Raw genomic sequence first — 72,089 nt, 5'->3', positions numbered from 1 at the left:
TTTAAAGAAAGTTTCTTCACATGTAATTTTCATGTCTGCCAATGTACTGACTTTATCTTTCAAATCAGCTGGGGTTTTGATGTGTAGTGTAGAGCCTGACATTTGCACACCCCAATGCCAAAATTTCCTTAGACTTTTGAAAACTACCTTAAAGCTATCCAGTCTTTAGTAGGTACTAGAAGTGGAGATTTGTCAAGTAGGCACCAAAAAAATCTGAGGCCTTTTAAACGGATATTTAAGAACTTCTTTCTGTTAGGAGCTGGAATTACAAAATCATATTCTTATATTTCATACCTGGAGAGAAGGCTAGGAGCATTTTTTTCACTGAAGCTGAACTGATTTGCACAGAGCTAAGTGAAATTTTCTTACATAGACCCAGCTCTGAGCTATAACAACAGATGAATAGTCTGGGGTCTATGTACCCCAGTAAATTCTACTGAAGCCCGTAAGAAATCTGAGGGCTTCCAGGCAGCAGGATCGCTCTCTCTTGTTAATTATTGACAGTTTCTTTAACTAGACTTCTGAGAAAATTACATTTTTTTCCTAAATTGCCTTTTTATTGATTTTCAACAAAACAGTGTCACAGAAAGCAAACATGGACTATAAATGAGAGCTTAAACATGCAGTGCACATACAGTTGAACAGGCGAGAAAAATATAGTATGTTAATAAACCCAGCTAAAAGAATACAAACCAGAAAGTAAATAAACAGATGCAGGAATTACAAGAGTTCAGAATTTGAGTTCAGGGAGAAGAAATTAGGGTTTGCGCTAGAGAATATCACAGTACAAGAAAAAACATTACAGGAAAAATATTTGCAGCTGGTGTAAATCAATATTGATTCTGTTAGTTTACTTCAGCTGAGAATCTGGTCCATGCATACTTATGTTAGTATTTAGAAAAAATAACCCAATTGTTCCCTGTGGAAAATAATTCCATATGAAAAAATCTTTTCCCCGATCACTTATCTAAGAACTCATCTGTAAACCATTCTACAGAGAGTAAATCACTTCTCAATCTTTCCCATAAAACAAAGGCAGAGATAGAGTCTCAGGTTTAATCTACTGTGAGTGGCATTGTGTGGCCAAGAAAGCAATTTATAAATAAGACTGCAATTAAAATGACCTTCAAAGTTTTGCAGTATAAAGGAGCACAGGCTCCTTTAAACAAAGAAATTTAAACAATGAACGGCACATAAGAATATAAACTGCATGTCTCTTACAGATATTTGCCTTTCAGAGTCTTAGCTCACTTCCAAGGACACAGGTAGGTGGAAGGCATTTTGTGTGTGTGAGAAAGTTACACTGTGTTGTGTCCCAGTGGTTAAGTCATCTTTGCCTGTACCTGCCTGGGAGTACTGTGATGAGTTGGATATGGAACAGAAGTCCATACAAAACTGGGCTTCATTAGCTTTACTCCTCACAGCACAACTTGGTTAATTACTTGGATGACAAATCAGGGCACTGTATAAAATGCAGGGATGATACATATATATATATATATATATATATGTATATATAAGTACACACACAGATTGGGGCATCTGCACTGCTTCATGGGACAAGATCAGAATTCACAATTACCTAGATAGTTACAGAATTGGACCAAGATCAATAGGATGAAAGACAAGTGCAAAGTACTACTTTTAGTAAGGAGATATTGAATGCACACGTACAGAATAGGGAATTACCGTCTAGGCAAAAATACTGCAGAAGAGGAACTGTTTTGCCACAAGCTGCATACAAATCAACGTGTCACTGTTGCCAAAAAATAAGGCAAATCTCATTCTGGGGTAAATTAAGTGGAGTTTTATGTGAAATGCCAGAAGAAGAGATGTCTCTGGAAGTTTTTAAAACAAGTAAAAGAAACATCTTCAGGAAAGCTAAGGATACATTTGATCCTACTTCAGCATGGTCAGGCAAACAGCAGATCTCGTAAGGTGCTTCACAGCTTTAATTACTATGATCTTATGCTCTCAGATGAAAATCGGAAGTACGAAGCCAGACAAAAGCAAACATAACGATACACTGACTTGAGTTCTTGTTTGTGTAGTGGGTACCTGCTCTGCTGTCTAGCTAATAACTTCACCCAGACAGAGATTTGGGAGTCAAGTGGAAACTATGTATTAGCACCCCAAGTTCACAAACCTTTCAAGAGAATCTACATTCATTTACAGTGCTACAAGCTATTTGTAATTTTCTTTAGTTTTGACCAGTAGTAGATTTTTTCTGAGTTGCGCATGGAGTTTATCTGAAGTTAGATATTGACCGATAAAGTTATGAAGAAACCCAAACTAATTTAGCAACCAAAGCCACTCTCAGTTGTGCAGTTATTTTGAGAAATGAAAATTTTAAGGCCTATCCTTTCTCCCTATCCACAAGAAACTTGGAAAGCCTTAGAGATCTGTCAACTGTCCAAGGTAATCACACTGGCGGATATTAATTGCAGCTCCTGATTGAGTTATGTAGCTGCAACCAAACCAACCCCAGCCCTACCAAGAGTCAAAAGTGTGAAGCTGTGCTTACCTCAGCAAGCAGAAGGTTACAAATACACAATAATTGGAAGGAAAGGTTAATTGACTTACATTTCTCATTAACAACTATATTTTTCTTTTTAATAATTGTGCTACTTTTCTGCTTCCCATTTCTACAAAGTTGCCCAAAATAGAGGTAATTGGTTTTGATAAAGACAAATTTTAAAAGTGATTTAACTTTTTTCCTGTAACAAATTAGCATCTTCCATAGGCTCCACTTCCAATTCTAAATCATTAGAGGTCATGTAATAGTCAAACCAAGTGTCATTATAAAGTGAAAGAAACATTATAGGGTGCTCTATCAATAAACCAATATCAGAAAAAAGTTTATTAATTAACCTTCAGAGCTCCTTTCCTTCTGTTCATAATAGCATTCAGAAAGGTGGAACAATAGGATCGCATGGAGCAGACCTGGCTCCATGTTACAATCAGAATCCAATGGAGACATCAGCCTTTCTCTGGTGCCTCTGTGAATGAAGGGACTCTGACATCTCTGTTCAGGTATGGGGAGCCTTTCTCTACCATAGCAATGGAAAAACCTGTGTGTTCCCAGGTATGTGAATATGACAGGAGCAGGAGGGGTGTGATGGAGCACAGCAACGCAAAATCCGCAGGCAGCACTGTCACCAGCTGGGGTGAGTGAAGGAGGTGGCATGGGGAGCCCTGGACCCCTTCATTTTGATGGTTGCTTCCAGCCAGGCCATCCCACCCTGGCACGGCACTCTCCACTGAACACCAGGGCTTCTGCACAGCGGACTGCAGCAGGAACTGCAGCAGCTGACAAACAGCCTGCCAGAAGAAAAAGATTTGCTGCAGTGTGTTTTGAAATGAGCCACAGGGATCAGCAACCATGGAAATTGGTGCTGCCAATGGAAAAATACCTCCAGCTATGGCCTCTGCAAACCTCAGTGAACTGAGGAGTTCAGTACAGGTCCTGACCTCCATCTCCAAATCAGTCTCCTTAGCACCTACAACCTCTCTTCCTCCTTCAAGTCATCAAACAGTTTGCACACATGACAAGTGTTGTGGTTTGTTGTGGAGTCATAGAAACAAGAAAGAACATCTCAGAAAGTGGGCTGTGGTAAAAATACTTAATACTATATATATAAAAAAACCCCAACAAACAGAAAACAAACCAACAAAAAATGCAGAGATACCTAAATTGCTGCTAGAAGTTCCTTAATTATCAACAGAATGCCATAACTTCTATAGCCTGCTGACTCTTTGCAAAGTGCACTCTGAAGTTAAGTAGCTCTCTGTCTCAGTAGCCAGATACAGTCACAGTTTCTTCTACTATACATTATGCTCTGTCATCTATGTACTCATTTTTCCTTCATCTGAAACATTATCAGAAATGTATGGTGTTGTAAAATCGCTGAGAATTTCTAGAATTAGTGAGTAGAGCTCTTACTAGCAGCAAAATTAATTAAGATATTAATTCAGGAAATCTTGACATCAGATGCCAAGAGTGTGAGTTAAAAATCCAAGCAGCTCAAAGCCCAGTGGAATCCAGCAATGTGCTGGAGATCTGGTTACTCTGAAACAGCAATGGAAATCACGAACAGTTCCCAGACTGGCACTGCTCTGCCCTCTTTCCGGAACTGTGGCACCCAGGTGTCTCCAGGAGAAAGACATCCTCTTTCTCCTCCTCCACCCTCTCCTCTCCCTTCCCTCAGTGTCAGGCTAAGACTAGGGGCTCCATCGCTGGGGAAGAGCCCAGGCTCCCTGCTGCCAGAAAGCTCTGGCTGCTGGAGAAAGGACTTGTGGTTTCTTGAAACAGTGGCTCTCCACTTCTGAAGGGCCATTAATCAGAATGAGAAAAAGGATACGAGGAGTGGCACAAACAACACAAGGAACAATGTTCTGGTGTGACTGCTGTATGACAGAGTTCAGTTGCAGCTCTGTGCATTTGCAGGCTGTAGAATATTAATTGAAACCAATGCTTTAACTAGAACAAGTGGAGCAAATTATTTATGCAGCATATCTAGCCTCTGTTTCTGAATTGATAAGAACGAATATTAAATGTCATTTATTTAGAACACCTTCTACTTGCAGTCATTCTTGATTTAATTCAATATCCCCTGGTTATGTGTTATATTGAAGCTTTCCATGCTTCCAAACATACATTTTTGTTTTTAAACAGTATATGTAATCTAAGCAAATATCCATACTCAGACTATATTGATTGGTGCTTGTTACAAGCTATCACTGAAGATATATGAGAGTTTAGTTGGGACACTAAACACATACATAGTATTCAGGAATATATTTTCTGACTATATTGTTATTAGAAATAAGCAGCAGACTGTGCCAATGACGACAGATTATTTTTTAAATTTCAAATAAAATTGGATTACAATATCTGCTGGAAGCTCTTTTGTAACGTGAATTGTTCTTTTTCTGTACTCTTAACACAGAATTCTCTTTGTCAGTTTTATCTTAAACTTACAAAAAATAAGAGCAAGCCTGCTTTCTGGAAATATACAGCTGTCAACGGCTGAGAGAATACTTTTGATCAAACAACTGCTATCTAAGCTGAAGAACACATACTTGCTCTGAAAGATTTTCTCTAAGTTGGACATACTAATATTCCATTATATGACATGTCATATGCTGGAATGACTAGAAAAATACAGGAACCAACCGCTAACTATTACATTAATCATGTAAGCAACCATTTTGTTGATTACAAATCTTACTCTGCTACTCATTAGCACCCAATCATAGCTGGGAATGCAAGCTTTTCGAACCATGTTTCAAGCTCTTATTGATTGACATCTATGTCTATGTCTGGGAATTAGTAAAAGAGCCGGTGTTGGCATGTCTGAGAGCTGTCAGTACCGCAATGTGCTGTATGCGTGACCGCAGCTGGAGAACGCTGGGGAAGAAATGCCAAAGAAGGTGTAGTAGGGTGCGTTTTCAGCTGTAATGAATGTGTAGCTCCCTTGTGTGCTAATGGTTTAGTCTGCCTGAAGTATGTCATGAGTTTCTGAGCTCTCGCAAATCTACTGCCTTGAAGTTACGGATATAATGGAAGTTATGTGACTATGTCCATTAGTTGTATAAGCTGTGTGCTTAACAGTAAACATCGGTGTTGTGAAGCACAAATCGCATTCTTGATTCTAAATGGTTCCAAGTTCCAATTTAATAAAGACCCCACTATTGAAAAGACCTTCTATTAACAGGAGCTTCCTGTGACAAAGGGACTACTTTACCATTTAAAAATTTCAGTAGCAGGAAGAAATCTTACTGCTAATGAAACGTATTTTTCTTCTGTCATATCTCCCACTCCAGGACCTCAATGCAGCTTAAGCCTACAAATTAATCTCCCTTTAGGTATTGTGTTAGCATCGCCACTTTGCTTGCAAGGCAAATCACATATAGAACCATGAAAATCTTGCACAAGCCAGCATGGAGAACGTATTACTGGTGCACCTCATACTCCTTCATCAACTCATCTTTACCACAGCCCTATGCAGTAAGGGTGTCATAGTCTCATTTACCAGATGCAGAACTAACGTGCAGCCAAAAGGGTAGAGGTGTACTTCACTGCAGTTCAAAGCTGCATGTCAGGTTGGGAGCCCAAATACTCCTTATGGTCAGCACAGTAGAACAGGTTCTTTCTTGGGCTGGCTGGGAGTCCTGCAGCCAAGTGCTTGACCTGCAGCAGAGTTGCCTTCCTCTTTCCTTTTGCTGCTTAGCAAGGTACTCACAGTTCAGGCATCTCAGCTACATGAGATGAATCTAGCATAAGCCACATGCCCGGCGCTATACAGGACAGCTGCGGAGAAGTCCTGAAAGCAGAACTGCTGAAATACAAGACTAGTGCCTACTGAAGTTGAACCCTGTGGAGTCTATGGTAAGAGAGAAACACAGAAAGCCATTTGCAGTGCCCGGGTTTAGAAACTCTACGTGTAATGCTGCTTATTTTTGAGCACCATCTACTGGTATGTTGACTACCAACCTGCCCGGGTACCAAACAGCCACTTCAGAGTATGTCATGATGTATGCTAGTGCCAGCAAGGCAAATGAGAACTTCTCACACCCAGTTCTGAGCCCTAATAAAACCACCCATCCTCTTTGTCAGACAGGATTTACCATTACGTTTTGTCATGTCTCGCAATAACGTTGTTTTAACATACTCAGTTCAGCTGAGCGACTGCAGCACAGCAACTATTTTGCAGTGACTGTCAAGCTCTTAAAGTTGCTTTGATTTGCACACCAAACTACTGCATATCATCCCTTCAAACCATAAATACAGGTAAGTCAGACTTGTCAAGAACTGTGCATCAAATTCATCCTTAGTGTAACTCAGTGGGAATCCAATGAAATTCATACTAGAGATGGATTTGGTCCACCATCTCTTGCTTCTTGATACATTGGGATCAAAGCCTTACCAGGGACCCCACTGTGTATGAAATGGTTGCATTTGTCGGTGTTCAGACACCCAGAAAAATACTCCCCAGTGCTTCCTCCATTCCAGAAAGAAACAAAACATACAGATAATAAAAATCAAAACTGAATATGAGCAACTGCAAATGCAGAAAATGAGAATTGATCAACACCAGAAATTAATCAAAACCTGACAGGCCATTTATGAATAGGTTACTTTGCTGTTAATAGTTTTCTACTAAATTTTTCTTCTTGCATGTAGCTAGACTGGGATGCTCTAAAACCATATCATGATATTTTTTAAGCTTCCTAAGTAAGATATAAAAATTATTACCATAATTTCCAATGGGGTCTTAATCATGCAGGAAATAGGATGCAATGCTAGGTTGACAGTAATTCATTTTCTAAGATCAAGTTCCATCTCCTGTGAATAACATTGCAGCCATCACTATCGCTGTTTAGAGTTGCACAGTGTTTGTGAATTGCCTTTCCGAATACCTGCCACCTTCCCGAGACTTTTGTGGTCAAAAGTAATTTGCTACACCCTCCCTGGTTTTCAGTTACACTAAGGCCTTTTACTTTGTTTAATGTAGGCAAAGGTTACACGGTTCTTTCTCTGTAATAGTCTTCTCAGAGCCAGCAAGAAAACCACAGGTCAACAGAACATGCTTTTGTTTCCTTGCTTACATCAACAAAACCTTATAATGAACCTGCACCAGCATATGTCCTCCTACTGCAATGCACACTTAGCATTCACAGCTTCATAAACTACTATAACAACAATAGCACACACATCCAGAAAATATGTAGGTTAAAATCATACCTAAAAGTGTGCTTTGGGCTGGGTTTTTTTAATTATTATTATTATTTTTTTAATTGTTTTATTTTATTTATTTTATTTTAAGAAAAGTGAGTTTAACACATCTGGTATAAGGTGTCTTTCAGCTTTACTCTCAACATACATACAAGAAGACATATGGTAAAAGTATAATTTCTCTTTTAAAAGAGAGAGTTTTCTTTTTGGATTTCTTAGAAGAAAAAGAACTTTTTTTTAACCATATGTTTCCTCTGTGTATATATTGGAGTTGGAACTGTGTGGTAGCTCAGACGAGAGAGAGACATATGTTAAATGCTGTTCTCTTTTCTCTGTTCGAGAAAATAAAAAGAAATAAATAGCAGTTGCTCAAACAGACACTAAAGTGAAAGTAATACCTCACATTGATTACAGCAGTAATCAAGTCAGAGCCATGCTATTCCTCAGTGTGATTATTTGCTTCCTTTTCTAAAATTAAGTAGAGTGGTTGACAGTGTGCTGTGTTCTGGCATTGCACAAGCTGTAATATAAAGAGAGCATCAGTTAGACAAGTAAAGGGATTCAGCAGAAGTGAAGCATGACGAATTAGGAGAAACAATCAATATAGACATCATTATAAAAGTCATATCAATGATTTAAGCAACTTAAAAATCCATAAAAATCTACAGTGATGTGAATTAAATAAAAATTACAGATTTCAAAAAAATTTTCATTAAATGTTGTTTTGAGTGAACCTGTCATTCTTGGTGACATGACTATAATTTCTCAGACACTCAACATTTGTTCTTTTCTTTTACAGTACATCCAATCTAGCACAGTACTATACTGAGGGTAGCTGCAATAATACCTATTTGCCTGAATTAATACTTGAATGATTATTTAAAGAACCACACCTCTCTCAGTACAGGATATAGCTCACTATGATTAAATAGCCAGTGAAAGGATTACCAGTCTTACATTACTTGTACTTCCCTCTCATAACATTTGTTCATAATGAGGGATGTATCTGCCATCCTATCCTTTAAATATCATAATATTCGAATCATGGTATTGGCCACAGTGTCTCTGACAGTTATCTTTCGAAAAATGTTGCTGTTTCATAGTGACATTATTTTTCACTAGGTTATAGCCACTGAAAACCACCATTTCCAAGAAATTAACAGTAATGAATAATCTCTGCTTTCAGATACAGCCTTATCACCACTGCACCTTAATCTTCTTGCAAAATATTCACATTTTCCTACAAAACACACATCTTTCCACAAAAAAAAACCCCACATTTTTCTATTGAAAAAATCAGAACTGGAAGAATTTCAATTTGTGACAGGGCACTGAAAGTTAAACACTATTCTATTACTTTTTAAAATTTAAATAATGGAAAGGAAGAAGTACAGAAAAAACATGAAGAAAAACAAAAGAGAGACATATGTTTTGCAAATTCCCATAGAAAAACTGACTCGCTGTGTTACTTGATTTTGAGGTCAACCAACACTGAACACAAGCACTTCTCTTTCTTTTACTTGAAACTGTAAATTTGTCCAAGACCAAGGCAAATTTTGACCTACGAAATAGCCCTCATTATTCCTGCTTGGCAATGCTCAACTGGCAAGTTCTGCAGGTAATTTTTTTTAATTTTCAGGCTACTGAAATATTTAAATTAAGATATAGCTTTTATGAAACCAAAGGAGTCTGGTGGAAATATTCTGCAGGCTTTTTACCATTAAGACATTTAAAGAAAGCAGCGAGGAGATAATCAAAACCCTCTAATGTCTGGAGGGGAAAAGCAAGTGAGGAATAATTCAGAGAAAAGATGAAAAAAGGGGAAGGAAAAATAAAGGAGGTAATGTAAATGTTATTCCAGTTTGTTTTCACAGCTCCTAAGTAATTTCTCCCACTTGTGATCCAAATTACATTGCCTGTGCCCTTAAAAAGCAAATTGCCATTTACAGGCTTCCTTTCTCTGGCGGTAATCACTTATACCCCTTTCATAACTGGCTCTGTCAGTTAAACAACAAAAAATAGTAACAAACTGTATCATCTGCTTCTTCCTATATCATTTTCCACTGCCCATTCTCAGTCCCTATTCCACGTTGAAAAGAAGTTTCTGGCACTAGGGTATATCAAAACAACTTCAAATGGCTGTGAAATGTGAAGTCAGAAAAATGTGGGGGTTTTTCTAGCATTTTTTAATTAAAAACACTTAAAATTAAGCCCCTCTGAAACTTTTGTGGCAGCTGGCTGTGCATACCTGTCACCTAAGGATGTAAAGGGAAGTGATATTGCACTCTTACAAGAAACAGGGGGTACAGAGGACTCCGAACACCCAGCTAGTGCAGAATGAAGCCTGTCTGTATTGCATCATGAATGCACCACAATAAGGGTCTAATGCCTTGCATGTAACAATGAGTGACAGCCTAATAGTTACCTGTAATTTTTCATTTGGGACCTAGGTTGCTTTTGCTGCTGTTGTTTTGCAGAATCATAATAAACAGCCACATTTAGAAAAGTGTTCCCAGCCTGCACTGCTCAAAAATTTCTGGCAAAATCAAAAGGCAAAAAAAGTCCTGTTTAGGCTGGAGGAAACTCTTTACCAGAAAAAGAACTGCAGCAGTGAGAAATGAGAAGGCATAGAGGGATGATTCAGTTGAAGATTTTCTTAAATAATAAGTTGGTTGCTACCTTCCTACGAGGCGACTTCTTTTCACTGACCTGTCAGAAGTCTATTTTATTGTGTTGGTTGGGTTTCTAACGCTGCTCTGATTCACCGCGCATATTAAAGCCGGCAACAGAGAGTTCTGCCATGTTCTAATATAGGCTTAATAATCCGTATTTACACCAAATGGGCACCAAAAGACTGAAATTATTCATGTTTGTATAGGGTTTCAATATCATTAAGCGAAGCACAGTAGGGAATGTAATAATCAAAGAAATTATTACAAGCTACCATTGCAGTATAGGTTGCAGTAAGAAATACACAGAAGGGTCTTCACAAAGGCTAATTTTAGGCAGAGAAGACTGGTCTCTGTAAGCACTTTCTGTAATCAATAGAAAGAGACAGGCACCTTCAGAGGGCAATTCAGAGCATGAGCTAATTTAAGTGTTCTGAATTGCACTCTTGAAATCCCCATCTCTCAGTGTTTTATATATTGGAGCCTAGGGAGATATACCTCAGATACTGACACAGAAAAAGCAGAAGAGAAGTAAATCTTCTGTATTTTGTAAAAGAGTCATGACACTTGTAAACTGAGGGCATGTCAACGCGGCAAAATAAGACAAAGTGCAGGGAGGCCCAATTTAGCCCTGGCTGGGGCTGGTGAGTCCACAACGCGCAGTAACAAGCAGGTCTACAGGCCCTGGAGCCTTCCTGGAAAGGTTTCTCATCTTCCACCCAGCCCAGGACAGACCAGCTCTGCAATTTCGGGGTGCAGACCGATGCAGGGATGGCCACCCAAGCTCCCCCAGCACACAGCAAGCCAGGCTGGCTGGCCCCAGCATCAGCCTCCCCTGCCGCCGGTTCCCAAGGGACCTTGTCCTGCTTGACTTTTTCCTCCTGAGACACCAGTGTCCCCCTTGGCTCCACCAAATCCAGAGAGAAGCATGAGAGGAACAGAAGTGCTGGGGATCCTCCCTAGCATGAAACAAAGCTGATTTTGGAATAGATAAACAGTGAAAGTAGGACACATTAGACACAGGCATTCTGTGAGATGATACCTGTTCATGTTTACTTTTAAACAAAAGACTTACTGACAACTTTGAACAAACTTTTTATTGTTGATGCACAAAATAGAATGAATACATCTTCAAAAACAGTAACAAAGTTATGTGCAAATTCTACTCTTTAAGAGACATCTATTATTTTTGAGTTGTGACAGTAATAGGGCTATTGCATCCTCTCTGCCAGGGCTGTATCCTCTGAAAATCGTTTTTGCAGAAACATCACAGTGTATGAGTCAGCAGGTCAGATTCACCCACCATGTAAATCAGTTGGAATAACAGGATTTCCAGCTTTGAACCCAGAGACAGCCGTGTTACACCTGTCCTTCCAAACTAGCCTCTTTCATTTATTCACGTTTGGTTTTTGTGAGTGAAGAGCTGCAAATACCTGCAGTGTCTTCACAGCCCCCCAGGGAAGGGGATTGGGCTCAGAGGGTTGGCTCCTTCTTGGACACACACTTCCCTGCTACAGGAAGTTATTTCACAGCCAAACTACTACCCCTAGGAGAGGAACTGAGGGGAAAAGAAAGGACCAGGCTTTTTCTGCCGCTGCCTGTCTCTGCCTTACAACAAAGGCAGCTGTTAATACTGAGCACACAATGGCGACCTGGGCCATCTTCTTCCTACAGACTCTCCTGAAGATATTTATTATTTACCTGATGTTAGAACTAGCAGCAGGAAAGAGAAACAGCAGCTGAGTTACTTATAGCACTATCAGAAAAAAACATGAACAGAGAGGAAGGAAAGGAAATCAATATGTGTGATTGCTCTTCTCCATCCACTGTAAACGTGTTGGTGAGGGACATGATTCATCTCTGCTGGTGAAAATTGGATTATAAGTGTTGTTGAAGCAGAAAGGGAATTTTGAAAGGAAAATATGTTCCTGCATTCATGGCTGAGCACTTTGCAGAGAGACTTTTAATTGGATATATGACAAATCCCGTCACAGAAGAGCAGTCTTGGCTAGAACCCTGAGGAACAGAAGTCAGCTGTTGTCCTACTCCCCTGGTGTTACACCCTGGACCTCCTTTATAGATGACTTTACAGTCCTTGGGTTTTCCGTATCTTCCTCCAGCGGGAAAGGCACGCAGTGCCGAGTACAGGTGAAGCTTTGATATGCCAATGCTCCTCTGAAGGCTCCCATCAGAAAGGTAGGAGGGAGGTATTAATATAAACGTTTTCCATTTACCTAATTTGTTCAATTCAACGATACTAAACAGCTTTGGAAATAGCTTGAAACAGAGACTTTCAGCATGTCTGAGAAGTAAGATAAAGTAGCAAGGACGCGCCAAATGAGAAGAGTTCCTTAACTGACCACAATTATTTTAGATTTTTTTTTTCTCAAGGACACCTAAATATAAATGAACAATGCTCTGCAGAAGGATGGAATTGACGGATTTAGTTACCTTCCTTGACCTGTATTCTTCTTAGTTAATGGTGAGAACAGGCAAGCCAGGTTTTATTTAGATAATTAAGCCCAAGTATAGAAAAGAAGTATCAGAAAATCTATATCTTGTTGCGTTCAGAGAAGACAACTAGGTAGACAATTAGGCAGCCGCATCACCTGCAACACAAGCATTTCACTGTGTTCCATTTCTCATGTCTGCCACTGACTTACTGGATGATCTTAAGCAAGTAACTACTGGTTCAGTTTGCCATCACTCACCTACAGCACCGAGAAGAAACTGCACTGATGGCAGTTACACTTCCAGCAGTCACGGAGGAGCCCTTAAAAACCTCCCTAAATGGTTCTCTTTCAAGACTGCTAAAGAACTACCATTTCTGCGATACAAAGCAAACCAAGGAAAACTCGAAACCATTAAAAATTAGACTTTGGTTGTCCATCTTAGGCAGTTAGCAAGTAGCAAGTGTTTTACCTTGAATAGGCTCCAGAGAGCAGGTAGGAGCCCCTGGGACACCAGGGCTGCAAGGATAATAAGCCAGGCTGTTCTTTCCAAGGAGAAAGCAGCAGCTGCATTGTCACTGTTGTCATGGAAGTTTTTCCATTTTGAAGTAGTCTAGACAAAAATAAATTTTCAGCAGCTCTACATAGTCATAATAATCAATATTTAAAGGGTTGTGGAACATTGTAACAAAGGGGTTTGATTTTAGTCCCTGACAACTAGAGAGGTAACCTGATTTAATAAGGGAATGCAGCAGCAACCATGCTTCTGAGCCATTATTGCTAATTCTAAAGACCCCATAGTGATAAAAGAACAATAATGACTGAGGACTAATAAAAACAAAATCAGTGAGGGTTTTAATCATCAGCAGAAGGACATGAATTGAGTGTTAGAAAACATACTCTGTTTAGAGAGTTAAGCTGTTATGCACACTGAAGCATAATTTGCTGTCACTGTTTTATTGTCATGCAATATATATTGTAGAGTAATCATTTTAATCTGCATGCAGATTATTAATTAGTGAAATAATAATTTAGCCCAGAGTGAAAGCACAGGCAGGATGAGGAAGCAGCTGGCTATTTCTCCGACCTTTTCCATTTCAAAAGCTATTCCATAATGACCCAGCTGCTGTTCAGGGACAATTTTTATGTTAACTTTGTTGTAAAAAATCTGCATTATGTGTAAGGCTGCATTGTGACTATGTACTTACAAAGATTTAGATGCATATATATTATTTGTGCCAGGCTAATAAACTATACTTCACCATTAATTTTAGTGAACATCTACTGCTGAAGTGTCTTTAACTCGTCAAAGTTCCTTGCAGGTTAGTCTACGGTGCAGCAGGCGCGCCAGGTCCAGCCTGCTGAACCAGTAATGGTAAGCAACTCAGGACAAATGGAACAGCAGAAGCTTCATGTGGCCTTGGGAACTCTTTGGAGTTTACTATTTGGAGTCACCTGCTGGCTGGTCCTGCCCTCCCTTGGACCAAGCTCTAAAGTGCTCCATCATTGTGTCCTATGATGCATGCACACGCACACACACACACACACACACACTTGCATCCTTGTGAATCTAAATAACGGCAGCTGTGGCTCCATGGTGACTGCGTGCGTTCCTGTAGGTATCTCAGTGCTTTCTGGAGGCAAAATTCAGGACCTGGAACATTCAAAGCATACCCCAGTGGGGGTGACTCAGCCATCAGTAAAGAGCTGGCCATTGTAGCTGCTGGTTCCAGCCGCTAAAACCTGGCACCACTACCCCCGTGCCTGAGGGCTGAAACCTGCAAGGTTGCATTGTTTCTATGAGAAGTCAAATTCCTATTAAACTTAATGAAACCTCTGTCTCTAAATCCCTTGCACCAAATGATAAAACTTTTGCTTACTTAAATGGGAGAAGACATTTAGGGGACCTTTTGCTCGTGGACTCTGGGAAACTGTCGCTGGGGCTCCCTGCTCTGTGTATTAGCAAGGCTGATCCTTCCCCTTCCCTTTCCCACTCACTATAAAGGAAGCTCTTAAGAATTACCCCTCCCAAGAAAGATGTGCTTGTTCACAGAAGTGATAATGGAATATTAATGAAATATAATGTATCTCCTTCTAGTTCAGTTCAAATCTAAACCAGAGTGCCCCCAAACTAAACCCATGACTAGCAGCTCCCCCCTCTCTCTGATTTTCATTAGGGAAGCTGTGGTTCAGTGTGTCGTGGTGACATTCAGAAGATGCCATGAAAAATCCACTTAATGCAGAAAAACAAATTTTCTGTCACTTCCTTTTGCAGAAGAAGCTTGCAAGTAAAGACAGCACGCATAGTGCAATTTGCAACATTGGCTACTCTTTAAAAGTTTTTGTATTCAGCCCCACCTAACTGAATTTATATGCTCAACTTCAAAGGTGACATGCAGAGCCAAACCTGTCCTTTGCTACTCCATTGTGTTTCGTTTATTTCTCGCCTTGCAGTAAACCTGCAGCCTCGTTCAAATCAAGACAGACAGTTGTGGGCAGTTATAAGCAGCAAGGTAATTAAGGGATTTGCTGACTTTAGTGAAAGCGAAATGAAATGAAAAGTGAATATGAATATATGGGGGAAAATCAATGCAAGATATTCAGTGGGGTTTAAAAAGGCTTAAAGAAAGGATTTCCAAAGCTTGCCGTGTCTTAGAAAGCTTTCATTTTTACCTGATTCAATACTATTACTTATTTTGATAGGGAGACAAAAGTGATCTCAGAGCTTGTGCTGTATCTCACTCTGGGGTTTCTGAGGAATGTATTTTGACTTCCAAGGAGCCAGTCTGTTCCATCGCTGAGCATTGTGCCTGGCTGGTACTTAGTAATAAGACTTCTTTTAATCTGCATGTTCCAAAAGAGACAAGATTTGTAGAAGGTTTAGGTGAAAAAATAACCAGTTTCTTGAGACCTCCTATGTTGTACATTTTGTGAATATGCATTCCATCAAAAGCTTTCTTCTTCATCCAAGTAGGCTGGGATTATGAGAGCTCTAGATATCTTTGAAAACTGCAGCACACACCTACGCTCAGCCAGCACTTTTCTAATTATATCAGCAGGTCTTTGAATTATTGCTGGTTAAACTCTATATAAACACCTCTGAATAGAGGTGATCAGGGATTGTACTCCACCTTCATTAGACAACCTGCACGAAGCAGCCAATTTTTGACAGTCTAAAAATAAAAGCATTACTTTCCTTGGTAAGGGAGACTTATTAACAGACTACAGAGCTTTCCTGCTTCAGGGCAGTACAGCAACTGAAGGGGAGAAGGACTGAAAGTTATTAGCATCAGAAGTTTGTTTTTAACCTATATGAAATAATAAGATGGTCTCACACCACTGCCTGGAGTGTAAATGGCCAGGAAAACAAGTACTTTGGAAGCCGCTCTCTTTCTTCAGAGTAAAACAATGATTTTCTTAATCAAGTCACAAAAATCCTATTCACAGGACTGTCATTAATTCAAACTAGAGTCTTTTCTATATTCAAGGAGATCATCTAAAAACAAAAGTAGAACTGTCGCGACGGAGGGAAGACACAGTCGCTCAATATGAGTGATCAGCAGACTTCGTTTATTGTACCTTACAGTCACCTTTTATGCCTTCTTATAATTAGCTCATACATATTACAAAAGTTAAGCTCATTATTGGTTAGTTGCCTAAATACCAAGCCCGCCCCTTGTTTCTCTTCTGTAGTTATCTGTTCCCACCTGCAACATTCTTTTCCCACCAAAATCTTCCTGTTACTGTGTAACAAGAACAGCCAAAGACAGTTATTTTTGCTTTACTTCAGATAAGCTGAGAGCGATGTGCATTTTTGTCCAGCCAGCTGGACTATGTCTATGTGACCCTTTTCAGCTAGTCAGTTATCCACATAGAACCACAACAGAGTATGTCTTATTCTTTTCAACTCTTTTTAATTTATTTAAGTTTAATGAGCCTTTGGCTTTCCACATACTCATATATAGGTGGCAATTAACCCTGCATTGTCAGAGAATGCCACTTGATTCAACACATTTGTCTTTGAACCCTTTTATCAGAGCAGCTCACTTTGTGAAGAAAGCATAGGTGGGCTCTTGAAGCATGTGTTACACAACAGAGTTCTGCCCAGAAAAATACTCCAGCAAAACATCAGAAAATCCGTGACTCGTTGTGCCTAGCTATTTTTGTGTGCAGACTGTCAATGAATATGGATCATACAAAGTGGATGCTTGCTCTGATCCAGTACAGTCATGACTGTCTTTCTGCCAGTCTTCTGCTTGCTTTCCTCCAACATACAAATACATTCATCACTTAGATTTATGCTTTTTCAGCTGGTTGCCCACCTTTCACAGTAAGCTTCCAACATGTCTTTTGAGTTCAGTGATATTCACTCTTGTATGGTTCATTTCGCCCTTAGGTAATCCTGTCTGAGCCTTGATTGCCTGCCTCCAGTGAGCCGCCAGCACAGGAATTTCTGTTACATGCTGCTCAACACCCCCAGTAATTGCGGTGGGTTTTGAGAGCACCCACTGAAATGCAGCACTGTTTTGTAGCGGCGTGTGTTTCCTTCCCTGCAGGCTTCCCCTTCTGAGCCTGACCTCTAGGAGAGGAGCCGCCGGCTCCCTGCCCTCCCTGTCAGCTCCCCCCTGGAAAGCAATGCAGAGATGACCATGGCTGGGAGCATATGGATCAGGAACGGTATTTATACACGTCAAAATACTACATAGGATACTGGATCTTATGCTATGACACAAGCACAGTGAAACTACTAGATACAAGCTCTTTAGAAGAGCATAAGTTACTCTAAACCCACATATTTAAAATTTATGGACAAAACAGTTCATGTAACTGTCATACTTTAAAATTAGCAAAACTCCATTAACGGTCCCCTAACTTATCGGGAAAGTAGATGGAATATTTGAACACATCTGAAAATCTGACAGCTAAGTGCTATAGATCATGAATGCACCTTTCTAAGCCATACATAAATTCCCCTAGTGCTTCAAACAAGAAGATAAATAAGATATACCATCAGATATTTTTTTTGGCAATTCTCCTTGCTTAGGATGATATGTAGACAGAGCTTCTTCACCTACAGAATTTTAAGAAGGGTTTCAAACAAAGGACCACATTGGCCAAATACACTTTATGCAGACTTTCTAGTGGCTTCTTTCTGAGTTTGACTACATTGTTGCTGCTACACTGTGATGCTTAAATAGAATTCAGGTGGCATCTTGGACCAGTGGCTTCAATAAGGTTAGAATTTAGTTTTCTGGATAGGTATAGATGGTATAGAAACATCATTCACTTCTGAAACGTATCCACACATGAAAAGGAACACCAAAATGCTCCTACAAATAGCAATGGCCAAACACCACCACACTTTCTGAAAATATGATCAGACATCCATATGTCTCTTTACTTTCAGGCCATGGCCATACCATTTAGCTACCTACTATGAAGCAGTATGTGCACATGGAAGTAGTGCTGGTGCAGGGCACCTGGGCAAATACAGATGAGGCTTTGAGTCCTGCAACACGGAGTATCTAAAATTACCTGTCCTCTGAAATAAGCTGTGGCTTGCTAAGTACACTAAGTACAGATTCACTAAGTACAGAAAATGGCAACAGAAAGAAGATGAACGGTTTGAAGAGAATATGTCATGAAAAAGGAGTATTAAATGTGCAAAACATGATTTAAAAAAATAAAAATACAGTGTTCTCACTGACCCAGAAAAGTATATTGGTCCACTGGTTGTTCTAACGCAAATATAGCAGCCTCTCAGTTAGATACACACCCATACATCTGAATCTACAGAAAGTCCTCTCAGCTGAGTCTGTAATATACATTCATGTGCCCTTTAGAGAGAAACAGAGCCAAAAATCTGTTTACTTTATATTCCTGTTAAACAAAAGAATCCTACCTAGTTATGATTTTGTCCAGGAACTGGATTAAACTACAACACAGGCAGCTGAAATAAATTCAGATAAGGGGGAAAAAAAACCCCAAAACCAACCAAAACCCACCAGTCATGTAAAGTTTCTGACTGGTTTTAAATGTTCAGACCACATGCCATTCCTCCCTGTTTGCTGCACTACAGTGTCTGAACTCTGCAACGTGACAAAGCCAATCTCAGCTGTGCAAAACCGGCCCCACAGGCTGCAAACCATAATCCTCCTGCAACAGCAAGGGCTGGAAACGTCCTGGAAAGAGGAAAGGTTGATCACTTCACATTTCTTTCTCTGCACTTTTTATGCTTTCACCAAATTATTCTTTGTCTCTTCATTTCACAAATTAGTGCACACCAGCACACTGACAAAGCTGCCCTCCCAGGAAATGTATTGTTGGAAACCACTAAGTTTTCCTCAAAATAACTACACGGACAGCTGTGTGGAAAAAAGAATTCTACTTGGGAAGCTGAAAAGGTTTAAGCTGCTGAGAAAATGAGGACTCAAGCTGATAGAGAGATTTAGGGGCTATTGTTTTTAATCTCTCTCTCTGTCTCCAGTGAATGCTTCTTCCTACACAGAGTTGCCATAGTTTCAGATTTCTGTGGTTCCTTGGCTGCTGGTTACTATGACATTTTTATATCCCTGATGATTTTATGATGTGTACAGTACCCAAATTTGTTTTCACGCTGTATATGGCATTACAACTTACATACATACTATAACACCTGTAATTATTCTTTACTCTTTTGGATATTCTTTTCCAACTTGAAACCTAAACAAATCCCCAGATTTCAAATTCCTTTTTGTTTAGTTCAACACCTAGCTTTCAAAAATATCTTTGAAAACTATGACTTAAAGGAAGAAGTAATTAAACTTACATCACCAGAGTTTTCTCTGGTGCTGCATACTAGGGGGAGCTAGTAGTTAGTGCTAAGTACAGGCAGTCCTGTGCTCTCAGTGGGGAGGAAAAAAGCTACTGGGAGCTCTGGAGTAAAACTTCTTTTCCTGTTATTAATCCACATGATCTGCACAGATGCTTCCCCTGCTTTTTACAGATAACCTGTGTGTTATTAGCATGAAACTAAAGACAGATATTTATTGCTTTTATGATTTTTAGCAATTCAACTTCCACTCTTGAAGGTGTTGAAACACAGGATTCGAAAACTCTCTCAAACCTTTTTACTTTTCAGCATTTTCCACATTTGGATTGACATGCTAAATTAGGTTCTGTTACGGTACATTTGCTTCCATCTCTCCTTTTCCCACATCTACACATCGCTCTACAATAAACCATGCCTCTTCATTGTATCCCAAACAAATAACTCTTTCCAAGTCTCTTTTTCCAGGTTGCCAGTCCCCCTTTCTTTGTGTCTGGTCTTGGCAAGATCTCTTTGCACTGCTTTCCCAATAAGGCCAGGTTTTAGCTTTATCTCTGCCTCATTTATTTTGCAGCTGCTTTGTTCTCATGCCCAGGCTATTTAGCAACATGTCCTGTGGAAACGTAAAAAATCCCCCCCAACAACTGAACATCTAGTCCCCGTAATGTATTTGAATCCAATGACAATGCTACTGCTTCAATCAGCTTTCCAGGCATTTTCGCTAACTTATTCCATCCCCTAAGAAAAAACAAAACAAACTAAAAAAGACATGGCTTTAAAAAGTTTGGACTGGAAGCACTTGGCTTCAGAGAGCTAAGCACTGTTACTGGTATTCAAGAATGCTGCGGTGAGTGGCAACTGGTCTGTCTGGAAGCAGAATGTGGTCCACTGCAACATGTTTATTCCTAATGTTTTTTTTCCTGCTTGATTTTTTCTTTCTGTGGGTTAACATTATCCATCAGTCACTCTCTATAGATGCAGAACTATGCCATACCTTGAGAAATGATCTCAAGACAGCATTCTGACAAAGGCAGCCCTGCTGTTTGAAAGGATTCGTTCTATATCCATTGGTCCACAGTTCTTCATTCCATGATCTCAAGCAGCACAGCTAGGCGATAGGGAACTGTATCACATTCGGCTGCGAGAGAATGTTCCTTTCTGTTGGCTTTGCTGCTTGTGATTGCAGCGTGAGAGCAGAATACTCAAACACCCAGAAGTACATTTAAATCTCCAGGGCAGGAGCCCTTTTTGCTTGACTGATCAAGGAAAAGTGAACAGTTGTTGAATGACATTAATACTGGTTTTATTTACCTATCATTTTGTGGATTTGGGTTTATTTTTTAAACTGGCTGCCTATAGGAACTGCTGATGCCTTCCTGTGATATTACAGTCAGTAGCTGCCGTTCTTTTTGGAAGGAGATAACTGGTTGGCCATACTGCATGCACAATGTCATCATTTGATACACAGGATTTGTTGCTAATAGAAAATTCTTAAGGGCCACTAACCAGTTGTATGAAGATAAATTACCTTTGCTTGGTATCATTGTGAATGCCACTCTTTCTACAGCCTGATGTCATGAGTTTACCCCTGAATTGTGTGATTCAGTTCCGTAGAGTGAGGGATACCGCAGGATGGTAAAGGAAGGCATTGTATGTTTATAAAGACTGATTTTACTCCAGAGATAAATCTGCAGCGCATCACTGTCTTATTATATCCTTTCCTTACAAATGGAAATTATTGAATTTCTTTTGCCTCATTTAATTCTTTTTAATCCCTTTTCTTTTTTGCCTTCTGGTGATAGCTTTTGCTTACTAATTGTCCAAGGCTGACACCCAATGGGTTGCATTATACTCAAATGCTCACAAAGCTATACCCGCTTCCGAATGACTGCTATTGAAGGGAAGTCCAATTATGGCAAAATATTTTTCTTTTCCTCTTCTGTGATGCTGACAGGCCTTGGGCATTAGTTTGCCTTATTTTATCAAAAGCAACAATGGAATGAAGATTTGCTTGCTTTGAACTATTTCATAGAATTTTGAGACAGGCAGGTATACATCCTGATCGTACACAAAATAACTTATAACTGGTAAACACTTAGACTCAGTGTAAATCTGGAGTTCTATGGTCTGCTCCCACATGGAATACTCTGTTCCTGTGAATTTACATTCACCCAGCTCCAAGCAGCTCGCTATAAGACTACTTGCATGAAGAGTCATCCATCGGAATAAGTATTTCCACCACCGGCCCCATTTAATTCTGATTTAGCTGGTATATCAGCTCAGGATTCTGTCCATCGTCTTTTAACCTGCTACATAAGAAGCAAAAACCATGGCCACAGTGAATGCATTTTGTCTGTACTATATCTTGCTTCAGCCCATCAAAAGAACACATTTAGATGAATCATGCTGAGAACTCAATTTGATTGCGAATTTGATCATGAACTGCAAAGCCTAAATGTGCATTATGAACACAAGCAGAATAGGGAAGCCCAGTTACAAAATACATGGGTTATTATAATCTTAAAATCACAGCAGTGCATTATGCAGCAGACTTGATGCAAAGTCTAAGCATGAGATAAAGTACAGGAACCTAAAAAATGTTATTAATGCAATTAATTAGTTTTTGTTTCTTTGTGCAGTGTTTGAAAAAAAAAAAACAGACAGGATTTTAATATAAAAGAGATCCTTGAGGAGACAATTTAATCAGCATTATGATACACCAAGTGATTAAGATTAAACACAGGGAGGCATAATGAGAACATCAGCATTAGCAAAGTCAAAATTTCTCACCTCAACACAAAAAGTTATTACAAATGTTAAAATACAACCTATGTTTTATTTCAAGGACGTATAGTCCAGATATAAATATTGTTAAAAGATTTGGTTTTCTTCTCCCACTTGTGTTTTTTATTTCAAAACATTTTCCTGTCCTCAGAAATCAGTTTCCTCCTGATAAACAGCCAGACAAATGAAGGTCTGATACACGGCCCTTTGAAGTCAAAAGGCAGCTTATCTTTTGACTTCTGTGAGCTGCTTTATCCAATGTTAAAAGCTGAATTCAGAAAAGCCACAGAGTTTCATAAAAACCAAAAGGGATTCAAATACGTCACTACTTCGTTGAAGAGAACCAGTGTGCCGAGTCGGGGACCAAAATTTTAAGTAGCCAAAGTCTTAGCCAAATTTTGCTCTAAACCTGAAAACTGAGGTACCAAGTCCTTCCACTGGGATAAAATCTTCTAAAAGCTGATGGAGGCTTCCTTCAGCACGGCCTGCCAAAGCCAGGAAAGGACTTTTTGCTAAAGAATGCGAGAAACAGTTATTTCTGTAAGCTATTATGTTTTTACCATTATATGGCAACCGAATGTGGTGACCCCAAGTCCTGAAGTTGATAGTTCCACGTCCTCAACAACATTTGCTGAAAAAAGCAGTCAATAAAGTCTCTGAGCGTTTGTCTGGGTAACAGCACTGGAAAACGCGGAAGGACCAAACACCTTTCCAATCTATGTCTCATGCAGCGCTATTCAGATCAGTAAAACTTTTATCATCCTGACCAGCAATTCCCAGATCAAGCACTGGGCTGCAAAGTGTGCACGTGGGGGCCTGTCAAGAGCCCAGCCCTTTCTGAAATGTCAGGGCTTTGCATCTCCGGCCAGGTTGTGCATTGTATGAAAACACCGCGGGACAGAGAGAAACGGCTGCAGAACCTACCACACAGTACCCTCCGCTGAGCAAGCAAGGCCAGAGGGACCGAGAGAATCCTATTTGTGCGCCTCAGGTAAACAAGGCACTCTGATATCTTTCTTCATTATGAGGAAGTAGGCACATAGGAAGTTTCTGGAACCCCAGAGAAAACGTTAAACATACTAAGATAGATATGTATCTAAGCAGATGCATTATTTTAAAAGGGGGAGCTCAACTTCGTGCTTAGGTAGAGCCTTGCAGGTGTTGACTTTCATTACACCACTTTGACGTTATTGATGCTCTCCCCCCAAACAACACTGAACATTTGGCTTCTGCATAAATGGCAGAAACTGCAGTAGATTAAGCACCAGGCTATTGCCTGCCTTTGGAAAATTGCCATGTAACAGCAAATGAGCAAAGCACTCTGAAGCCGCAGCCACCTTTAAGAGTCTGATAACAGAGGAGGACTTCTCATAAAACATCTTTTTAACCTGAGCACCCAGGTGGGAGCACTGCCGTGTGATACCATTCTGACCTTTCCTGCCAAATAAGAATGATCTCCACAGAGTACTAATCTCTTCAACGATAGTTATTGCTGGTTTTAACAAATTACTTACGGGGGAGGGGTTAGTTACTAAATGCTTTATTCTTTCATCTGTTGCTTTTGAAAGTTTGTCTTGTTTTCATTATTCAGGGGTTTCCCTCTAAAACGGAAAGGGAAAAATGATTCAAATTTATTAATATAGGTGTCAGGCAAACTCTGAAAGATATGAGACTGGATCCTACTCTGTATAAATCAATTTCTTCTTGGATATCATGGGAGTTACAGAGATTCATGCTAGTAGAGGATTTTGCCCTACAAATAAACCAGCCAAAGTTTTGCTGACATCTCTGAGCCACTACTGATTATCAAAATGGTTATCACATCTTTTGATGTCAGGCTTTAATAAAGCTACTGAGCCAGAAAAACTGAAGGTAACCCAAGATTTAAACCAAGATCTAATCCTAGTCATGAGGCAGAGCAGAAAGGGTGGCTGTGCTTTCGGTGCACCTCAGTGAGACCAGCAGGTTTATTATCTGAATGTGATCTGCTTGGTAGGGTTTGGGTGTAGGTCTTTGGCATGAGCCAGGGGTCTGTAAAATTTCGCCCTGTTGTTCAGACCTCGAGTTTCTACAGGTTCTGTCTGCAGCAGCAGGACAAATTCAGCCCAGTCACACAACCGGTAAAGAGCAGAGATTACAGCCAGCCATCTCCTTCCACTATGGCAAGTGAAAATTTAAAAATATATTTTCTCATTCTTTTTCATATTTCAGTACATCCCCATGCAATAAGCAAAAACACTGGAGACCCTTTCACTAATGTATCTCCTGCACTTGCTGTTTCCGAGTTTTTGTTTTTGAGGTTTGATTAAGCCAGTTCAATTTCTCAGTCTTCACTTCCTTCTTCCAAGGTTGCCTGCAAAGAAAATCACTTGCCAGCAGAAAGGCAGCAGCTTTCCTGACTCCCCTGTGTACAGCCCACGTGCAACCCCGACAGGGAGCCCAATAACTGAGAATGGATCTGGAGAGGGAGGGTAACGGGCGTTACAAAGAGGGGAACCAAGGATTTACTGGATGAGGGGAAAGAGATGGAGGTGAAAAGACTGAAAAAAGGAGGAAGGACTGGCCATCACCTTGTAAGCATTTCAGTCTTCCCCATGCCTGATTTTCCAGCATAAGCATTCTTGTGGTGGTGTTTTATTTGCACGTAATAGACAGGTAATGTCAAGAAGACATTCTGTAGCTCCGACATAGCTTAGCTGCATACAGTATACTGTAACGCTACCTACCAATTAGTGTGGATATGCTGCAATTACTACTGCCATTTGTTAACGCTTCTTTGTTATTTTGTCAAGCACAATATTTATATATAGTATCAAATTCTACATTGAGTAACACAAGTTTAGAATGAGACGGGTAAACAAGCAGCAGCATAGTACTAAGTCTGTACTAAGCCTAGAAAAATAATTTTTAAGGGACAACAATCCTACATAAAGCTGACTGATCCACTAGAGGAAGAATATGCTATTTTGTCAAGCACTGAGATAAAATCAAATAGTCCCAAATTGCTGAAGATCATGCAGGTGTGGTTGTTTTCAAAGTTCATGTTTGACTGGCCAGGCCAGTTAAACCCTCTTGCTCATACACCGCCTTAATTCCAGCCACCTTGGGAGGATCAGACCAAGCCAACCAAATCCAGGAGGTAAAATATAGCACATAATAACGTGCCAGGTATTATCTGCTTTTACATGCAGAGCAAAATCCTCTACGTTGTTTGCCTTCCAACCAGCCAGCTAACACTTCCAGAGGCCAAACCCCCTGCCTTACAAGCTGAATCCAGCCCTTTGGCCATTATTTGGACATCCTTGACTAAAGCCATGACCTTGCAATACTCCTTGCTTACCTTCAGGCTTTGGCTAGACTCACTCATTTCAGCAGGATTATTTCCATGCTTAAACAAACACGTATGTGTGTGCAGAAGCGGTGACTACGACCCCATACTGATGTGCATGTTATAATAAAATACATGAAATTGCTTCATGAACTCTAACAAGGAGAACAACGTGACACCCAAGCTAAACAGGGATTGCGAGCCATTGTGATGATCTACATTTCTCACCCCTCAGCACTGACAATCAGCCACTGACAGAGTCAAATTTTGGGCTAAATTAAGCTATTTCTCTCTTCTAGATGAGTTACATTTACTACTAAACTGATTCTGTGCATATTGATCTTACTTATAAAGGAATCTATACATAGACAACTGCACTGTATCAGGTCTTCTATAGAAAGACAGTATAACCTGAAGAAACAAATCCAACCAAAACACAATAGCATGTTTTTTTTCTCTCTGGTGGCTGTGGCTGTGTTTCTATGGGCAGGACTGGTGGACCTCCTATTCAAATCAACAGCTGTGAACAGCCTTCAAGGTCAGGACTAAGGAAATAAGACAAATAGCAAATAAGAACAGTGCTGACAACAACTGATAAGGTGGGTTTTCAGATGCTGAGCGGCTCATCAAGTATATTTTGAGGCTATGGCATGGAATATCTGTCCCAACTACTATAATTCATAAGTTATACAATAAAACAGGAATAAAATGAACCTGAACATAGAAGAATTTACCATTCCTCATGATGTGGATTAAAGAACACGTAGACTGACATTATGAGTGAAATAGTGATAGATAATCTAATTTCACAAACTGTCTTGAGGAATAGGGATTTGATAAATGAGGAAGGTTCCATTTGAAGAGAGCTCTCAGCGTGGGCAGTGTTGTCTGGAAATCTCCCTGGGACAGAGCAATATGGGCATTTGATAACTTCAAGTCTAAACAAAAAACATTATGCAATTAGCCCATCCGGTAAGAAAGTCTCACCATAAAGCATCATGACAATATCAGAAAACACCACAGCACTTGCTGTGTTGCCTGGTGGCTCAGGTCCAGCCTGGGACTCAGGAAGGCTCTCTTTTAATGTTTCTGATCAGCTGTGACATGTGGAAAGTCAAGGAGGCAGCAAAGTTAAGACCAGAACTCTTCATTAAATACTGCCCTAACAGTCAGGACTATAAAGCAAAGCCTGCTCACGTGCTAGAGTTCTGAGGACTTCCAATTGTACAAAACCAATTATGAAAAGAAGTACCATGATAGAGATTTCCCATTTGTATACTTAAACCTGTCATACTCAATAACACCTCAAAAAAAAGTCTCCCATTAGTCCTTACCTCTCTCTCAGCCTCTGGTCTGTGAGCAGAACCTGTAGGAAATTGCCATGCAGATCTCAACCTTGAGTTGTCACGAACACCTTACAATCATCTTACTGTGAACTGATCTTACAAGCGTCCAGATGCAATCCGTGTCTCCGTCAAGGAAGGTGCAGACTCTGATTAACTGTGTTCTGTACAGGTAGCACTTGCTGCTCCTGCAATTCTTCTAATATAAAAGTCTGCTATCTATCTTTTATCCCAGTTGTGTAGTCCAATCTCAGATGTTTATTACAGCTGTATCTTACTCCTCCCTGTGTCTCAGCATGGCTCCCAGACTGCAGTTACAGCCCTGATAGCTACTGGCTTCACCTTGTTTCACTGCACACTGGGTTTCAAGGTATGTGCAATTTCAAAAAGCAATACACTTCATAGTATTTTTTGCTAACACATCACATCAACCAATACTTCACATATTTACTGATAGATTTCCTCTGATACAATTCAAATAGTTAGCAATTCCTTTTCAGTTTTGGCATTGCTTTGTCCTCCCAGTAGAGCTCACGCACGGGGCATTTGCAAGCAGACCTCACCCCTGCAGGAGACATGCTTTTACAAAAAAAATGTGCTTGGTGCAGATGTACTGGTATTACACTGAGGATTTTCTTCAGCTGATGCAAATCTTGGCACACTCCTATGACCACCATGAAGTTACTGGCTCCTTTAACCATTGTCTCAATAGTGCGTGATGTGTCACTGGAGCCAGTTGTCCCCTGCATCTTCTACAGGACCTTTCTGCCCTAGAGAGTTTCATAGTGGCTTTAACTCCACTGTGAGCTGGCTTACTCCTCCTGATAAGACTATGTCCTCCTTATATTTGGCTGCTTTACCATAAACCGGATCTTATCTGAAATGATCTTACTATTTTCAGTTTGATTCCTTGCTGCCACTTCTGGGTGTGACCTCTGAGCTGGTCCTATATTTTGAAGTCATCAGCTGTAACACAGATGTTTGAAGTATTTCCAAACACCTCATTGAAATACATCACTGGCTGAACTTTTTTGAGAAGGTGGGGAAAATATATATACTTGCACCACATTCTCCGTGCACAGTTCAGATGATTTCTCATTTAATTTGACTTGGCAGTACCTGACGACTCCTCCACAACAGACAGCTTTACCCAGCAGTGAGCTCACAGCATCTCTGTGGGAGGGCAGAAGAATGCTGTCCCTAGCACAGTTCAACTAAGGCTCAGGCTTCAGATAAAAATCCTAATCTTCAACTTTTCTTTTAATTTCTGACTGAATCCTTGACTCACAGGGTGCAGGTGGAGGAGACTAGTTCAAGCCAGCTACAGCTCCATGCATCTCTAATTGCCTGAGCCTGTTCCTTGCTGCAAAGCAAAAGTTTCTACCGCTGGGTAGAACAGATATGGCTACATCCATACATAGTTTTGATACATGGTCCAGGAAGGTCTCTGGGTGAGCAGCTCCTCTTTGGAGCTGTGTGCTCTGGTGTGCAGCTAACTCCTCTGAGTTCAGCCTTCTCTGTTAAGTTGTGGTGCCTGAGTAATAAGACTCCTCTTGTCTGGCCACTGAACCAGCTCTACCAGAGAGCACAAGAGTTGAAGTAGGTATTCATTCCAACACAGCACCACCTTAAAGTGCTGGTGATGAATCTGAATGGGCAATGAACAAAGAAGTAGTTTTTGTGCCCCAAAAAAACATACAGATCATCTTTTATTGGAAACCTGTCCTATGAAGAAAACATGTATAAGATGCAGAAGCACTAAACATGCGTCATAGATGGTATTTCAAAGGTTCAGAGCTAAGGTGAACCTTGTATTGAACACTGCTAACTGTTGGAGTCTGCCCTTCACCAACATGCCTGATTAATCAGTTTCTTGCTATGTTTATTGTTTGGAGCAAAATTATATTAATACAGGAATGGAAACAGCACAAACAGTACTATAAGAATGCCTGGCTATAAGAACAGGAAAAAAATAACTCAAGCACTTGTGATCACTGATTATTACATTTTCAGTGCTGTTGAAGAGAATTTTTTTTGAAGTATGTTTACAATCATCTCCAAGTTCTATAAATATTGCTTCATTATTGACTTTGCCCTATGAATCCAGTACTGATGCAAATACTCACCCTCCCCACTGCCAGTGGCAGATCAGCACTTGTGCTCTGTTTGGCCTCTGTGCATTTTTAGTATTTGTAGGACTGAGAGTTCAATGGCTTAAAAGTAATGAAGAGTGAAGAAAACAGCTTCTGCCAGAATGAAAGAAAAGTACAAGTTTTAAATGCTAGGTTCTGTTTAAATAAGAGCACAGCAAGAATACAGCCGGCGGCGTTACAGTTGTTTGAAGGGTGTCACTCATAAGGAGAGCGCCTTGTTAGATATGGCCATGCAGGGGAAAAAGATTTTTGCCTGTACACCAGGTTCACATAAAAATACACCAGATAAAATGAATTGAAGTGCCTAGCAGATGTCACTTTTAAAGAAAGAATACAAAATCTAAAATAAGATGTTTTTATAAAAAGACTGCAGGAATTTGTTTAGCATATCTGCGTTTCCCTCACCCAATGGGATATCATAAACCCCTTGGCCAGGAGCTGATACTCCACAGAGCTGAACACTGCCCACAGGGCTGTAGTACAGGAGCACAGGGATACAAACGGGGCAGCCTTGATGCTGGCTGTCCTATAGATCCCTTTACAGGAAAGCAGGGACTACTGATTGCAGGTACAATTACCTCCCTTTGCCCTAAATCCTGATCTCTGACAGATCAGAATTATGCCTCGATACAGTTATAGATCAGATACATTGAAAACGCTACAAATTAGAGAAGCCACAAATGGCCAAAGACTTTCAAACCATGTAAGTCAGTTCAATTCCATACAGAATCGAATAAGGATGAAACTATTCATATGAATAGTTTCATTGTTATATGAAGGAAGTTCTAATTCCTTCTCCAGTTTTGTAAGTTGGTCTGAAAAGCAAACATTTCTTCTGCAACCACAGGACTTCACTGTGAAAGCAAAGAACAGATATTAAGAATTACTGAGCTCCGATGATCAAAACTGATCTATTGCTTGTAGGTGGTTCACCAGGACTTACAGGCACACCAGCAGTGCAGTTTGGTTAATTCTATCTTTGCAATAACTAGCAAAGTTGCTCTGAAACAGCTTAGCCCAGCGATTGTGTCCAAGGTGATGGAAAGGTAGGGCATGATGCCAGTGGGCTATTATCCCATCTTACAGAAACTGATATAGAGGATGTAGCAGCTGGAGTAAGAATCATAAGGTGAATCCAGGGAGAAGGATGGAGCTGAACGTTCTTTTATATTCTTGCTCATTACTTCATTAACAAAATCAAGCACAGCAAAGAGGACACGTTTATAATGCTATGCTGTGTGTAGACTTCATGAATTAGCCAAGAAAGACATTGATTATTACAACCGTGATTTGAATTTTATCGAATAGCATCTAAAGGCAATTTTCCCCTTGTCATAGTGATTGTGCTATTGTGACAGAACCCTTCCCCTGAGAATTTTCAGTCTCAGTGTAATATTAAAGACAGCAAACAGGACAGAAGAGAACTCACTGTGCTATTACTATCTTCAATCCAGATTACTGTAGTTCTCCAGGGATATGAATAGGGGTAAGTAGGATCTATAGTAGAGAAAGTATAACATGCTCGTTATACGTTGCCTGTGTCTTCCATCCTTCCACACCCTGGATTTCAAAAGTGACCTCAATCTTCCATGCTAGTTAGTTATTAGAAACAAATCTTCCAACTAGTTTAGTGCCAATACAAGACATAGAAAGATGAATGCAGAACCCAGAAAACTGTGGGCATGGCTCAAGGATGGTTTAATGCATGAAGCTGAGACTCAGCTGAGCTTGGAATAAATGTGAGAGGCAGTTCAAGGACAAAAAGGCTGTGTGCAATGGCCTCTCTGCACAGTTAACTCTTCCCCCTTGGAAGTAGCTCTGGCTGTTTGACTCTATTGCAGTAGAATTGCAGTGGACAGCAGGTTTCTCACCATTGACTTAATGAAAATATGACCAAGTTATATTTGGAGACTTTATGGCAGAGAGGCTTTTTATTTTTGAAAAGTTTTTTTTTTTTTTTTTTCTCTCAGGAAGATTTATGGAAGTTGCTCTGTATTTCTCATTTCTTCATGAGCATCAGATATAAGCAGAGCAAAGCACAGGTAGTTTAAAGTAGAGTTTTGGTGAAGTTGGGAGGTTAATATTAATTTGCTACTAAGCTCATTACCATTTGCCTTAATTGTCACTGTAAACATGAAGTTGAATGACCTGTTTTTCAGTTTACTAGGAATTGGCACAATTTTCTGCCTTTGCTTAGAGCCAGGGCACCGCATACGTCACATTGTGAAAGACAGAGCAAACAAAGATTATCCTCAGCAGCTCAGCCCCAGATATCATTAGTTGCTCGGTTCTCCTTGCACTTGACTACCTCAGATCCGTCAAGCAACATTTATGCCACAGCAAAACCAACAAAGAAGGCATGAGGAAACGGCACAAGTGCCCTTCATGACAGAAGCAAAGGTGTCGACACTAGTAAGTGTTAGCTGTTTTGATTTTGGCAGAGCTGAGGCTGTTATTTTCTGTTCTCCTGATAGAGGAGAAAACAATGTCCTTTTCTAGTTGCAGTATCTGTTTTGACCGATATTACTGCCTGTTACACTGCTGGATAAAGGTCTACCATACTGTCACAAGAATCCTCTTTTCCTGAACGCTCTCCACATACCTCCTGAGCCCACGAATCCCCCTCATTCATCTCTCTAACACGTATCTTGTCTACTTTTTGTTACATTTATTGGCATTTAGTTCAAGATTGCATGTATCCCAAAAGATTTCACATTTCTGTGGCAATACATCTTAATCATTGGTTTTTCTGCCTTTGACCTCACTCACGTCTATTATAATAGCTTGTCATGCAGTAGCCATACCCTGGGACTTTTATCAAACCACAACTTAAAATCACCTAGCATTGTGTTTTTGTAGGTGATTTGCCTCTGTCATCCTGAATGTTATTTGAACCTTCATTTACCAGAGAAAGAAATCTGTTAAACAAGCAAAAATGGGTCAGCTGCCTCAAATCCCAGTAAATTGGCACAGCTTCACAATTTAGCATTATGCAATTATATTAAAATTAAGATTTTCAATCATCAGTTTTAAAAAAGAACATTACCAAATACTATTAGGAGCTACTAAAATATACTAAGTTTCAACAACTGCCAATGAAAATTAAATTAAGCGATCTGCATACTGTAAAATGAGGGAATAATATTTAAAACAAAACAGATACACAGGAAAACTGTGGTTGTAAGTGCATGATCATGTTCCCCTCTGGGTAGTGTCATGGGGCTATAGTTTTCACTAAAGGCAGAGAAACCTCTGAACTCCAGGGAACCTGAGCCAACTTTTTAAAGTTGACTCATCGCAAATTGCAGCACAGCCATAGCAAGGAAAAAAACAAACAAACAAACAAAAACCCCAACAAGACTCACTGCAGAAAGATATGGTATTTCATAGAATGCAAGAAAAATGTCATTATATAGGAACAAATAAATACCAGTCTGAGGTTGGACTGAGTGACTAAGAGACACAGAAGTAAGCTGCTGACAGATTAGAGTGATATTTCCAGGACCCACAGCCCAGTTTGACGGCAGATGGGAAAGCTGAAAGCTAATGACAGATAAGATAGATGTAGCTCTTGGTTTGTTAGCTGCTGTTTACATCATGTGAGAGACTGAAGTTCACAGCCAAGGATAAGCAGGAAAAAACCACTAGATATGGAAAAAATGAAAAAAAAAAAACCCCAACTTGATATGTGAGAAATTTACTTTAATAGATTTCTGTGATTGCTCTCTGCTCATTCAAAGTGGGTAATCTGAGGTTTTTCCCTTGAAGAGCATTTTGCCAGAGGTCTAACACAATTCCCCTTCCCTTTCCCTCTAAAACGTTGCTCCTGGTGGCCATTATCATCAACTAAGCAGCAGGAAAATGAAGGGCATTAGACTTCTAAGGAGTCCAGGCTGGGCAATTGCCGACTGATATAGACCCATCCTATGTCCCCAAGAGTCCCACTGAAAAACGTGCAAACTATGCATGATGTTAAGAATTAAAACTGGCGCACCTTTTTTTTTGTCTTTTTTTTTTTTTTAAGATTGTTGGATTCTGTTGATTTCAAACATTTACAATTTCCTGGCATTTCTTAAAACTTGCTTTATGAAATGACGCAGTGAGGAAAGTTGAATGAACATCATGCTGATAGACACAATGTTGTCTGGCATGCATTGACTCGGTAACGTCAAGGTCTGTGGAAAAGTAGTAGTAACGTTACGCCTAACGTACTTCTGGGTTGGTTTTATAAGACATTTTGGTCACTGCATTGTAAGAGCATCCTTTGAGAGAGAGTGCAACATCACCGCTCAGGGCAAACCCTTTGAGGGGTATTACTAGAGAAAAGGATTAACTGGCTGTTGCCTAAAATAGCTCAGAGACAAGTGGGAAGGGAAAGGTATCCCAGTAAGCTGTAGCATTGCTGTAGGGCATCAGGATGATGGCCAGCCTAGAATATCACAATGACACTTCCAAACGTGTCTTCATAAAATGTTATTGCAGAGCTTCGGAGAGGAGCAAAGCAGGTCAAGGTTTGCAGTAGGCTTCTGGAGTTAGTACCTAGCTCAGAAACAAGAGTTCAAATACCAATGTTAATTAGAAAAAAATGATCTAGAGGATACAAAAACCAATTTGTTACATGTAACAAAGCATGAAAGGTTTTTATGGAAAAAAGTAGCCTGCACAAAGAATTCAGGACAGCATGTTTTGTTTTTCTTCCTCCCGTAAGCTTCCAAAGCAGTATGGGGCTGTGCTCTTAGATGTGACTTAGTTACTGTAGAAAATAAGAAATAAATCTGCCTTGAATATACTTTTCCAAATTTTCTTTCTTTAATTTCGGAAGTATTCAAATAAAAAGTGCCTTGTAGAGAGACAGTGCGCACTGTCCCTTGTGTTCCTACATCCATTCAATGCCTTGAAATTGGAAGTCTGCAGAGCAGTAGTTTCATGTATAATAAATACAAAATTCTCTAACACAGGCTGTCTACACAATGCTGACAGAACATGAATGTGAAATAACACTCAAGAGATCACTCAGAAATCAATAAACTCAATCAGCTAGGATCTTAACACTGTCTACAACAATAATACAGGGAAAGTGATGAACACTGCAAGGGTATGTGGTGATTTTAAAATGAAACCAGAAAAAAATTCTCCCAAAATGTTTTCTTCAGGCGGGGTGGTGGTGGTGTGAAAAACAAAAGAAGCCAAAACCAACCTGTCCAGGTTTCTGTTGGGATACAGTTAATTTTCTTCTTAGTAGCTGATATGGTGCTGTGTTTTGGACTTAGTGTGAGAATAATGTTGATAACACATTGTTTTAGTTGTTGCTAAGTAGTGCTTACTCTAAATCAAGGACTTTTCAAGTTCCCCGTGCTCTGCCAGTGGGCAGGTGCACGAGAAGCCAGGCAGGAGCAGAGCCAGTACAGCTGACCCCAACTAGCCAAAGGGACATTACACACCACAGAATGTCATGCTAAGTACACAAATCTGGGGGAAGAAGAAGAAAAGGGGGCTGGGTGTGTGGGGATGTCATTCAGAGTTACAGCGTTCGTCTTCCCGAGTCACCGTGACACATGCTGCAGCCCTGCAGCCCCAGGGATGGGTGAGTACCTGCCTGCTGTGGTGAGTGGGGAATTAATTCCTGGCTTTGCTTTGCCTGCATTTGCGGCTTTTGCTTTACCTATTAAACTGTCTTTATCTCAATCCATGAGTTTTCTCACTTTTCTGATTCTCCCTGCTATCTCACAAAGGGGGAGGGAGTGAGCAGCTGCATGGGGCTCGGTTGCTGGCTGGGGTTAAACCACAACACAACCCGATCCCAAACTACGCGCCCCTTAGGAGCATGGACAGGAAGAGTACGGGGCTTGTCATCACAGACTGGCTTAAACCGTTTCTTACTCTGATCTGATAGTAGCCAGTCCTGAATGTTTCAGGAAGAGATAAACTGCTACAAGACGACTTTTATTTTCCTAACTCGAAGAATTTATAACCTTCTAAGTAAGGATGGAGCAATGAAACTGAGATTAGACCTGCCAGCTTCAGTCAGCTGGATTTGGCTTGTAGAAAACCAAAGAATAGACTCAAACATTTTATCCGAGATGCCAACGTTTGAGAAAACAGATAAAAGCTGCAGGCTGATGGTATATGCTGATCTGAGCAGGCTACAATGAGTCAAAATTTAGAAGTAGGTTTTGTTAATAAAAGTACTGAGCTTCCTTTGAATCACTAACAACATCATACCAACTTCAATAGGAGCAGCATCTAACCAAAACTATCCTTAAGAATTCTCAAAACCATTAGCTCTTCTGTACAACATGACAGAGTAACATCACGGAAAGTTAGTACCCCAAAAGACAATCCATCAGCCCATGCTGCTGGGAAATGTTAAGAGAGATTGCACCACAATCCAGGGGAGTACTTGGAGCCTTTGTACTGAAAAAGGATTAACAGAAGTGAAACTGGGCAGGCAGCAATGGTTGAAGTGAATCAATAGCACTTCATGTACCCAAAGAATAGCATTAGAAACGGTGCAACAGGAGAGAGAGGGAGGCAGCTGGAGGCAGCTGGCAGCTGCTCCTAGGAGGGATGACAGGTAGGAGACAAATCTGTCCCCCTGGACCCTCGGGAACACCGGGCATGTCAATTTATAGCGAGGGATTTGAAGGACTGCTACAAAGCAGATCTTCATGCCACATGCATCAGCCCAGCTGTCTGTGTGCTACTTCATTCAGTCCTTTCAAATACATTTTACATCAGCTTTGGGTCCTCCATCAGGAGATGATGGAGCATCACGTGACACCTATCAGTGCCCCTCTTCTCCATTTTACATACAAATAAGCTGCAGCATAGAAAGCAGGCATCTGCTACCACAGGAAGCCTATGAACGAACAGAGGTTTGAACAGTCTCCCCAGCCTCCCATCCCTGCTGCCCAGTCCCCCATCTCTGGTTCTTTTCCCCCTGTATCATCACACACTGCTACATATAAAGTTTTCCCAATGCAGCTTACTTAAAGACAATCCCATTGTTTACCAAATGAATAATTTTATGGAACAAGTCATAAGGAGCTTGCTGAGCTGGTAAAGTTACCAAGCAGCTCATTTTCGATTCCATATGTTCTTAATAAATGCATTTCCACACCAGTTGGTATTTGGTTGCTGCAATTCATTTGCAAACATGATTAAAAATTCAGTCAAGATTAATCTTTATTTTTCACTCAACTACCTTCAAACAAAATCACCTACAGCAATGTGTATGGTAATCAACCCAAGCAAAAAACCTTAGAAATGGAAAAAAACACATGAGTAAAAGGTAAGGTTATTAAAATCTGAATTATTTCTTTCCTACAAAGTTTTGAGATAGTGCTCTTTAACTTTGGATATGGCAGTTTCTCTACATCTGCTCCACCTGATATGAATAAATAATTGACAGTTATTTGACAGCCCTTTAGAAACAGCGCATGAAATATATAAATAAAATGTTACAGGATAATAGCAAGCCTCCATACAACAGACATGAAAGAGAATTTTCTTGCAATCTGCATTGTAGAGACTTGACTGCATTTGAAATTACTTCAGGAAAATGTTGGTACAGCCAAGTTACGTGCAGGAATACAAATACACTGAGGAGCTAAAAGAAGAGCCGCCAGGCACAGGCAGCGCATGCAGCACTGGCGTGTCAGCATGCCTGAGAGGGGTCACAGAGCCCCTGCAGTGACTGTGGGGTCTCAGGTGTGCACCGAGTCAGGGACAGGACCAGTGCTCTCGTGGTGATACACGCACGTGCTTAGAGCAATTACAACAGGCTGCAGCTTGTGTGGGAAGGTAGTGCTGAACGGGTAGTTCGTACCAAGGTGGTGGCGGAACTCCTCTCAGTACCCACCTCATGCTTACAAACGGCTTCATAGGGCACATCACCGCCTGGAAGAAAGCGCCAGAGAGCACGGTTGTGCCCTTTGCTCCGTACAAGTGGTTGGTAGAAACCACCAGGAGCAATGATATTGGATTGCATTTGTTGATTACTGTGGATTAGGTATGCAAATAGCGCACTGAGTCCTGTGGCTATATTTGCTAAATGCAGCATTTCTCTGGTCTAAACACTCACGAAACTGGCACAGAAATCATGCCATGGTGCTTGCTGCTGGGTCATGGCTCTGGCCTGAGAAATGCTTTTGAGTATCCCAGACGAAGTGAAATGCCCTGTAAGGGCGCTTGCTGTTCTGATGACCATATTTCTTTTTTTAGCATGACATACCCAGATATATAGGAAAGGCAAAGGTGAAGATGCAGGGTTTCATTCCCTCTTCTCTAGGTTCAGGAAGGTTTATCTACTCGATTCTTAAGGCCACTCCTAGTCCTGACCGAGATTCTAGTTGCTTCCAGTCAGTTCCAATTTACATCACCTGTCTTTGACCCTACAATAGTCAGGAAAACCCTTTAAAAATATGTTTCCAACTGTGGGAGTGTCAGGGAATCAAACCTTTCTGGAGCTTTTCTCTTTTGTTTCAAGGGGAGTGCAGGCTGACTGAAGGGATAAGTTGTTCAGATCAAATCACAGTGAAAATTAGAAAGCATAAGCACATTCAATGCAAGTAGAGTCAGAGGTGCTTTTTTTAAACAGAATAATGAAATCAAGGAGGCTGCTCTCTATACCCGCTAATATGAGCTGATCCGAAGCTAGAGACCTAAACGCTTTTTTCCTAAAGCTGTCTGAAGAGGATCAGGGCTCCCATTTAAATATGAGTGGAGACTGTCTGCAGACTCTCAGTGGAGCGTGGAAAAATACAGTGATGGGGAATGTGCAGTTCTGAGGCAGCAGCCCGTTCTGTTGGCTCGGCAGACGATCAGGGCTCTGCCTTCTCGCTAGCACAGTGTGGTCCGCGCCTGGTTCACCCAGCGGAGGGACGGGAGACCCGAGCAGCCCACACGCCACAGCGCGGGGCACTTGCTCCCTGTGCCACACCTGCCCTGGGCTGCTCCCGGCAGGGGAACGGTTGCCCTGAATATTTACCACAAGACGAAACAAAACACACAGACATTCTTTTCCACTCTGAAAACCCTCTGCCAGGTGAGTTTTCCTGGCCAGATCCCACCCCCCCCCAATCTGTTCCAATGTATGAAGATGACTTTTTTCCTTTAAATCTCTCAGTATTACAAAAAATTTGGATTTGACAGTTCTGTACTTTCCCTTCCTATCCCCCAACAGCAAACTTAAATAATGATGAGCATACAACGTACAGGGAACTAATATGCAAAGTGACAGCTATTTTAGTAATGTCTCTAACCCATTAACACTCGGAGGGCATTAGGCAGCACAACAGGATGACCTTTGCTAAAAAGGTGGACTGGAAAAATACGTTTCTTTTCTTTAGGATATGAACTGAGCATAACATTATTTCAGAAGTGATAAAGATCAGAGAGCTGTAGCATAAGGAAGATGAAATCTGACTCACTGACTTATTCAGGCTGGAATATCCTATTGATTCCTGCTTTCATCACAGACAGCCCATCTGTGTTCAGCTGAGTTTGGGTCAAAGGATCTGTAAGTATTTCATTATTTAGACAAGTTAACCTACTTAAACAAAAACATTATCAGCTATTGCAGGATGATTTGATATGACATAAACCCTCTGAACACTAAACAAACAATGACAAAAAGCAGACACTGACGGTAATAAGTGTGCAGCATCAAAGGCTTTCAGCAGCATCCACCATTTACTTACAAGTTATTTGTTCCAGCATCTGCTAGTGTGTATAGGAACATATCATGAGGAATTGTTGCCTCAGGAGATGGAAGAATACTACGTTTTAAATTTGCAAACCTTACAGTTTTGCAGCTGAGGGACAGGCACTGGTATAATGCAGTTCAGTCTGCCAGTAATAGCCCAGTTTTTATTAGTTATTTCACTATTATTCAGAAAGAATCCATATACCCCGTCGTGACCTGTAAACCAAAGGTTGAAATCACTGGTTTTTACTAAATCTGAGAAGGAAATGGAATTTTTATCTCCAGGGAAACTTTTAATTTCCAGATTTTTTTGTGTAGACTTTTTCAAAAGAGAAGCACAGAAAAAAAAGATTGAAATTTTTTTGAGAGAGGAATTTCTCAAAATTTGTTTCAGTATTATGTCAATTTTGACTTTTTTTTTTTTTCAATATAGAATACTTTCCCATTGAAAGGTCATTTAAAAAAAATTACAGTGCTGTGTTCCAATATCTCAAAAACACTCCCTTTGATCTGGTCAAAACATTGGAGTAACCACAACAAAATAAACTAAAAAAATAAAACAGGTATACTGTGAAACATCTCAATTTTGGGAAAAAGGTAAGATTCTGACAGATGCTAGAAAAGCATCTCTCAGAAGCTCCATCTCTGATCTACAAGGTAAAAACTACCTTTAAACATCCAGCTGAGCCAGCAGCTGTAGAGAGGATGCATTTGTAGAAATACAAAAGCTTACAAAAGAGAGCCAAAGCAGGACACCCGGAAACTTTATGTAAAGCCTACCTAAGAATAACACTTGGGAATCACAGAGCAAATATACATGGATGAGATACTGAGATTTGGGGTTTTGTGAAGAAATGGGCATTCAGAGAGAAACTAATAAAGGTTTTGCAGGGTTGAGATAAAAGTTTTGTCATTATTGAACCTTGGATATAAAAATGTAGAATGTGATAACGGCTTACTTTTATATAATAAAGAGCGTAAGTTTCCTCCTAATTGACTAAGAAGAGCAATTAACCTTGCAGTGCATTTATATGTCAGGATTGAAATATTTGTAAATTAGGCAATTAGGATGCTGTAGGTTTAATACACTCGTTAAGTAAGCCTGGGTTTCCCAGAATTCTTGCAAATCCAATCTTTAAGAAATTTTTAAGTTCAATGATACTATCATGTAAGTATGAGGCATGTATTATGTTAGCCAGCAAAATAATACACATAACCAATTAGTCCAGTTTGGATAGTTTAAAGACATAAAACTTTAATGGTTAGAGTAAAAGCTGATGTGGCATCTGCCTTTTGTGCCTATCAGGTTACAGAGGCAGCCAATGATTTGGATTTGCAGAGATTCTCTAGATAAAGTTGTATATTCTTTATTGCTATTTTTCTTCCAATTAACATTATTGCCTATAATAAAAGTAAGTTCAAGGCAACAGAAGGAAAAGCTACTTAATAAGCCCAATTCTGGCTTTACCTTACTCTACTAAGGAAAAAATGGGCAGGTACAAACCGATCCAAACCTCTCTCTGTAAGAGACCATCCTCCTGCAGGCCAGCTCTGGTCCAGAAAGCACGCTGCTGCTGGGCATCCTCTCTCCGCTGTGCCAGAGCTGTCCTTTGCACAGTAAATATGCAGGATCACTAGGAAAAATTACACTGATCTTTCCTGGTCATTTAATAGAACCTTGCACAGGTAATGCACCTCAGAATAGCTCAATGGATGCAAGAAAATGATTTAAAGGCCATAGATTTAAAGGCCACAGGGGAACAGTTTTATCTGAATACCAGTCTTGCTATTTCACTTAAACATAATCGCTTAGTGCTTCACTGTGATAGCTAAGGTGACTTTTTTCCTCCCTTATTCAACTCAGTGAAAGGGTCCCTCAGGTATTTTTATATTCCCAGGTGCCTTCATTAATTGTGTAATTTGTGTGCTATTGTTTCTCCAGTATCATTGCTGGCATTTATGATTATGCAAAATGCTCTGAGGAACCAGCTCTGCAGGTTGCTACAAACAACATATGCAAAGCTACTGGAAGGAGTAAAGTTGACCACTCAGGGTTTTGTGGAGATTAACAATGCAGAAGGATGATCAGGGCCTAAAAGAATTATTTTAAATTTGTGCAAAATAATTTGCAGTGCTTGTCCAGCTCTCTGCACGGTGACCTTGTGTTGTCCAAGTTAATGCATCTTTGGAAAAAACTCATGAAAATTAATAAGCCAGCATATTGTTCAGGCCATGAGCATTGGTCAATATATGTCCCTTTCTGTGATATATGCAGGTTATGGTACATGATTGATTCTTGCTTATCATCATTGATTGGAAAACAGTCCTTCTACTTCGTAGCATATTCTCCTTGAGGCGTAATACACATGAATCATCCCAACAGTTACCTGCGGCCATTAGCATGAAGGATGAAAGGGCTGGTAACAGTGAGGACCCAGGGAAGAGTGAACAGGAAGGCTCATGTAGGCAGGGGGTTGAACTAGAAATATTGACTGCAGGGGCCCTCTTCAAACACTAACACAGGTATTATGGTGGTCTGCAGCAGACAACCCTGTCTCATGCTTTCTTATATAAATATGAATCAGCAAGTGCTCCAGATTTGCTACCAACTGGCAGCCACTCTTGCCTGCTGTTTTGTTCAGTCTGCTCTGCCTAGTGGAATACAAGCATTTTTATAGCAGTCCAAAAATGTGAATCTTCTCAGCAGGTTTCAATAACACTGGCTAGTTCAAACAGCCCATTTGTAAATATTTCAGCTCCTCTCCTCCATTGAGAACAAAAAATGAAATAATTTCCCTTCATGCCCTTCCACTGCTTCAGTTTGCTCAGCTTCTTGGTTTTGTGCTAAATAAGTGCAGCTTTGTTTCTTCCTCCCCTTTTGCTTTCCATTTCATTATTTAAAGCCCACTTCGACAGCATCAGCTCCCCATCTGCTGAGGGAAAGGCCAGGCAAACAGTGTCCTTCATAACACACAAATCCTCATGGCAGCTTAGGGTGAGAATTCAGCCACAGCCATTTAGCAAACAGGAATTCAGGAGCATCTTTTGAAGTTTCCATGCTCTGATTCCAATACAGATCAGGTCTTTTAACTATGTGGGGTGTTTGCGACTCCTCTTTCTTTCTGACCATCTGCCCATCCTCATCTGCCCACACAGAAGTCCATCTGACAACCTTCCTACTGCTGCGCCTCCTCAGACTCAGCAGCCTGAGCCACGCAGCGCCTGGTGGAGCAGCTCCCCGTCCCTGCTGCCCAGCTCTGGTTCCTGCAGCAAACCCCCATGGCAGCCCCCCTGCGCCGCTCGGTGTGAGCCCATCTGGGCTTTTGGCTTCCACCCTGCCAGCCCCAAGGGGACTCCACACACAGCCACCACCTCCGCATCTGCTCCCGGCACCTGGTGTGCTGGTGAGGTTTCTTGGCACAGGCAGGCTGCTGAACACGGAGTGCCTGGCCCTGCACCCACCCTTGTGCCACAGCGCTGGGGACCCCAGGGGAGCCCCCCCCCAGTGGGAGCGCTGAAGGCAGATCAATGTAGCAGGTTAGTGCTGGGTGGGAACCGGTCAACCCTGCTGGGCTGGAGCCCGCTCCCTGCAGAAGCTGGGCAATGTTCCTGCACCATGCTCAGCAGCACGTCCTTTATCATCTCATTGCTGTCCAGATTTTCTTCAGCAGCCCCCAGACAGGAGAGCTGAACATAAGAAACGACCAGAACATTGCTTTCCTGACAAATGGATCAGTGGACAACTTTCTAACCTTGGCAGAGTCACTGGTGTAGTACAGACCACCCTGTTACATACACCCTTACGTTTTCTGTGGTGCAGGGATGACATGCAGGAAAAATTATAACCAGCACTGTGCTGAATTTGTTTGTCCAGTTATCCCTGGACGTAGTCAGCTGAGGAAACTGATCCAGGATTTTTTCCTCACCACCACCACCCAGCAGATCCTCAGCCCTTTGAATTCCAGAAAATTCCACTAGATTAGGCAACTGGTTTCCCAGCATTTGAACTGACAGCACTGCAGAAGTAGAGTGAGAAAAGAGCAAAATCAACCCTAAAGGACTAGGTTTAGTTCAGAGAAGTGTCTCAGGATGAACAGACAAGAAAAGAAAAGGTCACTGCCACGAGCTGGCAGAGTACGTCCAGCACCGCACCTAATACCCGGGCTCCAGTACGCGTGCTGTTCTACCAGAAAACCTATTAGCAGCCTGCAGAAAGAAGACATCCTCTCAATCTATCCACATAGAGGGTTAATGAGATTCCTTAATTAGGTACAATGGAGAGGAGAATTTGGAGCTTTATATTTTAGCTCTGTGGTCAAACGAGACCTTAATATCCTCTCAGGGCATTGCCTTTAATAAGAAACAGCAACATGAATAAATCTACAAGCACAAAATCTAACAGGGAGAACCCGGACCCAGCCGGCTAAGTAATGACCGTCTGAGAGAGACCATTTGCAATACGCAGCCAGCGTTTTGCCAGACTTGATATTCTTTGCATCATTGTGAGTGCTGAATTTTATTTATTTGGCTCCATACACTGCAGCCTGGCATTGGCTCTGTATGCAGCTGCCAGCAGAAAACTGCCGGATGCAGGAAACCTTTCACTGGAGGGAAAGTGATGGCCAAGAGATAGAAGCCATCCCACCCCCCTGGCTGGAGGACCCACACTGCAGCTGAAGCGAACAGAAAGATGTGCACGCTTAGATACCTACTTGAATCAACGCAAAGCACGCTTGTACAGTGGGGTCTGCAACCTTCCTCTGGACAGACGCTATGAGAGCTCGCTGGTATAAACGCCTGGTTTAATCTCCCAGTGTTTCACCCCTCATTAGGAATGAGAAAGAGTCTTATTCACATATTTAAGAACACTGGTTTGAAAGATCATTTTCAGTGGTTCAGAGTACATTCTCTGCTGTCTTAAAATCACTGGAGTTTCTAATTTTCTTTGACCTAGATCCTACACTGATGGCTCACAACCCACTTTCACAAGAAATGAGATCTGTGAGCGGTCAGCACCTCTGAGGGCTCGGGTGAGTCCTTAACCCTGTTGCCTTCATCAGGTCTCAGGCTCCATCCTGCTCCTGAGGGAGGTAGATGGAGGCACACTCTACAATACAAAGGTAAAAGGACTTTCTTTTGATACAACTGTGCAATAAATATAAAAAGAAAGGGAAGAGTATGATGTAGAAGAAAGCTGTGGGTTTGCCACAGCTTTTGGAAGTGGATTCAAAGACTTTATTCTTCAGAAGAGGCTAAGGGCCCCTAAGTAAGAAAGTGTTGCTATAAGGTGTTGAGGGATCACATCTTAATCCTTCCATGTTCTTACTGGTGTAGGGCAGGAAGAATCTCAAACATGGTAAACCCTGAAAAACTAAAACCATCCACTTAGCACAGATGTTCTCACAAGCAAAGCCTGTTCCTACTTGACAAATAATTATGACTCCACTGAAGTTAATAAAGCTATAGTTGCAGTGACTCTAAAGATCAAATCGTATTTTCCTCTCACATTCCTTAAACAGATGGACAGCTAAATGAAGCAAGTACTCCTAGAAAACTTCCAACAAGGGACTGCCTTGCTGGATTATGAAGATGAATATTCAGATGAGAGGTGTGTCATTTCTTAATTTTGTTTTTCTACTACAGCTGCTAAGTCTGTACATCTCAGAGTGTCTGTGAAAGCAGAAGGAAGATCTGCCATTCCTCAAGAGCGGGTGTGTAGGTTACTGTGACAGGTTGTCAGCAGAGGGGCTTGTTGTAGTAATACAAAGGCAATTCTGGGCAACACTTGCATCATTTTTATGCTAATGTCTGACGCTATTAGAAGAGAGCCACCAAATCCAGAGACCCTGATGTGAATACTTTCAAATGCCAAGAGAAGTTCTTTTCTGCAGCCTGGCGTCCAGCACTCGCATGCAGTTGGAGGCTGATCCATGGCTGGATGGGTGCTCGTTATTCAGCTCACACAGGGAAGCAACAGTTCCAAAGAGGTACTCAGAACATGGTACGTAAGATTTCAGACCCTTTAAAATCTTGCTGCAGGCTGAAACACACCTACTGCCCAGCCCTGCTCCGAGTTCACCACCAGCCCCTAGTCAGAAGTATCCCTCTGCGGGAACGTTCACGTCAGTCTTCCAAATATTTCACATGCAGCCACAATGTGTCTTTTCCTTCCATGCCTATTATAAGGACTTGGGATGGAGAAGAGGACTTTTTCTCTGACTGAATCTAAACAGCCATGTGGGTAAAAGAGGTTTTGTTACTTCTGTGTGTTAGACAGCTCTCTCCTGACTATACAGTCCTAAGCTTGAGCTTTTATGCTGCAGCAGCAATCTTAAGGAGGAAAAAAAGAGGTTAAAATAACTAAAAACTACCTTCTCTGTTAGCACAAGGATGCACATTAAAGCATGTGTTGTTCTGCATGTTAATCCCTTAAAAAGCCTTTCTTTAAAAAGTGACTAATGAAGAGTCTTAACACTTTTTACTTGGCTCACATGAACAAATGAAGGAAAAGGGCAAATTAAATGAAGCTTTTATATCCTTTGACATCAATGCAACAGGAGTAACAGTGAAAAAGCTAAAGCACTTCCAAGGTGTATGGAGAGGAAGAAATCAGAATTTCAAAGAAGCTTAACAGCAAGACTGAAATGAAAGAGGTGGCCTGGGAAAATCACAGAGATGTTCTCCTCCAGATTTCTATCTGAAGGTTGGCACCAAGAGAAGGTAATACACCAGAAAGTTACACAGTAGCAACCTTTTTTTTTATTGCTCATCCTGGTAACATATGCCAATGCAGTCTAACTGCAATTGTAATATTAATTGTGGATCTACAAAACACAGATTTCCAGTGTCCTGCATTTACTGCAGAATAACTGAAGTCTTAGGTGGTCTGTGGAGTCTTTCATTAGACAAGTCAAATCCTACCGAAGAGTTCGCATAATCTGCTTTGACTGGAAATTGAATTTGCTTCTGCCTCATTTTGCATTATCTACTGAACAAAAAATTGAAAGCTTTATAATAATGGCACGTTAACAAGCAAGTATTAGTTGTGACATGAAATGCTTTTTCTTTCTCCTTATTGGATTAATGGGGGAAAAAAAATCCAGAGTTTGACCTAAAATACAACAGCTAGTAACTCTGAACAACCATGTTCTGCAATTAGAGTTAAAAATAAAAGCTACAAATTACAATAAATCCCTATTCTGTCTATTATAAAGGTGGAAAGGCATAAATCACCATTAGATTTTGTTAGTTAAAATGAGAAGAAATATTGAGCAGTTTTCTATTTGTTTTAATTGTATGATGACAGCATACCCATTATTTCTTTAACTGAAGTTTAGTGCAACTTTTGGTACAACAGAGAGGACAGAAGGTTTGGATGTTTCACAACAGACATCCTCCTGTTTCAAACTGAGCTTCAAATATTTTGATTTTTTTCAGAATAATGCCTTAATGCCTGTAAACACCTCACAACAGAAAACAGATTATGAAAGTACATGTGCCCATTAGTGTTAGCGAAGTCCTCACTTTGGACCTTCATGTAACCTCCATAGCAAATAACTTTTCTTATACATGGCCTTAGTAGACTGGCTGGATTATTGTATCTTAGAACACAAACTCTTGCCCAGGTCACTAGCCCAGCCTGCAGACACCAGAAGTCACAAGTGACTACCCTGTTCCAGGGGGTGCACAGCCAAGCATTTGCAAAGTCTGAGCAGCTGTCTTCATACGGTTTTATACAGCAACGGAGGCGTGTACAGGCAATGCTCACCTTAATTCAAATCAGACTTAACATCAGCAAAAAATGACAATTGCATCCTACTGGAAGTTGAACCATACAGAAAAATTGTAAATAAAGAAGAACAGGAGAAAAGGTTTTGTATTAACTCACGTTCTGTTACAATTAGGAGCATCCTTGTAAAAAAGAGAGGTACGTGTTACAAACTTGATTTCTAAACAAACCCCATATCCATCTGGGTCTACCTATTCTTTGCTCTCATTTGGGTTAGCACTTCAAATTCTCCTTGAACTTCACATTTCTCCTTACTGGCAGACAGACTAGGGAACACAAAGCCACCCTGACCACCAAACTGCCAGCATGGAAATAAAGATAAGTTTGAGTTCTTTAGTACGTTGCAGTGCTTAATGATGATAAATTTATGCTATAATACAGCATCTAGTTGAATGTAATTGCTTTGACTAAGTCTAGAAAGAAATTAATTTACTCCAAACCAAATTATTCTGAGGACTTTAGGGTACAATTTTAAACTATTGTTGAATTCAGATGCTTAAATAACTATAGTGCCTCTATTAGTCTAGAGTGGGAGTATACTAACATTTAGCATACTGAGTGACTCAGTCCTGTAACTGCTTCATTAATAGCTTTCACCAAGGCAGCAGGAGTTACCAGGCATCTTAAACATAAAGCATTTGTTTAAGAAACTACTGCAGTTATACGCATAGAAAACAAGTTTCTGCACAACCCATCCCAATATATTTGCTGGATACACGATTTTTTACTAACAGAGTAAAATGTGTTTCACGAGCTAGTGACATGCAGAGAATAATATTTCTGGTTGACTGCAGATTCGGAGAATTTCATAGATAAATTTCATATCAGGCCCATCACTTAAAACCACCTGCTACAGGTATCTGCTTCAGACCCACATCCCTGTGGCAATGTGTGACCCCACCACAGTATGGGACCAGTGTTTGGTGGCGGTCAGGTTTTTGTATACACGAGAATGACATCATGCAAAAGCACCTTCTGTGTGTAGAAACAGGTTTGGGTATTCTGAATCAGAAAGTGTGAAAATATATACTAAAGCCTTCATAAATAACAAGGGGAACTAAAAAACCCAACCAAAATCCAACACCTAAATCCAAAACCACCATCTCCTTGAGAACAAGTTATGTAAAAATCTAAATGAGTCAGTATCTTAAGTAGGAAATTTAATCCTATATATGCTTCCTTTTTATATATATTATATATATGCACACCCACACATCATATATAAAGATTAGTCCCCTAATAGGGGACTAGTAGCAGATTTGTAGAAAAAAGACTCTAAAGGACTGTGACAAAATTAAATTCTTAGTAGTTTCCAAAAATTACGTGACCTAATGGGAAAAAACAACCCAAACCAACTTTGAAATGAGATGGCATACACAAAGCTGTCTCTGAAGCATCATTTATGTGATAAAACACAACTACAGTATGGACAATTATTTCCTCTGCTCCTGTAAATGAATATCTGATAGCCTTGAGGGGTTTTCCAGTACAGTTCATCAATTCTTATCATATTTAATTCAGATACTCTCAAGAGAACTGCAGGGAAAACTGGCAATAACTCAGCAGATAATTCCCCAAAGAAACCTTCATCTCTCTCTTCTTAATTGCATGGCATATCAACGCTCGATGTTTTAAGGAGACTATCCTGAGCTTTTGGCAAAACCATCATTCAGATGAATAAACATAGAAGGCCCAAAGATCTTAGGGTGTATTCTGATTTTTGGATAGCGAAGATCTTACTAGCATGGGATAACAAGTTATTGCTAATCCTGTTCTACCAGGAGCCTGCAACTAGCTGACCCCTCCACAACAGACAGTTGTAGAAGTATAGTAGGGAGACATGTCCGCAGGGACATACAACGTTGCTGTCATGATTCCCAGATACTGTCTGCCATATTTACTTGCCAATTAAAGATTTTAAATGATTTATAGATTGTAACGATATAAATTATTATAAATCAGATTGGAAGGGTCTAATTCTGATCCCTATAGCAGGGAATATATCCTGATACAACATATACATAGATCAGAAGGAACAAAAAAATACCCTAAGTCTTCAGGATTTTTTGTGAACCAGATAACCTGAGCTTTTCTTCAGCTCTGACTGCCCTGGTTTCACTCTGCATTTGCTTCACCTCTAAGGAAGCAGACTGCTTTCTCATCATCTCGCAGGATGTCACGGTGGAGCCTGGCACGGGCACCAAGCGTCAGCGGATTCTAACAGGGAGCTACAGTAAATGAAAACCTCCTCACAGCAGTGGCTGCGCAGAGCAGCTGACCGACCTTACACTGAAATCAAGAGGATCACAAAGTGAAATGAATTCTAGCAAGGTCAAAAAGCGTTAGCAGACTTCAGAGGAGCTCCGGTGCTTCTAGCTGCTAGCATCCATTCCTTCATCCCTGCTCCTTGATGTGCCCACCACCCCTGGACAGGGTGCTCCTAGCTCTGAGCCTGTTTGAAGTTTCACAAATACTAACACGGCAAAGGTGAATAATAGCGCTGTTGTATTGGCTGTTTCACTGTACAAATGAGCTTGAAAAACATTTATAGCTACTCTCTAGCCCCTAGCACCTCCTTCTTCTTCAATAACTCTCTGAAATGTAACTGTTTTAATTAAGGTCTCAGCCTCTGCTTCTTGCTTTCATCATGTCTCAGTCTGTTACTTAAAACTAAATCCTGTTCTTGTTCTACAAAGATCTATAGGCCCTAAAGGAAACTCTGTAATGATGAACGAAAAGTACTTAATACGGTATTTTCAATTAGATTAAAACTCCAAAAATTTTTCCAGAAGCATCAGTTAACAGTCTGTTACTGTAAATTAATCTTTTACACAGACATGAACTAAAAGCATGTGTTCTCTGAAGTGGAAGAAGCATATTCCTTACAAATTACAGTTCTACTGACTGTTACACAGGCAGGATTAAGCACTATAATTCAAGGAATATAAATATTTAGATTATTGGAAGAGCCTTAAGGTAGCCTGAACTCTCCCTGTATTTTGTGATGATACAACTCCTTTTCCAGGGAACCATTCTCCAGCTAAGACACACTGTCACAGCCCGAGGAGGCGTTCACAGGATAGACTCCGCATCTTTGCGGTCACTTGGGCAGCACTCACACAGCCACACTTTGTAAGGATGACAAACGCGTGCAACACACCAGGCACAGACACTGGGGTTCGGTCCCTGTGGGAGATCATCCAGCCTGCTGTAACCACAGCCCACGAACACCCTCCCTCCCATCCGCGAGGAGTTCATCAAACCTGAAACGTTTCGCAGCAAACATCTGCTGCAACTGAGGATTTGCTGACAAATCTGTTTCCTCAGAAAGTTTCTGCACTAATCTGGGAGTATGTCAAGATCCCAAAATTCCTCCCCTTTCTATCCGAGCACTTACAAATGTTCTCATTACTGTTTCAAAGAGCTATCCTTTAATTGCGCTGACTTTCAAATATGAAGGTAAAAAAGGCATGTTGCCACAAAGCTGTCTGGTAGTTTTCACAGATGCTTCTTGCCTTCTTATGAGGTAATAGGCATAATGAGCATGAGCTAGCATCGTGGTTTGTGGTCCAGGCAAGGAGATTACACTATACGTGGGCTTTTTCCTTGGGATCTGCTTGTCTACTGACTGACAGCCAAAAGAAGCATATTAAGGCTTTTTAAGTTCAAAAAATTGTGTAACAAGCTCTGGAGATTTCAGAAAGCTAACAACATTTTTATTAACCATCTTTTATTGCAGGCTAACATATTTCCTGAAAGATTGTTTTTCTGGATGCACATTTCCCTTTGCTCTCTTGATAAGTTGCCACCTCAAGAAATAAACCAAAGGGAAAATGATGCATATTTTTTTAAAATAGAAAAATAAGGTCATTAAAGGTTGGAAGGCTACCCTGAATATTCAAATTTCTGCTATTCATATATATTTCTCTCCAATATTGTAAGGTTACTTGTGGGCAGGAACAGGCATCCATTTGATACCTGAACACTGGAAAACAACTGCACTCCAGCAAGACTTGATGAAAATATATAGCAGTGCAATGCCCTTCAACCGCAGGTGAAAGTAGATCAGAAACCAGCACAGGCTGAGAGAAGTATTCAGAAAATACAAAATAATCAGCACGTTGTTGGTGAGGCAGTAAAACAACCCTGTGCGTGGCTCCTGGAAAGAAAAGGGGGAACACAGACAGTGACCTTGTAAGACGGGTGCGTTTTAAAGCAACACCAACTGTCTAACAGGGTTGTCTTTGTTGATACATTTGCTTCAGGCTACATTCGGATATAATTGAGATTCATCTAGCGAGCGGGGAGGGCTCCACTCTGCTGAAGAGTTTTGATTTTTAGGGAGGATGCTGTGACCGAATAGCTCGTGGTCAGGTGTAACCAACCTGCGATATCCAAGAAAGTGAGTTAGGGCTGTGGATTAACTGGGTCCATCGCACGTCATCTCTGAAACCAGATTATTCAAACCTCAAAAAAGTCTTATTAAACCCTGGATTTTCTTATAGGCAAACAGTGATCTTGTGCTAAAACCTGTCAGTTCACATGGACTAGCTTTGGGCCTTAGAAAGTTGGGACAGGACCAGCCAGAAAGCATTGCACATCGGTTTTTTACTGACACTCGGGACTCAGGCTGGGCAGTAACGATTTTGAAACCTACTACAACTGGGACTTGTGGAGATGAGCAGGCAGGTAACCATTGCTCCTTTCCACTACCCTGTCCTCATTTCAACCTCAGCAGCTGGCAATCCAATTAATTCTCATTTTTTCTCAGAGAAGAGGAAACTTTTTGGAGCTGGGGATGGTGTTGAACTATTTTGTGTCAGTCTCTGAACATCACTTCTACCAAAAAGAGTGAGAAGTACATGAACTTAATGGATGAATAGACTCCATAGTCATGATGATGCATTTTCTTTGATACCTGGGTAAGTGACCCAGTCCTGGCTGCATTTTAATTTTTAATGTGCTAGCTATATTAAAATCCTAAATAGACTCCTGTAAATCTATTTAGAAGCATAATGAAACAAAATTCAAGTTTGAATAGGGAATGCATTGATTTTCTATGTCAGAAATGAAGCAATTTAGTGTTTCTTTTACTCAAGGTGCTACTGTTCTGTGCCAGCACTAATTAAATTCTATATGTGTTCTGAGCACAGAAATTATGTTGTCTCATAGTAAAGTAACTATATCAAATTGAGGGGTAGAGACATTAATGGCCTGATCAGTTGAATTAACATAAACCAGCAGTCCTTGTCATTGCACAAGTACATTTTTCATTAGAATTGACTTTTCTTGATTTCTTGTAAAAGTAGGCTACTAAACAGAGGGGAGAGGAGGAGTTGTTAAGTATTTTGCCATTCTAGGTCATAGAATAAGGGACTGCAGAAAAACTGAAAATTGTTTGGACGTTTAATGGACAAAATGACCCTCACAGACCCTCTCCAAATTTTCACATGTGTAGCTTTGCAATTATTTACCAGACTATCACCTCATCTGCAAAATGTTCCTGTATCACTCTGCAGGTATCTTTGGGTGGGACAAGTAGCTGGATGCAGTGGCTGGATGCTTACCTAAGCCCGTAACAGCCAAGGGGTTGTCTCCCAACCAAAACCTTCATGGCTTCCAGCCATACAAGCCAAGGAAACAGCACTCTTCAACTGCTAAAGCAAAGCAGGGATAAGACTTGGATCAAAGGCTTTGAAGAAGCACCAAGGACCACCTAGATAGCAGAAGGTCCTGTTGGAAGGACAGCGGAGACACTTCTTCCCTTTCCATAGGCAGTGGTCGGGTCACCCCACCTCAGGGAGACCAGCAGCTCTGCCCAGTACAATCCTTAGGCTTGCATTTCAGTGGCAGAGCTTTTCCAAGTTCGTTAAGCTGTACTTGTTTTCCTTTGCACATGCAACCGATTGCATGTAGTCCTGCAAAACTAAAGTGGTTTCTCCTCCAAGAAAGGTGCAGACATTCTAAAGCTCTTTCCAACCATGCTACCGGAGGCAAGGACCACTGCATTATTAACATTCACAACAGCAACGCCAGCTGCATAGGAAGTCTATATTGCAAGGTATCAAGTAAGTGTTCATATTCAAGAATTCGATTTCATTGAATTCATCAATTTGAAGAACATTTGCATTTATTAGAATCTCCCAGTTGATACCCTTTAAATTAAAAAAAAAAATCAGTATGTAGGGTGATTTGCCAAAAAGAAAGTGTTGGATTTAAACAAAATTATTTCAAGACTATCTATTATTTTACTTAATGTATTAAAAAAAAAAAATCCTGAGAAGGAAAGGAATTAGAATTTGGATTCATTACTTCTCTTCCTGATTGAAGGTAAGAAAAATAATGAAAAGTGAGAATTTTTCACATCACAAAACAAAAGTATCCCACTTGGATTTATTTATAGCCTGTACTAATTCCCTCGAAGTGTGATCAAAAATATACGATCATTTTCAATTCATTAGGAATTAGTTTGTAGGTAAGAAACATTCTTGTCTCACCTTAGGCTAAATCTCTTCTTGGTGAGTGAAACCCGTATGGCCCCTCTTTGCCTTTCATCTTGTCTCACCTTAGGCTAAATCTCTTCTTGGTGAGTGAAACCCGTATGGCCCCTCTTTGCCTTTCGTCAACTGACGCCAAAAGGCCAAAGTGAGATAGGAAGGAGCCAGGGAGTGAAACCATGCCCTTGGGGCGAACACCTTGCTGGTGCTGGTGTCCTCATTGAGTTGAGATACACATAACATACAGAAGTAACCAGGAGAAACGTGGTTTCAGAGCATGCCTTCTGTCTATCCTGCAAAGTGATTTTGTATAAAATTAAGGAAACGTACATGCAAATGCAGTTTTCATCCCCTTCCCATCAGGTGAGCCCACTTCATCCCTGCTATAAAGTAGATGCTGTGGCTGTAACTTCTGATGAGTCTGACTTGCCTTGCCAGGGATCCCAGGCAATGGTGGGGCAGCCACGGGCTGCCAGGAGTCCAAGACTGTCCTCTCAGGGGCACAGCACAAGGTGGGCAGACCTAGGCCAGGCAACAAAATATATTCTGACTCTTCAAAACCTTCCAAAAATATTTTTTCGGCTCTTGCTTTCAGTGGGAAATCGAGGTTAGCTAACAAACGTGAACCAACATTCTTTGTTTCAAAGACCAAGTCTACTTTAACAATTCACTTTGGACCACTTGAACCTGTGCCTCAGTTTACCCATATGTAAAACTCAAGGCATATCTAACTTGCAGGGCTCTGCCGACTCTTAAAATTAATGTACTGCTTTAATGTGTTCCTTGATCAAAATTAACTCTAGATGTGCATGTGGCAACAGCTCATTAGGAAATCTGGTTGAGATTTATGGGAAGAGGCAAGCCCAGTGCTTTGGGCTGGCATGCGGACGGAGCTAATGTCACACAGCTGAGGCTAACCAGACAGATGGGCTCTGCCAGCAGCAATGTGTCTGAGCTGTCAGACATCCTGAACTTTCCAGCCACCTACACAACACACAGCCACACATGTGAACACCCGGAGAAATTAATATGGATATTAGACTTCACCATTCATTACCCTGTCATCGTTTTAAAGCCCAGTTTTGAGGTGATAGGACACATCACAGCTTTTTAATTACCACTTCCCCCAGCTACTGCAATCATAGACCCATAAAGGAAGCCCAGCACAAATTGTTTTTTTCTAATAAATATCAGTCAGGGATAAATAATGGACCAGAGCTCTTTCACCTTTTTATTAATCTATGATATTTGCTGTAAAAGTCTTGATGAAAGGAGCTCTGCCCTTACAAGCAATGAGGTGCAAAGGAATACAGCAAGTTCTTTGGATCTGCTGGGATTAAAACTTGCCGCAGTGGCTGATAGGGTATCATAATTCCTAAGTGGGGAGATGCGAGATATGGAAAGTGCCCCACTGCCAGCCTCTGCAGTATCCACGAACATTTTATTAATTAATTAATTAATTTTAATTTTTGCAAGGTTTACTTCAAATCCTGAAAGGTAGGAATTGGGTTGTGCATTAGGCTTGGGCGGGGAGGAGGGGAACATGGTTGTAACTCCAGCCCGTGGTACTGGACTTTGAGAGTGGGGCAGCCATTGCACATCAGCACATCTGCACGTAGGGCAGGTTAAACATCAACCATGTCATATTAGAGGACATTTTACTTAAAAAGAAAAAAAAAACGGTTATTTGCTCAGCTAGTGTTAGTCTGAACAAATGGATGATTTACCTCCTGACCAACATTGAAATCCAGACATGCAGTAAGCGGTGGCATCTGTGGGAACAGAAGACGGGCCGTAGGTAACAGGGCTGCAAAACGCTTTATGCTCATCTGTGAGGCAGTTAATGAGCTCCTCTCTTAGAACAGGGGATTTCCAGGTTTTGGTATGTGCCAGCTTTATCATCTTTATATTTAAAGTCCTTATACACTTTGCCATGCTGTCTTTGTCACCCACAGCCTTGTCTCGCAGCCTTGCTGAAAGAACTCGTTTGAGATCAAGTTCCTTAAGACGGCATTGCATAAAAGCTGGGGTTTGATATCTAGAGATGGAACAGTCCAGGACACTGACACCTGCAAAGGTCCCGATTTTACAGAACATTCTCTTTTCCGTGTTCAGAACAACACTGGAATCTTCTCAACCAAAGGGAGCTACAAGCAGCCATGGAAGGCTACAGGACAAACGGAACCACTACATCACGAGTAAGGGCTCCATTCTCCGGCAAAAGGACAAGGATAGAGTCTGAGCTATGAATTAGGGCTAAAAGATGTATGAGTGTCTTGTCAGAATAGCAAAAAGAATTGAAGAATGAAATGGTAGTCAATAGCTGGTTTTATATAGGGATTCCACAAAATAACTGCTTTATGGAAATGGTTCTCATCTCCCTTTAACCCTTAAATCCTTCAGAAGGCTACATTCACACTGCTCGCATTTCATTCCGCCACCTATATTTCACCCCCATCCCACAAAGGAGTGCAAGGTTTCCTTTTCCCTTTTTAACCCCTTTAACCTTCCTCAACACTCCATAAATTAATCTGCATGGAGAACACCCCCCTGAGATGCTAAAGCAACTAGGGTTAAACTTTTTTTAATCCTTCTCCTTTTCCTTTCTGGGTTTCTTCACTTCTTAAAAAAGTCCTTGAAAGTTCTCTATCTTGATGAGGATATAATTACGTCTCAGTCTAGAGGCAGTCACAGCTCGTGGCATTTTCTGACTTGCAGTAGAAGACTTCGGTCCCCCAAGCAGCACGTTCTCCTCCTGTCTCATCCTAGGAACAACCTTGAAATTTTTTAACTCCAGAATTAGAATTCTGAACTTGCTTCAGAGTGCCTCAAAAAAGCTGCATGTGAAATAGCTGTTTCCTGTCAGGCTCCTAAAATCCCTAGCAGTTAAACATAATTTTTTTAAAGGCTTTACTTGCTATCAAAGCACCTGAATCCTGTGTATTTTACAAGATAATGAGCTAGTTTTTGAGGAGAAAATGTAGCTGTTAGGAATATTAACTGAAGTTATTCTTACTGCAGGAGCGTGTGTAGGGTGTGTGTGTAAAAAAAACTGCTTTAATGTCTAGTCTTGGAGTAAGTCCCAGAAGAGATTGATTCAATTTCCATTCATTATGAGACCAAAACTTAAAATTACTCTGATGTATAGATGCTATTCCCAGCATCTTTCAGGCAGCAGAGATTAGTGATGTCTGGCAGGGCCTACGATGACTAGTAATAAAGACCCTTCAAATTATGGTGCAGTGTGTATTAATGGAAAGCTTAAGGATTGGGTTTGTGTTACAATATGGGCTCTATAATTGACAGTTTTCATTAAGAGGTCTCCAGACCACAAATGGGAAACCTACAACTGCTCATCCCTTTTATATGAAAGGGCACTTAGAAGAAACTCTAGATTATCATTCCTGGTTTGTGTTGCCTTGGGAACTAAAGCACAAGTTTTGAATTAAAAAAAAAAAAAAAAAAAAAGACTATAATGTAAAATATATTTTCAATAAAATACTTAAGGGAAACTAGAACATTTACACATCATCTGGTTTCATATTTGCCTTAGAGGTCCTCCTCTATCCCTGACCTGTGTGTATAAATAATTCTGTTGAGGCACGTTCTATAAACTGAAGGAACTACATTGATCGTGATATCATCTACTCTTTCTGTTACACAGTAAGGAACTACCTCTGCTATTCAGCCACAAAGAGACAAAACCCAAACCTCTCGAAAACCTTTCATGAAACTCATCTTGCTGCATTGTGAAATTATGATTGTATGTGGAAAAACTCACTATGAATGAGTATCTGCAAGCAGCCACAGAGATACGTCTCAGGCTTAGGGAGCACCAGTCCGCCCTGAGTACCAGGTTCACCAAGCTGAATACCTGCTGGGGAGCTGTAAAACCAGAGCACGGAGGAACCTATACAGAAATGCACAGCAAATTACCAACAATGCTAAATCAGATCCCAGACTGAACAGCTCCTAGTGCTTCCTCGTGATTTAATTCACCAAATTTGCACCAATTGACAGAGGCTTCAACAGGGAAGTCCTGCTTTCAACCTGAGCTGCCTTGGAGATTTCAAAGAGAGGAGGTGAAGATGTACAGGCTTAAACCTGTTTCATTCCTAATGAGATCAGCCCTAGAAAGGATGGTTCAGGTGGATTCAGGAACCCATCCCAATCCCTGCCTTGTACAACACAATTCAGCTTCTGCAGGCTCTGCTTCTTCTCATGTGAGAAATGGTGCTTAAGAAGAGCCCAGCACCTCAATGGTGCATAAATAAGTCAGGAATTTAGATGAAAACTCTCCAATAGATTTTGTATCCATCTCAAGGGTTAAAAATAGGCCAAATGAAATTTTAATGTTTTACAGTAATGTAAATTTTACAGCATTTTCCTGTTTTGATGATTCTTGAATGCTTTTAAGGCATGCTTTAAAGTAGTTTAGTTGCTATAGTTCAACATAGGTATTCCATTTTCATATTATATATGTATTTGTAAATTATTTTGTTTGAACTGAAGACTGAATAAACTTGTGATCTTGAGAATTTATTGAAAAAAACCTCATTCAGTAGGCTCTAATAAGGACAGCAGATCTCTAAAGGGCTGTATTTGTCAAATATCAACCATATATCGAATGGGGGAATTTTTTTTTATTTGAACCAAGATTTAGCCACTTAAATGTAACAAAGAAGCCTGAAATTTTCAGAAGCATCAAACAGCTGTTCCAGAATCAGAGCACTGCACAAACTCTGTGGCTTTATGTTTTTCATCAGGTGCTTTTTGGAGGGGAGGGGGGGAAGGGACTGAAAGATAGTATTTTGTTTTTCCTAAAACATAAATATGTTTTGATTTTATGTAATGAATAAATTCAATTTGTTGTTAAAAAGAAATAAACATCAGCCTTGACTTCAGTGTAAAAGGCATTCAGAGGAAATAAACATTACGATAACAGTTCAGTGCTCAGGTTTGCCCTTGTAGTGCGGGGGACACTGTACTTCTGCACAAAAGCCCCGAGGCAACAAACACAGAAACAAACGATGCAAATGGAGTGGTGGGGCGATACAGTTGTCATCTTTATTTTCCTGCAGCTCTTTCATTTTCCAGTTCCGAGACATTTTTGTTAATGACTTGAAAAGTCATTATTCTTTGCAGAGTGTTGATCTAGAAGTTAAAAACCCTAATTTACAAGTAGCATAGACCTGATCCCAAAGAATGCCAGGACAAAAGAAGAAAAGGATAAAAGAAGCCCCAGGATTTTTGCATAGCAAAAGATCAGTGTAAGCTTTCCCCAAGAACAAATAGAGCAATAATCAGGTATGACCAAAATAATTTTCCTGGTTTTAATTTGTAGAGTTTTAATAACTAAAGAAATAAATGATTTTATATGGTGATCAACCTATGGACTATATGTATCAAATAATATAATGTATTAACAGCATAACTGAAGATGCATTTTCAGCTCTGTTCATGCATCAGACTATCAGTGAGTTAGCTTCCTTGTGAAAGGATGAAAGTCATGACTCAATTGACTAATTACATGCGTGCACATGTATTTTAAGAAGGTTTCTGATGTTGACTAATTTTGCACTTTGCTTGTTTCACAGATACTTTTGTGGCACAGCCTTGATGAGTCTTTTTGCTAGATTCTGAATTTCTAACAAACATTACTGTAATTGTTGTGGATAACAGACCTTGCATCACTGAGCCCAGCTAACTCCCTTCCCCTGACTCTATCCTGCCAAAATGCAAAGTGCTTTAAGGGGTAAGTCAGTCGTAGGAGGAAACATCATTGCAGTCCTGTGTGATTTACAAGAATGTCAGGGCACATTACAGCTGGTATTTACTTCCATGCTAATTTATTTTGAGTGATAAAACACTTGTCCTGTCTATTAGTGCCACACAGAATTAATTGTCAGTATTACTTGACCAAAGGAAAATAAAAATTTTGCAGAAAGGCAGAAGGTAGTGGTGCTGCAGAAGCCTAGCCAAGTTTTCATAGGATTCTGAAGCTGTATGGCACCGCAGTACATTTTCAGTTAAGCTGCCATTTGTGAAGGGTTAGTGAACGACCACTGTATTGTTATTAAGGTTAATAAAAAGTTTCTACAGACAGCAGGAACTACGTCTAGTAAGAAGGTCTCTTCAGGTACTGCACTCCAAGGCGTGCAGTTGTTATGATCACGTTACAGGCATTAATTAGGATTCATTCACAGAGAGTCACAAGCACATCACCAACCCAAACCCAAGAGGTTTAACCAACAGTTAATTTTTCAAGTCCAACTACAATGGATTAAATTTCCTTTTAACTCAAACTTTAAATACAAGTGTGGTAAAAACCTCACATTTTTCTGGCTTTACTTTAGTCCTGATAATACTTTCAATTCAACAACCCTTATAGAGTGTTTATAAAGTTCTTATATTTTTATTTGAGATCGAGAAAATTGTAGCTTTGCTGACTAACATTTATTTAAGCAAATAAGTCTGTTTAACTTGAAACTCAGCAGGGCATAAACTGAGGGGGGAAACATAGTTAATGAAAAATCTGCTTTCAATCCGAGTGGCATCCAGAAAAGATATCCCCTCAGTTATTTAAGTAGTCATCATGATTAAAACCACTCAGATGACCAAAATCTTGTTTTACTTATCCTTCACAGCATCCTGCATAGAACACAGACATTCCAGACATGATAACCCCAAATGACATAATGTAGCCCATGCACCCTTTGGGCTACAATGCCCCAAAACAGACGTCGTCATCCTTAAACCTATCCCGTACGTACTCCCTTGAACTTCTACAGTGTGTTATACCTGCCTACATCCTCTATGCCTAACTCTCTTGAAGCCATCACAAAGGAAATATAAAAGTCTCTTGTAAAGCTTTAGAAATTCATACAAATTCAAGAATAGGTCTGTAAAAGAATGCATGGCAAGGGCTGTACAAAGCCTCCTCTTTTTGTAGGAAGTTCAAATAAGAAACTTCCTGTGTCTCATTAAATCTGGAGGTAGAACGCCAGTGTTTGACTCTGAAAGGTTTATTACTCTAAACTCTATTGATTAATAGTAAAACACTGCATTTCTTAATTTACAAGCAAGTAAATCAGTTCCTAACCTATTACAGAACACTACAAGAGCCTAGCAGATATAGTAAGTCTCTGGGACGACTGCAGAAGGGAGGAGGTTGCCCACTGTCATTGAAGTTTTCCTGTGGGTATTTTTCCCCATTACCAGGACCTCTCTGATTGACAGAAATCCCTGGTTAAACACCAGTTGCTATTTCTACCACATTAGCTGTTCCCTCCTCACAAATTTGGGAGTTTTACCAACTCATTTCCCAAATCAATTTGTTCGGATTCCGCCCAGCCCTCCCTTAGTTTCAACCGGTCTAAGTAGGAAATGGAGATACTCCTGCTCTTCCGTAGGTCTGCCTCCCTGCTGATGCCTTAAGAACATCTAGGGCCAGTTCTGTAACAAATGTATCGCCTCTTGTCACCTATCTACTCAAACCACGTGTCAAACATCTAACAGGGTTGGGGTATTTTTTGGGGGATGGGGTGGGAAGGGGGAGTGAGAAAAATGTGCACTCCCTATACAGTTCTAACAATGTATTTGCAGTTTATATAATGTTACATTTTTAGGGTTAATTCATCACAGAGTTTTTGCTGATTGGCATCAAGTCCTACTGCACAATGCTGCAAGTGGATGCATTATCAACCCTACACTTCACAAGAACTGCAAAGCAAGACTAGAGACACCAGATCCAATGAAGTCAATGAGAGACTCTCTTAATTTCAACAGCGTTAGATCAAATCCCAAGCAAAGATAAAGGATTAAATATTTAATGCCATGAGGTCATTTTTTCTGTATTTTCTTTACTTACTTCAGCCCCAGAGGGAGCAATTTGTATCAGTATGGTATTGTACATCTACAGATTCCGCCCGAGAAAGTGATTTTAAAGAGAACTGTCCCAGTTCCGGAATGAAGTAGGAGCCCAACCTCCGTTTGCAGATTTACTAACACTATGATGACAAAAATAAAAATGTGTTGCCTGTAAAGCAAAGCTAAGTAAGCAGTATCAGGATGGCGAAGGACAACTGAATTAAAAATGTTCATCTTTTAATAATGATATGCATTGTTCATAAGGAGATCATTTTTTCCAGCACAGTCTAACACAATTACTCCACGTAATCATTGTTATAGTTTGCCTACTGTATCAAAATTTAATGCTATGCTCTAAAACCCATCGTCTTACAAGAAAACCTGCAGTCTCAATATGCTTCGCACGAAGATGCATTTTTCCCAGCTTTAGTGGATTTTCAAGCAACTAGAAATTCATATTTTTCAATCAAATGTAACGTTATATCTCAAGGTGTTAAGGGAGAGTCTTTGCAGAGCTACTGACTTGTTGTGCATGATGGAAAGGTATTACTTCAGCAGGATGTGATGGGTGCTCTCCATTCGCGCTGGAAATAAGTGGATGTTAATATCTGTAAGTCCGTTACATTTTTGTTAGGTCAGAGACTTTGAGGTGGAAGATAGCCTAAATAAGAGTCAGTGTTGTATCAAGCCACTTCGTGCCCTATGTCAAACTATGAATTGCTCCACTGAGCACGACTGAACACAGCTTTAGTTAACGTGAGCAGTTTTTAATAACCAGGAAGACCAAAGTGGTCATCATCAAACATAGAAATCAATAATACTCATTGGAGATCAGAGGTGAAATATCAGTTCACAAGTTGCTCTCTTACAATCTTTTCGGTATAAGGTTAGGAAGAAGTCCTACTGATTTATTATTTAAAACAAAGAATATTAAATACCAAGATTAATTCTTAATTAAACTTTTATGGTGCTAAATCAAGCATCCAGACTCTAGGAAATTTCAAACCCTGAGTTTTCTTCAGTTGTATTAACTCAGCTACATGAACACTGTATTTATCGATGTCCTAAACACTTTGTATTAGGGAATCTGAATGTCTTAATATAGAAATCAGACAAGGAACTGCTTTATTACCTAACCATGCTACCCAAACTCTGAGGACCTCCTTCCTAAGCTCTTTGCAATCACAATCTGCACCAGATTCAAGTCCTTAACCACACTCACTTCATGGATGTCTCCCCTTTGCCACTGACTGGGGCAGCAAGGATGTTATAAAATACAATGTATCAGCCTGTTTAACACAGGAAGCATTTGTTAAAGAAAACAAACAAAACCACAAACACAAGCTGACAGGCTTCCCACACAGCTTGAGCTACAGATTTGTCTTTTTTTTTCTTTTCTTTTCTTTTTTTTTTCTTTTTTTTCTTTAATCTAAAATTTCTGGAGAGCCCACAGAGACATCTTGTGCCTGGATAACATATAGCAAGTCATCAGTACAAAAGAGGAGCTGCGGTCCTTCTTCCTCTTTGCGCCAATCATCTTGGGACACCAAGGACACAACCAGCTGGCACCCACCAGCACCATGGCTTGGGAGTGCAGGTTTATCGTCTCCCTCGTCTTTAGATGGATTGAAAGAAGTTGGTGATAGAAGCTCCTGCTCTTGTGAACCCAGGCTGGCCACAGAAGTACCCAGTCTTTTTTCATCACATAGTGTCTACTGATATTTTTGAGTCATCTTGTCTTATTCAATAAAACATTTTATCTAATAGCTCCTTGTAGGCATTGATTCTTGAACCAAACATCACTGTGTTACCCACTGATAACTGCATTGCAGCGAGGAAACCTTTGGACAATGTTACTGAGCTTTGAAACCAAAAACTCAGATTCCTGTCTGAGTGCTCTTTTTCCAGTGGGAATTCTTGGGTTTAGTTACAAAACAGGAGTTAAATTCCGGCAGTATTTGAGACAGAATTTAAATTTCAGGTAGTGACAGTGAGATGAAGTACAGGTGTTGTGAGCTGACTGGAGCACCCCGAGGGTGCTTGAGCCGTAGGCGGCAAGAGGGGCTGTGGGCTACCTCAGGGAGGGCACAGCCGGGCAGGTTGTCTCCTCTTAAACTAATTCCTCAGAGCATGAAAAAGTTTCCCCATTTCCCAAAAATATACCTGCCTCCCACTTGAAACTAGATACTATTCTGTAGAATTTATTTTAATTGGAAAATCAGGGTCAAATTATGCTGTCACATATTTTCAAGTAACCCTTTAGAAGATGGCCCCATTCCACCTGGAATGCACCCTTACTCTAGGGGACTCAGCTGCAGCGCTGGTGTAACTGCCTTTGCCTGAGAGCATAAAGAAAGGAAGGTCCGTAGGGAGAGGTGTAGGGTGCGACACAGCCCAAGAGCTCTCCACCCTGAGGGACACCATGCCTGCAGTGCTACAGAACGAAACGCGGGGGAATTTGCCTCAAGGACAAAGCAGCTGCCCGCTGACATCACCTGCCCGTGAGAGCACGCTTGGCATGGGGCAGCAGCACCTGGCTTCTCAGAGGACTTGTATCTCCAAGTGTGCTGGTTCCTAGAGGACCTTTTGAAGCACACCGGCTGTTGGGGCAGGCACCAGCACTCCATGCAGCCTCTGACTACTCTGTTTGCCTTAGGATTTTTTTTTTTTTGGGGGGGGGGGGGGGGGGGGGTGGGTTAAAGGATCCAACATCACCTGGAACAGGATAAAGACAACTGCTTGGACACCCTGAACTCTGGGTTAGGTCAGGCTCTCCAGGAGAGAGGCAATACAAGAGTTCTGGCTGCCTTCCTACCAAGGGTCCCCTGGAGCCACCCCTCCTGGTGCAGTTGATTAAACAGCCATTGTAACTGTTTTCACAAAGCACAGTTTTCTCCCTGTTTTCTCTCTGGTTCCTTATTTACTCCATGCCTATATTAGCAGCAGATTATCACACCCTCTCTCCAGCTGTGTTTTATTCACTCACTGACCAGTGAAGCTAAGGTATGTTCACTGCCCCTTCAGCCCCTGGATACCCACTTTGAGGAAACAAACAGGTTCACAGGATACTTTGGGTCCTGCAGGTCCAGCCAGTGTCTAGAGAACCCATGTGAGATGCCTATTTATCCTAACGCAACTGAGCAGATCCTACTGTACCTCAAAGCACCCCCAGGCTGGATAGTCCACATAAGATCCAGTGGAGGGGGACAGGAAGATTTGTGTGCGTGTAGCATATAGTTCAGGAATACTCCCTGAGAGAGCTCTCCTGATGCCATTTGTAAAGTTGATCAATAAAGTTTTGCTGTTGTTTGCTTAACCACTAACTGTGAACCCAAACTGACCAGTGGAGATGTGGCTCACGGTGTGCACCAGTAACCCAGTGCAACAGCGGCTGTCACGCTGCCTCCCTTATTTCATGGCAATGTCGTGCCAAGGCTTAGAGAAGCTATTTTTGTGCTCGGTGTTACTGCTACACAAGATGATAATTAAGAGAAGTATGCACCGAACTGGAAGGAAATGTATAAGAAGCTCTGAGAAAGTATCCCTGAAGCTATACTAGTAATGAAAATGAAGTTCTGTTACTCAGAGCCAAAAAAGTGAGGTCATGAAAGGTGAGGTGGCACAGAATTTACTTATCCCCTATCTACAGGAGGCTCCTAAAGATTATCACTGGCTCAAAGGTACACTAATCTTTCAGAGATGAGAGAGGAATAAAAGTAACCGATTTTTAAAGGTAGACGCATGAAGTAATTGTAAGTTTGGACAAGAAAATGCCCCACATGCTCTCCCTCTCTCTTCTGAAAAGGAAATGAAAAATATTAGCCTCTTGACTGAATGGGGATTGTGACAATTTCAGAATGGTTCTTGACCTGTCCTGTAAAAAGTAGATGACTTGCCAGAGAAAAAGCAGGGGAGAAGGTGGATGATAATGTCAGAGAGTTCCAACCTGACAACTTGTGACAATACAGCCGGTATTCAGGAGAGTAGTAATTCTTACAATGTAAAAAGCCACCACCACACACATAGAGAAAAAAAAACCACACCCAAAAAAACCAACCCCACCCCCAAACCCCCATACCCCCATAAATTGGAAAATGTTTGCATAGTTGATATTTTAAACACCTGCAGAAGACAATAGGTTTAATTCCCATCTGTGTAACAACCTTCTTTGTAAAACCTTGGACAAATAAATGGATTTCTTTACACTTTAGTCCCAAACTTCTAAAATAGGCGCAGTGATATTTACCTTTCTGCACCCCAACCAAAAGCTCTTCAGAAAGGAAATTGTCTTCCACCACCAGTCAACGGAGCAGATAAATTGGCAGGTGTTTTTGTTTAGCTTGTGACCCTTCCAGAGCGCCACACGTTTTGCTGTTGCAGCCTTTGGTTAGCGGCCATGGGTCAGCTTTGCATCTTGACTGGCAGCTGAAGACTGACTTCAGCAGCTCACTGACGATCCCCCTGGGGTACCACACAGGTACACTTCCCCTCTCATGGAAGGAGCGTGATAGACCTGTCAGCAAAAAACCACAGCTGAGACATCTCTACACCCCTGCTGGCTGCTAGAGCAGGACAGCAGCGTTTAGACAGAGCAACTATTAAGGTAGACTGGAGGATACCACCATCCTGCATCAAACACACCTTAAAAAAAACCACAAACCAAACCCCCACTGTAGAGGAATGAAGCTGGGTTAATTAGCTTTGATAATGTACAACTGTGGGCTGGCTTCAGGGGCAGGGGGTGGGGGGGTGGGGGTGGGAGGGGGTGGCATGGCCAATGTAGATAAGGTGTAGCTGTGGCTGGTTCTGGTAAGGGGTTGGGCAGCCAAGGAAGAAGTAGAGAGAGGAAGAAGCAAGAGAAGAGAGAGCAGGCCCTGGGTGAGGAGAAGGCAGCAGAGGGACTGGCATGAAGAGTACGTTGGTATGAGATGGTAAAAGACCTTGTTGCAGCTGGCTAGTTTGGAGAGTGCTGTGACACACCACCACCTGCAAAAAACAACCAACCCAAGCAATATTTCTCAACCAGCTCTACCAGTGGAGAGCACCAATGGATGCTGTTTGCACTGAAGATACGTCTGTCTAATACCATTCATCTCCTTTCCAGAAAGGAGACGGTCAGATTCTTTTGGTGTATATGTCTTCATATGGACTCCTTTAGTCTGCATGATTTCAGTGGTCAGGCACCTCCTTTGGCTAGTGTTTTTTTCTATCCATAATGGATATTCACAATAGAAATTTATGTCTTCCTGTCAGTAGGTAGATAGGTTGCTTTTGTGGATTGTAAGCTGAGCATTCTATAACACTTTCCAGCAAAATGTATTCATTACTAACAAAAAAAAATAATATCTGTGAAACAGCCAAACAGGCACAAAAGGAAAATTATTTATTTTTAAACTTACTTATTTCCACACTTGCATGATACTTACACATACACATTTTTATTAGGCTTAATTGTCTCCTAGGATATTTCTGTGTCTGCTATAATGATTTCAACAAAGGGAATTTGGAAAGACATTGAAGTGTTATTCTGGTTCCTTCATATTTTACACAGGGGGGAAATTGTTATGCAGAATGCAATGCTGTGGACTTCACCTCACGATGGAGTTATTCCTGATGTACAAAACAGAAATCCACTGAGATTATGCTGATGTTGCTTGTATAAGGTCAGAATCTGGCTTTTTGTTGCTGCAGAAATTTAGATATTTTTGCTTCTTAAAACCCACTCCTTACTTCTAGCAGCATTTCACTTTTAAAATACTGCATATAAACCTGAAACAGCATAGGGCATTTCACCTTTGGACTCATACAGAGCTCTGCTTTCTTGATACAAATTTGCATTATGGAACCAAAGCTCTACTGAAAAAATAAAACAGACTGTTTTGGTTTTTTGTTTGTTTGTTTTTTAAAGGATGAAGTACTTTGTATAGGATGAAGAACAGAAAATGGGTGTTTCTTCAGAAAACCATCAGAGATGTTGCAAATAATATATTTTTTTTAAAAATGAGAACCATAATAAAACCATTGTTTGTATCAAACAATCTCATTTGTTTTGTTGTATCAATGTGACTAATCTCTCTTCACTGATCTCTGTCATTCCAGCCTTGAAAGGCTAAACCTGCATGATCTTGACAGGACTACTAAGTAGTTGAGAATTACAAGAATATAGTTTACAATGCAAATCTCTTACTGGCTTTCACAGATGCTCTAGGGCTGGCTCAAGAATCCACATACACACTCATCAGTTGACATTTGTGACAGATTAATGGAACAAATTATATCCAAGCACTGAAATGCATAGTACGTAATCACAAAGTCAGCAAGATGTTTAGAAAAGGACAGGAACCAAAAATACTTTTATTGCAGGCATTGTTAAATATTGAAATTTCATTGTTTTGTACAACACTGTGCCATGAAAATAATCTGACATCTGATCTAGTAACTCACTGGAGCATAAAAAAAACCCTCAAGAATAACATTTATCTACCTTTTAAGCAATCTACTTCCAGAGTGGATCATGTCACCTGTTGCTCTGTGCACAAGTAATGCTCATCCTTACAGAAAAAGACCAGTGGCATAAGTCAGCGTAACTTTGGGTACTGGAGGAGCTGTGCTTATTTCCTAGTTGTCTTTTCAATGCTGTTCTGATGGTGAAGCAGGGGGGAGGCCTGTCTCCAAGACACAGGCATTTTGATGTGTCCCTGTACTGTACACCCAGCCTACCTCTGCCTCCCCAACTTCTCTTGCTAGTGCAACATGTCAGTGCAGTGTAGTAGGATGTAGTAGCGGGATTGAACAATTTGCAAGGTATCTGCAAGCAGTGAGTACCCATCTCCTGCTGGTTCATGGGATGAAAAAGGACCCTAGTGAGGCTGGCAGCTTTGCTTAGTCCCTCTACAGGGCCAGAGACTGCATTTGCTACAGGGAAAAGATGGAGAGCAGATGGGAGGTGGGCAAGCATGGATGGGGAGGACCCAAAAATCTGACAGTTTGCAGATTATTTTGTTCTTGTCCTTGGGGCACCAAAAACATGCTTCGTCCACAGCACTAAACCACTCTGAGCCAGCCCCCGGGTATTCTCCTTTCAGCACTTCGTATTAGATGAGTATTCTGTCTTTAAGAGCTTTAAGACATAACACACCCAGGCAATGACACGCCTGAACAGGCCACGTATGGTCGCTGTATGTCTGCTGCCATGGCCAGTTTCTAAACCTTGAGCTGCTGGGCAGCAGATGGATTTCATCCGTAGCTGCAGAAGCTGAAGAAGCCCCACCAGTGAGTCCTTCTGTACTGTAGATAGACACTTTTTGCCTTAGAAAAGAAGAGTGTTTAGCTTCTCCCTGGGAAACAGTTCCCACACTGTTTCCTCCAAGTAGGGCAGTCTTGAAATATCTCACAAGCTACACCCAGGCCAGCTACAGAAGCTGCATCAGACAAGGTGAGAAATTCGTAACATGATCAGAAACTGCTTTGAAACAAGGTACATGAACATTTTAGGCGAGTACTAGGGGTAGGGCCAAGTAAGAACCCTACAAGTAAGAAGCCTGCTGTTGTCAAGAGTTACCCCACGTGCCTTGGGTCTTCCAGTTTCTCTTATCCCTCCTGTACACGTAGAGTACTTGCTGTTTTCTGGAATGTTAGAGCTTATAGAATTTGCCAAATAAAATAAAATTTTAAAAAAAAGTCAAATGCTTTTTTTCCCCAACAACAAAATTCCAAAATTGCCAAAGCCAAGAGACATAATTCTGAGGACAGGGTGAAAGAGATAGAAAACAAGTTATCTCATGACAGATCTTATCTCTCTGGACCCCACATCTAAGAGTTTTGGTCTATTCAAGCTCCAAGTCCTTTGCCTTTCAAAGAGCAGTGGCATTTGTGTCTCTGTGCTGTCTTTAGTGAAGAGTTTGCATCCAAAAAGCTCACCCATCTCATAAAGCATTGCAAGAGACTAAAGCAGATCAAACCAGCATTTGGGTCAGTTGGTAATTTACTTTGGCAGGAGAAAATTAAAAGCAGTTCTGATCTCCTTTGTCTGCTTTTGTATATTCATTTATTTTGTAGCTGCCATGCCATACAATTTCCACTCTGAGATCTGCCAAACACCAAAACCTTTTATGAGAAAAAATTACTGTACTGACAGAATTAAACAGCTGGATAAATGTAGATTCCCCAGCAGCCTTTTACGGTCCTTGCTCCAGGTGCAGGATTCCTAGAAGTCTGTGACACTGGAAGTGTTTGAAAGGCATCGTGATGTGCGCAGACCGAGCAGCCCCAGCTGACAGAGCGTGCCTTCCCTGGAATGAGCGGCTCCGTCCACTTACACCCAAGCTGTTGGTTGGCATGATCTGCTTTTTGTCAACATCATACATAATTACGCTAGCAAATTTGTTTCAATAAACACATCATATTGAATACCATTGTTCCTTAATTTAAACCCAGACTTTCTCATCACAAAATATGTGCTGTGCAGCTTTACCACTGGCACTAGTGCACAGCTCTAACCACCTCACTTCCCCACCTGCATTAAATCCTAATGGGTCTTTGTCCCTCCTGCCTTATAGAATCTCTTCCAGCATCACATTTCACCCTTAGCAGCAAACTCCCAGCACGTATGCTGCATTTGGAATGAGACAAGTGAGCTAGCATGGCTAGACAGAGCTGAACTGACTAATTCAGCTGAATAACATGGGCTGTTTGACAGAGCAAGAGCCTTGCCTTTATTTCCTTTTGTTAATAGCCATGTACTCCCACACACCAATCTCAACAATGACAAGAGACCTTAACCGTAGACATTATATCATCCCTAAAAACCTAACCCATAGAATCCAGGGGAAATTGTCAGATATTACATTAGCTGACATTCTTGTTTATTCAGGGAACTATATATACATTTGAAGCCATAGCTGACTAATATTCTGATGGTCGATGTGTGCTTCTCTATTACTTTCCATCTATTACACACTGAACAAAAGGCTAGAAAGCGCAGACATCAAGGGGAAAAATTCTAGTTCCACTAGACTAGCTAAAGCTGTCTGCTATTAAAAGGGATGATAGGTAATCTATAAAATAATTTCAACAACCCCACAAGGAAAGAATCCCACTATCAGTGTAACACTAGTGGCTGGAAGATAATTTATTCAACAGTGAAAAGTGAAAGTTAGTCCACAAGAAAAAAAAAAAAGAAAAAGATGTTTTTACAATATAAACTACATTGTTTTATGATGTATAGACCAGCATCTTCAGAACTCACTGTGGAGGAATTAAGGAAGTTTCAATCAAGATCAAAGTTTGGGCCACATCACAAGGTTAGATATGAAGAACAGAACTCTCTACCAGGAACAGAACGCTATCTAAATGAAGTTTAAAACACAGACAAACACTCTGGACAAGGAGCCCATCTTACTGAACCCACTGCATTTAGGATAAAATAAGTTTTCAAGTCACGCTCCAAACCAAGTCAGATTTTTAGTTCTGTCTTATGAAGAACAACCAGAAATTCAGAACTCAGTTCTTTGTCCCTGGTAACTGCTGTAGCAGCAAACTTTTGATATCCTTCCACCTTTTCACATTTGGGGATCAACCTCAACAGAAGTTAGGAAAAAGTCCCTGATGGTTGTTTTGGCAGCCAGCAGACGCGGTACAGACATGCACCCTCAGCATGCCCCGTATGCTTTCAAATCATAGAATAGCAAACTTAGCCCTGTACTGCCACGGTTTCCCTTATGGTAGCATATTCTTAGGTTATAGGAGCCACACAGATCATTTATGATGCAGAACCAATATAGAATACACAGAATGCCAGATCCTGCCCTCTACATTATTTGGTAAATCTGGAGTTCTTCTGAATGCTGACCTGATCTATGAAATCAAAAGGCCTTTATTGTAAAACTTGTAACTAATGTTTATGACCAAGCCTATCATTAGGGATTTTACAGCAAATTAAGAAGTTGGCAGTGTTAGGTTTATGGTTGGACTTGATGAACTTCAGGATTTTTTCCAGCCCCTATGATGCCCCATATACTTTCCCGATGGGTATGATCGTATATAGCAGTAATCAGTTAAGTTATATGGTTGGGAATCACAGCAAAGAGAAAGACGACTAAGAGTTTGAAAGTGTCTCTTTGTGTTTTAAAGGACTCATTTATTGGCCTACCACAGTGTTACCCAGTATTGTTAACACAAAATGTAATGTTCCTGTGGCTGCCAAAAACTGGCTGCAACATTCCTGGAAAACTGGGGGCAGATTCAAGCTTGGAAAGTGAATTAAGGAGCAATTCCAGCATACCTGTATAGTTCCAGGAGACCCACGAGACTGGAAGGGTTGAAGCTGGGTTTTGCTGCACAAGTGGATGGGGTAGCTGGCAACTAGGAGCTGAACCGCTTTCAAGGGAAAGCAAACTCCAAGTGACCAAGATTTTGTAAGCAAGACATGCAGAGGATGGAGCACCACAAGGCTCTGAACAAAGATGGCTGAGGCTGACACAGAACTGGGCTGGAGTTTTCATTTGAAAACATCTTTCGAACCACAGTGCCGGCTACCTGCCGTTCTGCTCCAGCACCCAGGCTGCCCGCTGGTGAGGCACCCCCCATGGGCACTTGGCCATGAGTTTGGGTGTCCGAACAGCACGGGCGGTACTGCGTGGGGATGCTCGGGGTGAGCCATGCAGGGGGTACACAGCACACTGTGGTGCCATACAGATGCACCAGCCTGAGCCACAGATGGTGCAGAGCAGAGCACTCAGTCCGAAAGCATGACCCGGCTGATGGAATGGGAATGGCTGCTCCCTGACAGCACTACAGAAGGCTGCATGTCATAGGCATAAAACTAGCCTGACACAGAGTTAGAGACCCCTGAGAAAAAGAATCACAAAGATTACCACAATTAATAATTTTAACTTCGCTTATTTTAGGAAGCTTTTTTTTTTTTTTTTTTTAACTGCAAAGAACATTTTTCTGCT

General features: G+C 40.8%; 1 long non-coding RNA gene across 8 annotated transcripts; it reads left to right on the top strand.

Moving 5' to 3' along the window:
* Window positions 1-31,538: 31,538 nt before the first annotated feature.
* LOC119142415 lies at window positions 31,539-61,330 on the top strand. Of its 8 annotated transcripts, none has more exons than XR_005102269.1 (7): window positions 31,539-31,685; window positions 43,934-44,099; window positions 44,499-44,587; window positions 44,871-45,699; window positions 55,221-55,463; window positions 58,863-59,020; window positions 60,894-61,330. It is a non-coding gene; the product is annotated as an uncharacterized LOC119142415 (long non-coding RNA). The 8 variants fall into 8 exon arrangements; XR_005102265.1 differs by lacking the exons at window positions 58,863-59,020; window positions 60,894-61,330 and adding an exon at window positions 56,930-58,696 and having other exon boundaries at window positions 44,871-44,980; window positions 45,537-45,699; XR_005102266.1 differs by lacking the exons at window positions 58,863-59,020; window positions 60,894-61,330 and adding an exon at window positions 56,930-58,696 and having other exon boundaries at window positions 44,871-45,216; window positions 45,537-45,699.
* Window positions 61,331-72,089: the final 10,759 nt, after the last annotated feature.

This window comes from Falco rusticolus, chromosome 1 (genome assembly GCF_015220075.1).
Source record: "Falco rusticolus isolate bFalRus1 chromosome 1, bFalRus1.pri, whole genome shotgun sequence".
Lineage (NCBI taxonomy): Eukaryota > Metazoa > Chordata > Aves > Falconiformes > Falconidae > Falco > Falco rusticolus.
This window is presented reverse-complemented; position numbering and strand designations above follow the sequence as displayed.